This window comes from Physcomitrium patens, chromosome 20 (genome assembly GCF_059467195.1).
Source record: "Physcomitrium patens ecotype Gransden chromosome 20, ASM5946719v1, whole genome shotgun sequence".
NCBI lineage: Eukaryota > Viridiplantae > Streptophyta > Bryopsida > Funariales > Funariaceae > Physcomitrium > Physcomitrium patens.
In genome coordinates this window covers 6,410,933-6,471,880 of record NC_143429.1, presented here as the reverse complement: position 1 = coordinate 6,471,880, position 60,948 = coordinate 6,410,933, and the positions used below count along the sequence as shown (strand labels likewise).

The 60,948-nt window shown below is 30.7% G+C and overlaps 2 protein-coding genes and 4 non-coding genes across 11 annotated transcripts; 3 read left to right on the top strand and 3 right to left on the bottom strand.

Moving 5' to 3' along the window:
* Nucleotides 1-6,706: 6,706 nt before the first annotated feature.
* TRNAY-GUA (transfer RNA tyrosine (anticodon GUA)) lies at nt 6,707-6,790 on the bottom strand. The gene is given in 2 exon segments: nt 6,707-6,742; nt 6,754-6,790. It is a non-coding gene; the product is annotated as a tRNA-Tyr (tRNA).
* A 715-nt stretch (nt 6,791-7,505) lies between these two features.
* TRNAL-AAG (transfer RNA leucine (anticodon AAG)) lies at nt 7,506-7,586 on the bottom strand. Its single transcript has one exon. It is a non-coding gene; the product is annotated as a tRNA-Leu (tRNA).
* Nucleotides 7,587-12,003: 4,417 nt separating this feature from the next.
* TRNAL-AAG (transfer RNA leucine (anticodon AAG)) lies at nt 12,004-12,084 on the top strand. Its single transcript has one exon. It is a non-coding gene; the product is annotated as a tRNA-Leu (tRNA).
* Nucleotides 12,085-12,799: 715 nt separating this feature from the next.
* On the top strand, nt 12,800-12,883 carry TRNAY-GUA (transfer RNA tyrosine (anticodon GUA)). The gene is given in 2 exon segments: nt 12,800-12,836; nt 12,848-12,883. It is a non-coding gene; the product is annotated as a tRNA-Tyr (tRNA).
* Nucleotides 12,884-52,779: 39,896 nt separating this feature from the next.
* On the bottom strand, nt 52,780-54,996 carry LOC112273136 (uncharacterized). Of its 2 annotated transcripts, none has more exons than XM_024501584.3 (2): nt 53,492-54,996; nt 52,780-53,297 (listed from the first exon to the last, which is right to left on the bottom strand). In XM_024501584.3, exon 1 carries the CDS (start codon nt 54,777-54,779, stop codon nt 54,255-54,257), a length of 525 nt encoding a protein of 174 aa, XP_024357352.1. In that variant the 5' UTR covers nt 54,780-54,996; the 3' UTR covers nt 52,780-53,297; nt 53,492-54,254. The 2 variants fall into 2 exon arrangements, with proteins under 2 accessions (XP_024357352.1, XP_090101276.1); XM_090245150.1 differs by having other exon boundaries at nt 54,046-54,996.
* A 1,141-nt stretch (nt 54,997-56,137) lies between these two features.
* Nucleotides 56,138-60,574, top strand: LOC112272973 (uncharacterized). 5 transcript variants are annotated; one of them, XR_016498919.1, is made up of 6 exons: nt 56,138-56,789; nt 57,528-57,795; nt 57,903-58,007; nt 58,348-58,515; nt 59,155-59,402; nt 60,043-60,574. XR_016498919.1 is itself a non-coding variant. In XM_024501224.2 (4 exons), exons 1-4 carry the CDS (start codon nt 56,593-56,595, stop codon nt 58,456-58,458), a joined length of 681 nt encoding a protein of 226 aa, XP_024356992.1. In that variant the 5' UTR covers nt 56,138-56,592; the 3' UTR covers nt 58,459-58,793. The 5 variants fall into 5 exon arrangements, 1 of the variants encoding a protein (XP_024356992.1); XR_016498920.1 differs by lacking the exon at nt 60,043-60,574 and having other exon boundaries at nt 59,159-59,514; XR_016498918.1 differs by lacking the exon at nt 60,043-60,574 and having other exon boundaries at nt 59,155-59,514.
* The last annotated feature ends 374 nt before the right edge of the window (nt 60,575-60,948 follow it).

Sequence of the window (60,948 nt, the reverse complement as noted above, 5' to 3'; positions counted from 1 at the left end):
AAAATCTCTTTAGCTCTTATATCTACTCTCTTTGTTGTAGTACAAGAGATTGAATGATAGCTATTATTGATCATATTGTATGTACTCGATTTTAAGGTATCTTCTTATATGTATTAAAATATCAAACATATCCCTAAACTTTTATCATTTTCCAAGTAGATCCACAATATCTTCAATATTTTTTTACTTTGTTGTGAATTCTTCACCATCTTTTATGTCTTTAAGAAGAAATTCCAATTTTTCTTGTAATTCTCCATCGGCAGCTTGAAAAAATAATTGAACCTCGTTTGACTCCAATATTAACTTTTCTACCTTTGATAATCAAGAATATTCTCTTTCAAACTCTCTTAATAGTTCTTTTGCTTATAAATTCTTGTTAGGCTACTCAATCTACTTTAGAAATAATTTCTTTGTAATACAATCAATATCTAAGAAATATTTGTCTTTTAATATATATAAAAATGTCTTCCATTAACTCCTATAATACTTTATAATTGATATAACATATTTTTTTTATTTCCAATACTATGGCAAGTTTAAATAGCTCAATCATTTTCTTCTCAAAAATCGGATTTAATTCCATTTTCCACACATAATATTTTAAATACTTAAAAATATTTCTTCTATTAAATTGGTCAACTTTGTTAATCATTGCTTGCAATGCTTTGATTGCTAAAACTTTCTAACAATCATTGTAAGAGCTAAAATAAATCTCTACTACTTGGAAGTTTATTCTAATTTACAACAAATGGATTAACTATGTAAATTTTAGAAGTAACATCTATTACTTAAATCTTAATCAACTCAAACTTATAATAATATTCTTAACACCTAAGTAATCAAGCCCAACTTCTACCATTAATCTATATTAATGATGATAATTCCTTTATAAATATATACCAAAGAAATTACTTCTTTATTTATTTATTTATTTATTTATTTATTTATTATTTATGATTTTTTTATCTATTATCAAAAAATCATCCAAGTATAAGTTTTCATCTATAAATTACTTTTCATCTACAAATAAAAATTCATCAAATTTCAATCAATCTTCATCCATAATTTATCATCCACTTTAGATTTTAATTCATTTAATTTAAAATTTAATCCACATCAACCTAACTTCATCTAATCATCTTTATTCATCCAATTAAGATTTTTAACCATTTTCAAAGTTGTATAACGATGCCAAAATTATTCAATTTATAAACATGATTGTTATACTATCAATACTATCTGAAAAAAAATCTTATAAGAAAATGATATTGAAATAAAGAATTCTCACACTTGTTGGACTACAACCCTTTAGAATCTTGATAGCCTCTAAAGTCTCATCTTCTTATACTTGGGCTCTTGATACATTGACTCTTTTGTTGAATAATGATGGCAATGCAAAACTAATTGCAACATCCCTTTGATTTATTCTGAACTCATATTGATATCGATTTTTATCAAAAAGAATCTTTAGAAGATGCTTAAAGTCCATAATAGAGTTCGATGATGATATGGAATTGGCAATGACTAAATTGGTGGATTCTATAACTCACACTTACCTATCTACTTCTAATTCTACTCTTCTTCTAGATCCTAGCTTCTAACGAGGAACAACAAGCTTCAACTCAAGACCATGGTCAACAAAACTCAAAATTTTAGAATTGTGTATCAATTAGCAACTACTTTGCAGCATTTATTGCCTAACTTGAGCCTCAACAAAAGCTTATACTCCTTTCATGGGTCATCATCAATCTATAAAGAAGGCTTTGGAAGCCTCAACAATAGTTATATGCATATGTCATTGATCATCTTTTGGATCTTTAATAAAAAAGCAAGTTATATACAACTTTGTAAATAGAGCTAGATAGCCTAAAATTGTTAAAGATGGTGCTGACTTCCAAGACTTACAATTCAAACTAGTCCAAGTGTTGGAAGTGGAATCTAAAACCAGTGCATACTAAAGGGCCAACTTAAAATAGATCACTGACTACTCCAAAAAAAGCCTTTGAAAAAGAAGACTTTACAAAAAATTTCAGATAATAATATGAAATAAAGCCAAAAACACTAGTAAATAGAGGTCGGATGAAGGTGAAGAGCTTTTATTAATCTAAAGAATGTCCCAACATCATGATTTGTATGTCACTATACCACAATTCTATGCTTTGCATCCACACAAATATTGGCTATAGACAAGTAATAGTGCATTCCTACAACAACTGAATAGCATGACAACAACTCAATAAGGAAAAAAAATGAATACCAACAAGAAGTCAAAATACCAACAAGAATTTGGAGGCAACATCTCTCTTTCATCCTCATCCTTTTTTTGTATATATAAATATATGTATATATATATTTTATTTATTTTTATTTTATTTTATTTTTTATCTTTCTTTCTTCATCTTTTCTTTTTTCTCTTCTCTTCTTTTCTTTCATGTTCTTTTTTTTATCTTTTAATTTATTATATATATATATATATATATATATATATATATATATATATAAATATATAATATTAATAAACTAAGTTTTTTTTTTTTTTTTTTTTTTTTTTTTGACAACAAGGACTACTTCCATTGAACCATTGCCTTGAATTAGCTAACAAAATATATTTTCCATAGAAAATTGTCTTAATAAATTTTATCCTAGGTTGCATCTTTACTATTAGCATCTATTTGCTAATTTTTTTATAAAAAATGTTCTACTAAGCTACAAAATCCATGATTTTTAAGTACAATAATTATATTTTTTGTACTAAATACATAAGTGAGTCAATTTGATGACTCATATATTACTTTGTTGTTGTTACATAGACAATGTAAATACTTAAAATATACTTGTAATGATTGGATCCATATACATACCTTGTCCTTCAATTGAAGATCTATTAGATGCTCCTCTTATAGGTCCTTCAAATCTCTTGCTTTTATTTTTTTCATTAAATAAAAATAAAAATAAAAAAAATCCAAGACCTCCTACCTCAAGCTTGGATATTAGATTCACCACTTATGTTGTATTACGTGTATTCTTACTTGAGAATAAATTAGGCACCTAGCTATAGAAGATAAGTAGAAATGTAATAACAAAATCCTACTAAATCTAATTGAGTCTTAAATAAATCTTAAATAATCTTTAATAACCTTAATAAAATTTTAACCAATTCAAAAGAAATTTAAAATAAGTAACAAAAAAAAATATAAAAAAGTAATAATTAATTTTAAAAAATAATAAAAAATACTAAATAAATATAAAAATAAAACCTTAAAGAAATAATAATAATATTTTAAAAATAACAAAAATAAAAAACTCCTAAAGAAATACTTAAAATACAAAATTTAAATAAATTCTAAGTAAATCCTAATCAAATCTCAATTAATTTCTAATCAAATTTTAAACCTTAGACCTTTTCTAATAAAATCTTAATGAATCTTAGCCAAATCCTAAATCAAATCTTAATGAAATTATAATAAATCCTAAAAAAATCTTTAATCAAATCTTAATAAAATCCTAATGATATCTCAACTAAATCTTAATTAAATCATAATTAAATTCTAATAAAATTCTAAATTAAATCTTAATCAAATTCTAAACAAATCCTAAATAAATCCAAATTGAATCATAAATCTTGAACCAATCTTAATTAAATCTTAAATCCTAAATCAATCCTAATCAAATCCTAAATCCTAAACCAATACTAATCAATTTTTAATCAAATCTTAAATCTTAAATAAATTCTTAATTAATCCTATAATAGATTGAAATCTCAATAATTAATGATTTAATTGTTGATTTTAATTATAAATGTGAACACTTTTTAATAACTAAGTTGGCAACAAGCACAAAAATATTTGAAGAAAATCAAACATATCAAATAGAAGATAATTCCTAAAATTTACTCAGGTATTAGCTAGCCTCCTTCTTCAACCTTGATGCCAATATTTCAAAGCCAAAATATCTTAATTTAACTATTTGATAGGTCTCAAACTTTGCATGATTATTAGATGTCAAGTTTACTACTCATATGCAAAAGTTTATTTCAATCTAACTAACAAATTGATGGATATCTTAGAGTGGTCTTTTAAATCCAATTTTCCAAGAGCTTAATATATTTAGGCTTCAATAAACTTTGAATAAATCATTACATTAAGCTCAAACTTATACTAAAGATTAAACATAATAATTATTATTTAATCAAAAAAAATCACATGTAGATCACTTATAAATTTTGTACAATTTTTCAAAGTACAAGCTCTTTGAATTTCTCAAAATCCAAAGTCACTTGAAAATAACCCTAATTTTGCAAAGCCTTTATAAAGTTGATATACACTCAAATCACTTGAAGCCATCACTCAAAGAACTTCTTTGTTCTCAAATTCCACTCTTTGATTAATCAAAGAATCTCAAAATTATTGTAGGTGTGTAGTTTTGTACTTCAGGGTCTAATTTCGACCTTAGATTATAATTGGTCCTCTTTAGGTATCCACTCTTTATATTTTTAGGCAATTTTTGCTAAAACCTATTCTTAATTTTTTTTTTAAACGTGCTGATATCACTTATTTATCTTATATATTTTGATTTGGTTCATTTAAGGCCCTAAAAAGTAAATAAAATCTCTTTTAAAATAAAGCAGCATTAAGACTAAAGTTTTTATTACCTTCCTATATTTTATCCTTATTTTTTCATTATATCTTTTTATCAGGTTTTTCAGTAATAACTTCCATATTTTAATTTTTCACCATATAGTCATATTAATACATAATATTGTATTTATGTGTACTTGGAATAAACTAACTAACATGTGTATTCTCTAAAGCTACTTCCAATATTTATCAATTACACATTTTCCACAATTGCAAGTTCCTACCAAATTCCATTGGCCACCCAAATTCAATTTTCTACATGAACAACAAAGAAGCCAAAGTTGTATCATATTGTATGATCTTTGCAGCTTCTATAGATCTACTGAAATGAATGGATCTCTCTTTGATGCGGATGCTTGGATAAGTCTGGTATTTATATTAGAAGACCAAAAAATCCTACTTGCAATTATAATTTAAAACAATACTTATAGCTAGGAAGACCTTAGCAATGCCTACATTGCCAAATAAGATTGTTTTTGATGAAATATTATATATGTATATACATATACATATATATATGTATATATATGCTTGAGATATAAAGTAAGTGCTTAGGTACATTGATTTACACAACAACATTATATAGAAGTAATTAGAATATATCAATAAGAATGCAAATTTGATAGATTTCATTGGAAGCGTTATTTTGTCTCTAATTTTGAGTCAATGTTTTTAAAATGACCCTCCAATCTCACTAGCATAGTATTCCATTTTGTGGCTTGATAGCTATTTTAGGCATAATTATTTGTAACTATTTTTGGCAAGCTTCTACTTTCATATACAATAATTTTCATAACTTGCGTTGATAAAGAAAACTTTCTTCACAAATAGACTATAAGTACATGAATCTTTTCATGGAGGCAAGTAATATTAGCTATAATAAGCTTTAAAAAATTGATGCCTATATCTCCTATGCTATTCTTAATCTTTCTCCTTAATTAGTGCAAATACTATATAACTCCTTTAAGTTTTTTTATTGCAATGCCAAAAAGAAAATTTCAAAGAAAGAATTGCATACAGTCATCAAATTGCTTGCACACTACATAAGCAATGTAAATATGTAAAAATTAATAGTAAACACGGATATAAATGATGATCCTTGCATTGATTTGTATAAGTTCAATCCTCTAAATACAAGATTAGAACACATTTCCTATCCACTCGACATGCTATCCATCATGAATAATGTTGCTTTTGTAGAATTTACTATCAAGTCCTTAATAATTGGCTTGTAGGAAGGTTAAAAAGAATGAGGTACAAGTGGAAGGGGCAATGGTCATGTCTTGATAGTGCACTAAATGGCTAGAAGTCTCATGATTATGGTGCAAGTGGTTTTAAGAATGTAGCAACTCCCAAGGGTGGATGATCTCAATTGGTGGAATCAAGAACCGCATGAAGGTGGTTGCATGTGTAGGCTTTGAAATGATTGAGAGGGTTGTCAATGAATGCAACCAAGTTGCTCTGAACAAAAGCATTCATGGAATAGCAGAAAGTAAATGTGTACAATAAGAGCTTAGTATAATTGAATGTTTTGAATGGATACATTTACATGATATTGAAAACCTTGATTCCAATGTGTGCACTAGGGTGCGCATGAATGGAAAGTTGATGTTGGTTTATGGTATGTTTATGGTTTATGGTATGGATTCCAATTGGCGCAAGCCTGGTAATTTGCCTAAATGGTAGGAAGGTGAAGAGAGAATCATGCGATTTAGTGCAAGTCCCTGATGAGAGGTGTATGGAGGGGTGCATCCCCCCCACCCCCTCCCAGGAAAGTGGATTGCCTGGGGCATGGAGGTGGGATGAGGCGATAATGTGTGATGGTGAAGGACATCGGACGTGTTTGAAGATGCAGAACGGGGCGCCCAGACTGCAGATTCGGCAGGTTTGGATGTGAGCGTGGACAGAGAGGTGGCAGGGGCGCAGGAGTAGGACACGGAGGGAGCGGTGAAGCTGCACAATGAGGTGGGCAGCGGCTGGACCACGTTGGCGTGTGGCGAGCAGCAGAAAAGGAAAAGGGGAGGTGAGGAGGCGAATCGAAAAACGGATCGTGTGTTTCAAAAGTGATTTCCGACCAACCGGATTCGAACCAGTGACCTAAGGATACCTGCGAACTCTACAGTCCTCCGCTCTACCAACTGAGCTATGGTCGGACCACCGGCAGGTGCCCATCGCACCACTCCCGCTCGCTCCTTTCACTGCTGCACTCGTCAACCATTTTACCCTCGTACCCACGCCGTGACGACCCCTCAGGCGTCCCACAAAATATGCCACACCGTAAGATCGTTCTTGCAGCATTTCATACACAGAGGGAATACTCGAAGTCAGCCACGACAACATAGCCCCAGGTGGTCAACGCAGTCAACACGAAGAGATCTCTGCGTGCCCGAGCATGGTGAGAACATCTACGATCCGAGTGCCACACTCCAGGATGAAGTCAGTCCCGAGGCAACGCAGAAGATGCTTCGATTCTGGCGACAGAATTGGAAGTGCAGGCACGCCTCCCCGATCAATCGCTCTGACCGCCGCGACACATACACAACCCGGTTTGACATCCAGTCCTGCCTAATCTGGGCGAGATTAGCTTCTGCGTGATGATGCCCGGCTACCCCTGCCCCTGCAAAACGTCGGAACGATGCGCAGTGCAGTTGTGATGATATAAGCTCCTGCTGCTGCTGCGGCGAGGGAGACATGGCAGAGTGGTCGGGTGTTGCATTGGTGTCCATGCATTGGTCGGGCAGAGTAGATCGGGTAGAGGTGGGAGATGTGGATGCAGGGAGAGGGGGAGTCCGCGGAGGAGGAAGGCAAGAGGGCAAAAGTCGTGGTTGAGGGGCTTCTCCGGTGAGGGAGACCAGCGTCCATCGTAGCTGTTCACAGTGGGATTCGAACCCACGCCCTTTCGGACCAGAACCTTAATCTGGCGCCTTAGACCAACTCGGCCATATGAACACAGGCACCGCTGTGCCAACCGACTCTCTCCCGCCGCTTCTGACCACGCTCATCTTTCACCCACTGCGCACTCCTCATTTATCGAACATCACCCACCCTTCACCCTAAACCACACACATGTTCATGCTCGTCACACACTCTTTAGTTCTTTCACCCACAAACCTCATGGATCCACATAAGGAGCACCTACCACACTTGCTTGTACATGCTTGCCATCAATTGTCTTACTCTTCCCTTCTTTTACATCTTATTTTGCAAACATTATTCTTACCATCCCCAATCTTTGCCATGCTCATGATTCTCATTATTTTTTTCATTTTCTCAACATTACAATTTCATGCATTGGCACAATAAAAACATTCATTTTAATGCAACAATAACAATGCAACATATGTCATACGTGCACACATTTCTCAAGTACATAGAAGTTGATAGAATTAAATTAGGTCAATCATGAATTCTTTTATAATAACAAAAATTGAGCATTTGGAATGCTAATTAAATATATAAGTTCACCATGTAGCTACAAAAACTTCTCCAAGAAGCTATATACCTTTAAAGATTTACCGTAGAACTATCTTATTATTCAAACTCTTTGAATCTAGGTCTTGTTGGTCTTATGAAGCTTCTACATTATCTTTTCATTAATTGATGTGTGTGTGGAGATATCACTATAGCTCTCTTCAACCTCAAAGTTATTTTTTTTGTTATTTGATAGTTTGAATCATTTTATATTATTATACCATGATATATTATAATAAATCAAATTTTAAAAATATATAATTATATATAAAATTTCATTAAATATTAATCAAGAAATATGAAAAGAAATATAAAATGACTTATTAGTAAAGATGAGAAAAGTTTAAGTAATTCATTCTACAAAATAATATGGGACTTGATTGAAATAAAAGTTTTGACAACAACAAACTATGATATAGAGCTTTTGATTTTCAAAAGTGATGAAAATTGTATTTTTATTTGTAATTTAATACAAGAAGAAAAGAATAAGGAATACATGGTTTTCTGGCAAATAAATTACATAAGAATTTATAATAGAGCTCCAAGTTTATAAGAGCGACAACATTTTTTAATTCGTACAAATTACAATGAATGATGCACAAAATCTTATGTACATGGTTTTTCTATTATAAAATTAAAAATTGATTTCTTGTATATATAATGACATACAATACTAATGGTAATTTGAACTCTCTTGTGGAGTTGTATTTGAGAGAATGTGGATCCTTGAAGGCACTTCTAGAGAGCATGGGTAATTTGAATTCTCTTGTGGAGTTGGATTTGGAAGAATGTGGATTCTTGAAGGCACTTTCAAAGAGCATGGGCAATTTGAACTCTCTTGTGGAGTTGTATTTGGGAGAATGTGGATCCTGGAAGGCACTCCCAGAGAGCCTGGGCAATTTTGAATTCTTTTGATTTGTAAATCCTTTGAGGCACTTCCAGAGAGCATTGGCAATTTGAAGAATCTTAAAGTTTTCAAATAAATCAAGTAATAGTGTATTTTGAAATCATTTGAAGGCATGAGATTAGGATGTAGTTATTTATTAAATTTTTGAAGACTCAAGTGTGGATTTTTCTAACAATTTTAAGACAAATTGTAGAAAATTTCATGGTTTCATATAGTTGAATTTTTTTTTTCAAATTTTGTTGTTGGAGTAAACAAGTTCACTTTATTTTTGCTTTTCAGCAACAATCATATCCTTATTCAATGTGATTTTTCACTTTTTAATATTCTCTTATCATCTCTTAAATATTATGATTATTATTTTATAAATTTGATCTTAAATGATTTGATCAAGTATAATTTTTTATGTCGAAATATCATATAATTTCTTTAGAACAAACAACTATATTTCTCAGAATGATAATTTTATTTTATGAATCCAATCTAATTTTAAATGTATTTTGATAGCATTGAATATTATAATACTAGAAATCTAAAAGAAGATTCATAAAGGACAATCTTTTGAAAAGATAGTCATTGTCATGGATGTATTTTACAAAGAATAGAAGAAGAAGCTAAACATAGAGAGTACTATGAGAAAGTTAATATAAACTTGATGAGTACAAGAATAATACCAAGAGATATGAGCTAGAGTTCTAAGAGATGTATTGTTGAGACTAAAGAGCTCTTCAGGCTCAACTTCCATTTATACTACTAAATAAGAAGCTTCTGAAGAAACTTCATTTAGCTAGGAAGATTCTAAGAGGTTTTGAAGACTTCCACAAAGCACGTCCTTCATAATTACTTGATTTTTTATTACATTTATTCAATTTTGAGAGGATTTTTATAGCTAAATGTGAATAATTTTTTTTTAAATTTAATTTATTTCCAAAATAACATATTGGTTAAGATTATGAAATGATGATGCAAAAATAAAGTCTCTTATAATATGGTGGTTAAAAAGTCAAGATGGATTTCTGTTAGCTTGAATATAGGTTTTTTTAGCTATTTTCATTGATTCACTAGCCATTAGTATATTAATTAATTCAAGTGATTTTGATTTGATGACACAAATTATGTTAGATTTTCTTGTATATTTTATTGTTTGGTTTTAATGATATATGTAGTTAGAGTGAATATATGTTAAATTTTTTACTATAAGAACTTGATAATTCATGTATAATAATAAAAAAAAATTATTATTTTTATTATATTTGGTTGTTTTGGCTATTATGAAAGAATTTTAATATATATTTTTTTATTAGAAAAAATCTCGAGTTATTTTTATATTATTTGATGATATTGGATTTTAAAATCAAATATTTTATTAGCATTAATTATCTTAAATTAAACATCACTTTATTTTAAAATATTATTTGTTGTTTGAATTTTGTGAATAAATAGAACCAATGAAATATGAAAAAAATATTAAAGATGCTTGTACATTGTTTTTAGAATGAATTCAATTTAAAAAATCATTTCATTAGTTTTGGCTTCATTATTATTCATTCTATACTTTAATAGGTTGGATTCATGTACATTTCTTATTACATTTAATAAAGAGTATTTTGTATATATTGTACATTTCTTATAAAAATACATATAACACCAAAAGATATAAGAAGACTCCACATTGATGTCCAAGACTTGTGGTATGGATAGTGATGGATTTAGGGTTTAGGATTTAGGGGTTACAAGTGTCCTAGAGATTTAGGGTTTAGGATTTAGGATTAAATTTAGGATTTAGGTTTAATTATATTAAATTAAAATGAATTAAGTTAAACAACTAAAGGCCAAAAAAATAGTATATAATAATTTATTATGAAATATTTCAAAATCACAAGTATCAAATATAAGTAATTAAGAGTAACCTAAGTATAAAACTAAGACAAAATTCAAAAAACTATTTTATTTATTTTCATTGCTGTTAATTTTTTGAATCATAGTCTTCTTTGGAAAACTTATGCAACATGTTGTCTCTACCATATTTCATCCTATTTTAGCATTCTATATTTTATTAAATTAAATTCTAGATGAAATGGCCATAAACTATAGTTGGTGTAGAATCTTCTTAATACGAATTAGGCCTATAAACCATTAATTATGGCAAAAGAAATGACACTGAGTTAGTATTGCAAAGCCACATCAAATATAAAGTAGCAAAATTTGATAATATTCAAAAGTGATCACCAAATTTTGATCAAACATGCAACACAGTTTGGTTGAAATTCAAACTATCAAATAACAAAAAAAATAACTTTGAGGTTGAAGAGAGCTATAGTGATATCTCCACACACACATCAATTAATGAAAAGATAATGTAGAAGCTTCATAAGACCAACAAGACCTAGATTCAAAGAGTTTGAATAATAAGATAGTTCTACGGTAAATCTTTAAAGGTATATAGCTTCTTGGAGAAGTTTTTGTAGCTACATGGTGAACTTATATATTTAATTAGCATTCCAAATGCTCAATTTTTGTTATTATAAAAGAATTCATGATTGACCTAATTTAATTCTATCAACTTCTATGTACTTGAGAAATGTGTGCACGTATGACATATGTTGCATTGTTATTGTTGCATTAAAATGAATGTTTTTATTGTGCCAATGCATGAAATTGTAATGTTGAGAAAATGAAAAAAATAATGAGAATCATGAGCATGGCAAAGATTGGGGATGGTAAGAATAATGTTTGCAAAATAAGATGTAAAAGAAGGGAAGAGTAAGACAATTGATGGCAAGCATGTACAAGCAAGTGTGGTAGGTGCTCCTTATGTGGATCCATGAGGTTTGTGGGTGAAAGAACTAAAGAGTGTGTGACGAGCATGAACATGTGTGTGGTTTAGGGTGAAGGGTGGGTGATGTTCGATAAATGAGGAGTGCGCAGTGGGTGAAAGATGAGCGTGGTCAGAAGCGGCGGGAGAGAGTCGGTTGGCACAGCGGTGCCTGTGTTCATATGGCCGAGTTGGTCTAAGGCGCCAGATTAAGGTTCTGGTCCGAAAGGGCGTGGGTTCGAATCCCACTGTGAACAGCTACGATGGACGCTGGTCTCCCTCACCGGAGAAGCCCCTCAACCACGACTTTTGCCCTCTTGCCTTCCTCCTCCGCGGACTCCCCCTCTCCCTGCATCCACATCTCCCACCTCTACCCGATCTACTCTGCCCGACCAATGCATGGACACCAATGCAACACCCGACCACTCTGCCATGTCTCCCTCGCCGCAGCAGCAGCAGGAGCTTATATCATCACAACTGCACTGCGCATCGTTCCGACGTTTTGCAGGGGCAGGGGTAGCCGGGCATCATCACGCAGAAGCTAATCTCGCCCAGATTAGGCAGGACTGGATGTCAAACCGGGTTGTGTATGTGTCGCGGCGGTCAGAGCGATTGATCGGGGAGGCGTGCCTGCACTTCCAATTCTGTCGCCAGAATCGAAGCATCTTCTGCGTTGCCTCGGGACTGACTTCATCCTGGAGTGTGGCACTCGGATCGTAGATGTTCTCACCATGCTCGGGCACGCAGAGATCTCTTCGTGTTGACTGCGTTGACCACCTGGGGCTATGTTGTCGTGGCTGACTTCGAGTATTCCCTCTGTGTATGAAATGCTGCAAGAACGATCTTACGGTGTGGCATATTTTGTGGGACGCCTGAGGGGTCGTCACGGCGTGGGTACGAGGGTAAAATGGTTGACGAGTGCAGCAGTGAAAGGAGCGAGCGGGAGTGGTGCGATGGGCACCTGCCGGTGGTCCGACCATAGCTCAGTTGGTAGAGCGGAGGACTGTAGAGTTCGCAGGTATCCTTAGGTCACTGGTTCGAATCCGGTTGGTCGGAAATCACTTTTGAAACACACGATCCGTTTTTCGATTCGCCTCCTCACCTCCCCTTTTCCTTTTCTGCTGCTCGCCACACGCCAACGTGGTCCAGCCGCTGCCCACCTCATTGTGCAGCTTCACCGCTCCCTCCGTGTCCTACTCCTGCGCCCCTGCCACCTCTCTGTCCACGCTCACATCCAAACCTGCCGAATCTGCAGTCTGGGCGCCCCGTTCTGCATCTTCAAACACGTCCGATGTCCTTCACCATCACACATTATCGCCTCATCCCACCTCCATGCCCCAGGCAATCCACTTTCCTGGGAGGGGGTGGGGGGGATGCACCCCTCCATACACCTCTCATCAGGGACTTGCACTAAATCGCATGATTCTCTCTTCACCTTCCTACCATTTAGGCAAATTACCAGGCTTGCGCCAATTGGAATCCATACCATAAACCATAAACATACCATAAACCAACATCAACTTTCCATTCATGCGCACCCTAGTGCACACATTGGAATCAAGGTTTTCAATATCATGTAAATGTATCCATTCAAAACATTCAATTATACTAAGCTCTTATTGTACACATTTACTTTCTGCTATTCCATGAATGCTTTTGTTCAGAGCAACTTGGTTGCATTCATTGACAACCCTCTCAATCATTTCAAAGCCTACACATGCAACCACCTTCATGCGGTTCTTGATTCCACCAATTGAGATCATCCACCCTTGGGAGTTGCTACATTCTTAAAACCACTTGCACCATAATCATGAGACTTCTAGCCATTTAATGCACTATCAAGACATGACCATTGCCCCTTCCACTTGTACCTCATTCTTTTTAACCTTCCTACAAGCCAATTATTAAGGACTTGATAGTAAATTCTACAAAAGCAACATTATTCATGATGGATAGCATGTCGAGTGGATAGGAAATGTGTTCTAATCTTGTATTTAGAGGATTGAACTTATACAAATCAATGCAAGGATCATCATTTATATCCGTGTTTACTATTAATTTTTACATATTTACATTGCTTATGTAGTGTGCAAGCAATTTGATGACTGTATGCAATTCTTTCTTTGAAATTTTCTTTTTGGCATTGCAATAAAAAAACTTAAAGGAGTTATATAGTATTTGCACTAATTAAGGAGAAAGATTAAGAATAGCATAGGAGATATAGGCATCAATTTTTTAAAGCTTATTATAGCTAATATTACTTGCCTCCATGAAAAGATTCATGTACTTATAGTCTATTTGTGAAGAAAGTTTTCTTTATCAACGCAAGTTATGAAAATTATTGTATATGAAAGTAGAAGCTTGCCAAAAATAGTTACAAATAATTATGCCTAAAATAGCTATCAAGCCACAAAATGGAATACTATGCTAGTGAGATTGGAGGGTCATTTTAAAAACATTGACTCAAAATTAGAGACAAAATAACGCTTCCAATGAAATCTATCAAATTTGCATTCTTATTGATATATTCTAATTACTTCTATATAATGTTGTTGTGTAAATCAATGTACCTAAGCACTTACTTTATATCTCAAGCATATATATACATATATATATGTATATGTATATACATATATAATATTTCATCAAAAACAATCTTATTTGGCAATGTAGGCATTGCTAAGGTCTTCCTAGCTATAAGTATTGTTTTAAATTATAATTGCAAGTAGGATTTTTTGGTCTTCTAATATAAATACCAGACTTATCCAAGCATCCGCATCAAAGAGAGATCCATTCATTTCAGTAGATCTATAGAAGCTGCAAAGATCATACAATATGATACAACTTTGGCTTCTTTGTTGTTCATGTAGAAAATTGAATTTGGGTGGCCAATGGAATTTGGTAGGAACTTGCAATTGTGGAAAATGTGTAATTGATAAATATTGGAAGTAGCTTTAGAGAATACACATGTTAGTTAGTTTATTCCAAGTACACATAAATACAATATTATGTATTAATATGACTATATGGTGAAAAATTAAAATATGGAAGTTATTACTGAAAAACCTGATAAAAAGATATAATGAAAAAATAAGGATAAAATATAGGAAGGTAATAAAAACTTTAGTCTTAATGCTGCTTTATTTTAAAAGAGATTTTATTTACTTTTTAGGGCCTTAAATGAACCAAATCAAAATATATAAGATAAATAAGTGATATCAGCACGTTTAAAAAAAAAATTAAGAATAGGTTTTAGCAAAAATTGCCTAAAAATATAAAGAGTGGATACCTAAAGAGGACCAATTATAATCTAAGGTCGAAATTAGACCCTGAAGTACAAAACTACACACCTACAATAATTTTGAGATTCTTTGATTAATCAAAGAGTGGAATTTGAGAACAAAGAAGTTCTTTGAGTGATGGCTTCAAGTGATTTGAGTGTATATCAACTTTATAAAGGCTTTGCAAAATTAGGGTTATTTTCAAGTGACTTTGGATTTTGAGAAATTCAAAGAGCTTGTACTTTGAAAAATTGTACAAAATTTATAAGTGATCTACATGTGATTTTTTTTGATTAAATAATAATTATTATGTTTAATCTTTAGTATAAGTTTGAGCTTAATGTAATGATTTATTCAAAGTTTATTGAAGCCTAAATATATTAAGCTCTTGGAAAATTGGATTTAAAAGACCACTCTAAGATATCCATCAATTTGTTAGTTAGATTGAAATAAACTTTTGCATATGAGTAGTAAACTTGACATCTAATAATCATGCAAAGTTTGAGACCTATCAAATAGTTAAATTAAGATATTTTGGCTTTGAAATATTGGCATCAAGGTTGAAGAAGGAGGCTAGCTAATACCTGAGTAAATTTTAGGAATTATCTTCTATTTGATATGTTTGATTTTCTTCAAATATTTTTGTGCTTGTTGCCAACTTAGTTATTAAAAAGTGTTCACATTTATAATTAAAATCAACAATTAAATCATTAATTATTGAGATTTCAATCTATTATAGGATTAATTAAGAATTTATTTAAGATTTAAGATTTGATTAAAAATTGATTAGTATTGGTTTAGGATTTAGGATTTGATTAGGATTGATTTAGGATTTAAGATTTAATTAAGATTGGTTCAAGATTTATGATTCAATTTGGATTTATTTAGGATTTGTTTAGAATTTGATTAAGATTTAATTTAGAATTTTATTAGAATTTAATTATGATTTAATTAAGATTTAGTTGAGATATCATTAGGATTTTATTAAGATTTGATTAAAGATTTTTTTAGGATTTATTATAATTTCATTAAGATTTGATTTAGGATTTGGCTAAGATTCATTAAGATTTTATTAGAAAAGGTCTAAGGTTTAAAATTTGATTAGAAATTAATTGAGATTTGATTAGGATTTACTTAGAATTTATTTAAATTTTGTATTTTAAGTATTTCTTTAGGAGTTTTTTATTTTTGTTATTTTTAAAATATTATTATTATTTCTTTAAGGTTTTATTTTTATATTTATTTAGTATTTTTTATTATTTTTTAAAATTAATTATTACTTTTTTATATTTTTTTTTGTTACTTATTTTAAATTTCTTTTGAATTGGTTAAAATTTTATTAAGGTTATTAAAGATTATTTAAGATTTATTTAAGACTCAATTAGATTTAGTAGGATTTTGTTATTACATTTCTACTTATCTTCTATAGCTAGGTGCCTAATTTATTCTCAAGTAAGAATACACGTAATACAACATAAGTGGTGAATCTAATATCCAAGCTTGAGGTAGGAGGTCTTGGATTTTTTTTATTTTTATTTTTATTTAATGAAAAAAATAAAAGCAAGAGATTTGAAGGACCTATAAGAGGAGCATCTAATAGATCTTCAATTGAAGGACAAGGTATGTATATGGATCCAATCATTACAAGTATATTTTAAGTATTTACATTGTCTATGTAACAACAACAAAGTAATATATGAGTCATCAAATTGACTCACTTATGTATTTAGTACAAAAAATATAATTATTGTACTTAAAAATCATGGATTTTGTAGCTTAGTAGAACATTTTTTATAAAAAAATTAGCAAATAGATGCTAATAGTAAAGATGCAACCTAGGATAAAATTTATTAAGACAATTTTCTATGGAAAATATATTTTGTTAGCTAATTCAAGGCAATGGTTCAATGGAAGTAGTCCTTGTTGTCAAAAAAAAAAAAAAAAAAAAAAAAAAAACTTAGTTTATTAATATTATATATTTATATATATATAATAAATTAAAAGATAAAAAAAAGAACATGAAAGAAAAGAAGAGAAGAGAAAAAAGAAAAGATGAAGAAAGAAAGATAAAAAATAAAATAAAATAAAAATAAATAAAATATATATATACATATATTTATATATACAAAAAAAGGATGAGGATGAAAGAGAGATGTTGCCTCCAAATTCTTGTTGGTATTTTGACTTCTTGTTGGTATTCATTTTTTTTCCTTATTGAGTTGTTGTCATGCTATTCAGTTGTTGTAGGAATGCACTATTACTTGTCTATAGCCAATATTTGTGTGGATGCAAAGCATAGAATTGTGGTATAGTGACATACAAATCATGATGTTGGGACATTCTTTAGATTAATAAAAGCTCTTCACCTTCATCCGACCTCTATTTACTAGTGTTTTTGGCTTTATTTCATATTATTATCTGAAATTTTTTGTAAAGTCTTCTTTTTCAAAGGCTTTTTTTGGAGTAGTCAGTGATCTATTTTAAGTTGGCCCTTTAGTATGCACTGGTTTTAGATTCCACTTCCAACACTTGGACTAGTTTGAATTGTAAGTCTTGGAAGTCAGCACCATCTTTAACAATTTTAGGCTATCTAGCTCTATTTACAAAGTTGTATATAACTTGCTTTTTTATTAAAGATCCAAAAGATGATCAATGACATATGCATATAACTATTGTTGAGGCTTCCAAAGCCTTCTTTATAGATTGATGATGACCCATGAAAGGAGTATAAGCTTTTGTTGAGGCTCAAGTTAGGCAATAAATGCTGCAAAGTAGTTGCTAATTGATACACAATTCTAAAATTTTGAGTTTTGTTGACCATGGTCTTGAGTTGAAGCTTGTTGTTCCTCGTTAGAAGCTAGGATCTAGAAGAAGAGTAGAATTAGAAGTAGATAGGTAAGTGTGAGTTATAGAATCCACCAATTTAGTCATTGCCAATTCCATATCATCATCGAACTCTATTATGGACTTTAAGCATCTTCTAAAGATTCTTTTTGATAAAAATCGATATCAATATGAGTTCAGAATAAATCAAAGGGATGTTGCAATTAGTTTTGCATTGCCATCATTATTCAACAAAAGAGTCAATGTATCAAGAGCCCAAGTATAAGAAGATGAGACTTTAGAGGCTATCAAGATTCTAAAGGGTTGTAGTCCAACAAGTGTGAGAATTCTTTATTTCAATATCATTTTCTTATAAGATTTTTTTTCAGATAGTATTGATAGTATAACAATCATGTTTATAAATTGAATAATTTTGGCATCGTTATACAACTTTGAAAATGGTTAAAAATCTTAATTGGATGAATAAAGATGATTAGATGAAGTTAGGTTGATGTGGATTAAATTTTAAATTAAATGAATTAAAATCTAAAGTGGATGATAAATTATGGATGAAGATTGATTGAAATTTGATGAATTTTTATTTGTAGATGAAAAGTAATTTATAGATGAAAACTTATACTTGGATGATTTTTTGATAATAGATAAAAAAATCATAAATAATAAATAAATAAATAAATAAATAAATAAATAAATAAATAAAGAAGTAATTTCTTTGGTATATATTTATAAAGGAATTATCATCATTAATATAGATTAATGGTAGAAGTTGGGCTTGATTACTTAGGTGTTAAGAATATTATTATAAGTTTGAGTTGATTAAGATTTAAGTAATAGATGTTACTTCTAAAATTTACATAGTTAATCCATTTGTTGTAAATTAGAATAAACTTCCAAGTAGTAGAGATTTATTTTAGCTCTTACAATGATTGTTAGAAAGTTTTAGCAATCAAAGCATTGCAAGCAATGATTAACAAAGTTGACCAATTTAATAGAAGAAATATTTTTAAGTATTTAAAATATTATGTGTGGAAAATGGAATTAAATCCGATTTTTGAGAAGAAAATGATTGAGCTATTTAAACTTGCCATAGTATTGGAAATAAAAAAAATATGTTATATCAATTATAAAGTATTATAGGAGTTAATGGAAGACATTTTTATATATATTAAAAGACAAATATTTCTTAGATATTGATTGTATTACAAAGAAATTATTTCTAAAGTAGATTGAGTAGCCTAACAAGAATTTATAAGCAAAAGAACTATTAAGAGAGTTTGAAAGAGAATATTCTTGATTATCAAAGGTAGAAAAGTTAATATTGGAGTCAAACGAGGTTCAATTATTTTTTCAAGCTGCCGATGGAGAATTACAAGAAAAATTGGAATTTCTTCTTAAAGACATAAAAGATGGTGAAGAATTCACAACAAAGTAAAAAAATATTGAAGATATTGTGGATCTACTTGGAAAATGATAAAAGTTTAGGGATATGTTTGATATTTTAATACATATAAGAAGATACCTTAAAATCGAGTACATACAATATGATCAATAATAGCTATCATTCAATCTCTTGTATTACAACAAAGAGAGTAGATATGAGAGCTAAAGAGATTTTACTTAGAATGTAGAATCTTGAACTCAAATAAGCAAGATTTAATAAAAAGATACGTACAAATAATTTTAAGGCTATTTATAAAGAATTTTATTTTCAAAGATACATTTATTGTGACAATGCTTTTCATATTAGAAAGGAATATAATATGTTTAATGACATGATATATCAAGGCTTTAATTTCTAAAAAGAAAGAAAGATATAATTGAAAGATATAATGAACCTCTTTCAAATCAAATTTGGCAAGAGATGTATAAGAGCATTGATTCAATATTATTCAATAGGATATAGAGTAGCAAAAAGAAAAAAAGCTTATTTTGCTATAGTAGATGATAACTTTGATGGAAGTATAGAAACAAGTACATTTTGGACATGTTTTATTTCTACAATCCAAGAAGAGGAGTTGACTTAAGAAGTATTATTAAGAATTATTACTACAATTACTAGAGCAATAAATTGAGAATATTTCGTTGAGGCTCTTTTAATTCATGTACATATTGCTCAAAACCAACATGAAGTCTTAATGGAAAAAATGAAAAGAAGAAATCAAGATAAGTTGACAAAAAAGAAAAAAGAAATGTAATAGGATATGTAAATCCTAATATTATAGTTCCTATTGTTATCTTTATATGTGTCTTAAATTTTTTTAAATTTTTTTTTAATACTTTTTCTATTTATTTTATAATTTTTTTAATAAAGTTTTATTAAAAAGTTTTATCTTCTTATCTATTGTTTTATATTTTGTATCTATAAGAAATTTTGGTGCTTGAAAAGATTCAAGTATAAAATAAATTTCTTTTGAATGAATTTCTACAATCTTGACACCATTTTCTAATCCAATAGATACAATTAATTCCAAAGAATCTTTTAATCTATTTTCTTCATGAATACCAAAAATCTAGTCTTGATCTTTTAATATTTCTAATTTACATATTTTCTTTTAATATATATATTATATCTTTAATTTTTTTAAATATAAATAAAACTTGCATTAAAGACATTTACATCTTACGAAAATATCTCTTTATTTATACCTCCACAATTTTTCTTTACAATAGTATTTCTCAAAAATCCTAAAATCCTTCAACAATTCTTGGTAATGGCTTTTACTTCGACATATCTCAATTTTGTTCATGATTAAGAAGCACAATTAGAAATTATATCACTTTTCTTCCATCTTCACATGTATCCATGTATAGCTTGAACTATCATTAAGAAATTTTATTTCCACCTATATTGCCATAATATATGATTTTTCTAAAAGCATTGAATAAGTTGATATATCTTGAATAAAAAAAATGTTGTTCTATGGCAACATCTCTAATTTAAATTTTAATATGTAAAAAAAATTTATATAATATACCTTGACTATTATCCATCTATCACAAACATACATATTTATTCTAATATTTATCCGTATGATTAAGTAGAAGTAACTAAAAATAATTAAATTTTGTTTTATCTTCTAAAATAACTTCCTAAAAGCTTCATAGACATTGCTTTGACTTTATACATGTTTGTAAATAATTGATATGCTAGAAACTTAGTTAATAAATTAGCCACATACCACATGTGTTAGTAGCTTATAGAATAAACTAACTATGTATTGCATTTGTAGATAACTTATTTTACAAGTTAAGTCATGTATCTAACAAAGTCAACATATATTGGAGGTCCAATAAAATATTGTCACATAGCTATTAATTAGAGAGTATAAATGGAAACAAGAATAAAGCCTTCTTCACTCTTATCAATGCCTTTTTAGTCTTTATTCTTGTTCAAAACTTTCTAGTCTTTATGTCTTTGGTAATAGTTATTTTAATTTAATACTATATAATCTTTGAGTGATTTTTTAGTCTTTTCAAGTGACATAAGAATGTATTGATATTTTAGTTCTTTAAGGTTCATATCTTTGATAATTTGATAAGAATGCTAAATTAGTGTTTTTATCTTGTTTTAGAAATGAGTAGATTATCTTCTTTCTATTGTTGTATTTTGAAGATTAAGAATTTTAATCTTTAAAAAAAACAATTTAATTTTTTAACATTGATTTGTTTTCCTTAAAGAGAGCAAGATATCTCTCTTAGTAGAAATTCTTATTTGATATTAGAGGTTGTAGATTACTCTCTTTTAAGTTGACTTATAGATTTGTTAAATTATTTGAAATGGAAGAAAAAATCATAGATGCTATACTTGGCAAAAGTAAGAATAGATTTGTAACTATTTATAAACTTATCAATATTCTTAGAGTAGAAATTTCATGCATGACCAATGCCAACTATAGAAACATTAATCATATGCTTATGGAAGAAGTTTAGAGTCTATGTTAAACAATTGAATAATTAATGGAAGCAAGTAGATCAATCTTACAATCAAATTTAAGATGTTTTGTTTCTATAAGTACAATGGAAATAAGGATTAGTATATATAAGAAATTTTATGGAATAAAATCAAATTTTTAAGGTTTTTTGTAAGGAGTCAAGCCCTATCTAAGAATCAATCTTTTCTAATATCCTAATGGATTTACTTAAGTTGGATTCATAGGCACAGTTCTATCTAGAAGTATTCTCTCTTGATTTTCACTTTTGATGAAAAAGGATTTGTAATTTTTTCATGATTTGAATTCATTCCTAAAAGCATTTATGCCTGTATTTACAAAAAGTAATAGAAAAAAGAGTAGTAGAGACCAAGCTCTTATCTTTATGATAAAAATTACAACGGGCAACCATATTTGTTGCTAAATTTTAAAATCTTGTTTATAACATGGACTAGAATGACATATCCCTTATTAATTAATTTTAATATAGGTTGAAGGATAATATTAAAGATTTATTATTATCAATATTGAAAGTAAAATATTTAAAATAATTTATAGCTCAAGCCATTGCATACAACAATTAATTATTTGAAAGGCATAAAAAACAAATACTTAGCTAGAGAAGAAGAAGAAGTCAAGTAAAGATGGTAGCTTATAAGTTTTTGGAAATTTATTCATCAAAGCCAAAACCAATGCAAATAAATATAGTATATTTCAAAGTCATTATGGAGCAAAAAATGATTCAATATTATTAATAGAGTTTGTACTTATATTATAGAAAAGCTAATTACATTATTCAAAATTATTCAAAAAAGCAAAATAATTAAAAAATAATTAGCACAATTACCAAAAAAAATAATATATCAAAAAGTATTTTTTTCTAATTGAAATACAAACCATGCAGCTAGAATCATGTGCTATATCTAGTAAAGATCTTGTTTTCTATTTAGATCCTTTACTTAGTTTTATAATAGAATATATTTAAGACCTAAAAATCACAAAGTCTTTATATTATTAAATTCAAGGACTTCAATCTATTTTATTGATAAAGACTTTGTCAAAAAATAAAAATATCTTTAGTCAATAAAATTAAATCTATACATATAGAAGTCATTGATGGTCTTTTGTTGTCTTTTAAAAAAGTTATCCATGAGACTTTTTCTTTTGATATGATAATTAAAGATCATAATAATATAGGTATAATTCAATATAATAAGATTTTTCTTGAATTTGATTATTTTAAGATTACTGTGGTTAAAAAAATAGAATCCTCAAATGAATTAGGTTTCTTGTAACTTTAATTTTTTGGATAATTTAATCTAAAATTCCATTAGTTAAGTAGAAATACATAAGTCTAATATACCAAAATCTTTAGTAATGGTTGCAAAAGCTTTTATAGATGTTGTAAAAGAAGGATCATCTTTTACTATATATGCCATGCCCATTTTTAATGGTTGAAGGATGTTAATTGGTATTCCTAGCCAGTATGAAGATTTTCAAGATGTTTTTGAAAAAAAAATAAAAATATTCTTCCAAAGCATCAATCTTACAATAATTCTATTGATCTATAAGAAAGAAATTAACCACTATTTGGACCAATCTATCACTTATTGCAAAATAAATTGGTTGCACTAAAAGAATATTTTGATGAGTACTTGGCTAAAAACTTCATACACCATTCTAAATTTCCAATCAAAGTTCCTATCTTATTTATAAAAAAAAAAAAAAAAAAAAAAAAAAAGACAAATCTTTATAAATGTATGTAGACTATCAAAGATTCAACAAGATTACCATTAAGAATATATACCCTCTATCTTTTATTTCAAGACTTCTCTAACAATTGAATCAAGTAAACATTTATTTAAAATTATATCTATAAAAATCATACAACTTAGTCTACATCAAAAAAAGAGATGAATAAAAGACTACTTTTTGAACTATGTATGGATATTTTGAATATAATATCATGCCTTTTGGACTTACAAATACATCAACTACTTTTTAATATCTTATAAATGATTTTTTTTGTAAACTTTTTGATGATTTTGTTACCTACTACTTAGATGACATTTTAACCTATTCTAAAACATAAAAGAGTATGAAGTTCATATTCTTCATGTATTACAAAAACTAAAAGATTTAAGTTTATATGCCAAGATAGAAAAGTGTATATTTTACACTACTTAAGTTGATTTTTTAGGATATATTATTTCAAATGATGGTTTCATAATAGATTTTAAAAAGGTCCAAATTATCATAGATTAGATAATCCCAAAAACAATCAGAGATGTGTAATATTTTTTTGAGATGTTTCATTATTATTAGATCTTTATTAAGAACTTTTTTCAAATTACAGCTTCTCTTATATGCCTAATATGTAAAAACAAACTTAAGTAGAGCAAAGAAGCTGAAGCATCTTTTGAAGCCTTGAAGAGAATATTTATTTTTGTACTAATCTTATATCACGTCAACTTTTTGAAGGCATTCTTTATAAAAATAGATACATCAAACTTTGCTATAGCTATTTTTTGGTCACAAATAAGAACAGATAACAAGATTCATTTGATAGCTTTTCATTCTATGAAAATTTTAGCAACCAAGATTAATTATGAGATCCATGACAAAGAAATTTTTACAATCATGGATTCATTTCAAGAATAATATCATTATCTAAAAGGCACCTTGAATCCAATCACCATATATATAAATCACAAGAACCTCTAGTATTTTATGTCAACACATATTTTGAATTGTCAATAAGCCTATTGGAGCATGTCTTTATGAAGATTTGATTTCAAGATCACTTATGGATCTAAAAAACAACAAGGTTTATCAATTTTACTTTCTAAATATTTTTATCTTATACCAAAAGAAGAAAATGTAGCTTTTAATCAATAAAGATTAATTTTCTTGAAGTTAAAGTATTTTCATCTTTGAGCAATAAAATCAATATTGACTATTGATTCAACCTTGATCAACCAAATTCAATCAAATATTTCATCTAATCTTCATGTTCATGATATTAAGAATAATTCTTTTAAATATCATGATACTATCAAGTTTGAGTTCAAAAATAATCTATTCTATTTTAAAGGACAATTATATATTCTAAAAGGCAAAGCATAAGTACGTATTCTTCAAACTTGTCATGATTTCTTACAGCCAAATATTTTGGATATAATAAGACTTAAGAACTTTTATCAAAAGATTTTTGGTGGCCTCAAATGTAAAAGATAGTTAAAGACTTTACAAAGTCAAGATGATTGAACAATTCTTTTGCCATTGGCAAAGTTTGTATACAATAATTTGATATATTCTTATACTCAATAAACACCTTTCTTTGCTAATTATAATTTTTATTTATAACTTCATACTTTTGACTTTTCAAAAGTTCATAATCCTATAGTAAAAGATTTTGTATATTATTTGTTAGAGCCACGTGGAATAATAAAGGCATAGTTAAAAGAAGCTCAAAAATAATAAAAGATCAATGTGGATGTCTATCGCAAAGAATAACTACAATTATTCATAGATGACAAAGTATGGCTACTTTATGCCAATATCAAGACTACTTGTCTTAGTGAAAAGTTTGACTTTTGTAGGCTTGAATATTTTCCTATCTGTAAATAAGTTAATCATATTGCTTATCAATTATATGTATTAGAGTCTATAAAGTTTTATTTTATATTTTACATGTCTGTTCTTGAATTATATACAAAAATGAATATCTTAGAAAAAAAAACAAATGCCACCTTATCCTATAAAAATAAAAAAAAATTAAGAATTTGAAGTAGAAGAAGTCTTGAATTCAAAGCCATACCAAAATAGATTGAAATATCTTATCTATTGGCGTAGATCTGATATATGTAAATATACATAAGAGCCAACAAAGAATCTTACAAATACATCAAAGAATGTTGAAGTTTTTTATTGACAACATCCATCAAAATTAAGTTGAAGAATAATAAATCTTTGGTATAAAAGAAAAAAGATACATTGATGAAACGGGACTAGACTATCTCTCAGATCTAAGACTTTTCCAATCCATAGTAATATACATCATGTCACAACATAGAACAACATAGATTACAATAAAATTAAATAGAATTAAAAAAAATCGAATATAAAAGGCAGAATAGATCAAAAAAGAATTGAAAAAAATTAAACAAAAAAGTGTAAAATCAAACTTTATTAAGAAAAAAGAAGCAAAATCATACTTGATCAAATATCTAAATGATCTTAACTAGTCCTATTTATGCTTTGTTCAATTATCATAAAACTTTTTTAGAATAATTCTAGTAATAGATCCTACCTAAATAATTGTACTAAGCCATTTCTACAATAATTTATGATAGAACTTATATAAACCATCAACCTAGCTTCAATTTTAGAAATTTCTAAAAACTTTTAGAAACTTTTCATACATGGCTTCAACTACCTATCTCTATGCAATTACAATACAAATATCTTATCCATACCCCATTACAATTAATCATCTTCTACTGATATAGAACATTGTTATGTTGTGACATGACTATATGGTAAAAGATAATAATATGGATCTTATTATAGAAGAGCCAAGTTAAAATATAAAGTAAAAAAATATGGATAAAAAATAAGAAGGTAGTAAAACTTTTAGTAGTAATGTTGCCTTTTTAGAAAAATGACTTCTATTTACTTTGTAGGGCCATAAATAAGGCAAGATAAGGTAGATTAGAAAAATAAAAAATATAAGCATATGTAAGAAGAAGTTAGGAGTGGGTTTTAGCAAAAATTATTTAAAAAAACTAGATATTGATACTCAGAGAGGGTCGGTTATGAACCTAAGTTGAAAACAGATTCCAAAGCACAAAATCAAGTCTTGATGAAAATTTGGAGATTTTATAGGTTAATTAAAGAATGGGATTGGAGAGCAAACTTAATAGAGTTTTTATAATCATTAATTTTGAGGATTTTGGATAAGTAATGACTTTGTAAGAGCTTTGCAAAGTTGAGGTTGTTTTTGGTGACTCTAGATTTTTGAAAAAAAAAAAAAAAAAAAAAATTGACGTTTTAGGCAATTTCAGGAGTTTGGTAATAGATCTATAGATTAAATTTTCTATGTATGTGGATGTAGTTGTGCTAGATGTATGCTGTGAATTTGGATTTAATCAAATGGTAAGATTGAAAAGCATAAAGGTTTTTGTGGGTTATAGTCTCGAAATTCTAGGTTTTGAAGACCAGTGAGGTTTTTTTAGATATCTTTCCATCCACCAATTAGATTGTGGAAAAACATTTCATAGAGCTAATTAGCTTGATTTTTAAAAAGTATGTAAAGTTTAGAAGGAAAATAATGGTTCAATCATGAGTAATTGACTTTGAAAGATTGGCATGAAGGTTGAAGAAGGAGGCTAGTTGACACCCAAGCATATTTTTGAGATTATTGTCTATTTGATAATTTTGATCTTTTTTTAAAAAAATGATATTTATTTTTAACTTAATTAATAAAGAATGTAAAATATTTGAATTGAAATCAATGGTTCAAATATTAGTTATTGAATTTAAAAATCTATTGTAAGGTTGTTAGAAATTTGTTTGAGATTTTAAAAATTGATTTGGGTTTGGTTAGGATTAGGAATTGATTAAGATTTAGATTTTAGTTAGGATTAGGATTTTTTAGGATTAGAATTTGATTTGGATTTCTTTAAGATTCTTTAAGATTTCTTTAGAATTTTTTTAGAATTTTTTTTAGGTTTCTTTATAATTTCTTATTATTTTTATTTTTAAATAATTTATTTCAAAAATAAAAATAAAAATAAAATAAAAATAAAATAAAATAAATAATAATTATTTGACTTAATTGATGCTTGATTATGTTTGTTAAGCTTCTATAGCAATTTATATACAATTTTATTTGAGTGGTTAGAACTGATTGTTACAAATTCTTTTTATCTTCTACAGCCAAGTATCCAATGCATTTTCAAGTAAGATTTCACATAATACAAGAGCATCCTTGTTTTACTCTTGATAGTATCTCCAAATTATTTCTTGACAATATATGAGGTCTTGTGCAAGTTCAAATATTACATTGTCAATAATATAACTTTTCTAGAGGACTTTGTAGTGAAGTTGTGGATGTCCATTGCTATCGCAAACATTAAAAAGCTCCAAAATATTGTCCATTTTATACTCTTCTTGGTCATCAATTACAACTAGTACTTGGTATTCGTCTAAAAAGTACCTTGGCTCAATAAGAAATTCCTTGATTTGCGAAGCACAAAAGATCAAATAGACCCAAATATAAGGTACAAGCTTAAGGTAATAAGCAACATCAAAAATTACTATAAAAATGTAGAAAGGTCTAAGCAAATAAGGTGCCAATTTACAAATTTGGATTGATGTAGTAAGTGAAATGTTGGCATTAGAAAGTAACACTTTGTCATCCTCCCAAAAAGACTTATATTACTAGTAGTTGTAAGGATAATATTCACCTTTTAATCCAAATTATAAGATGGCTTCAATTAAGAGTTGTTTGTAATTGCTAGTGTAAAATGAAAGTAGCAAAAAATGAGAACAAAAAAAAAAAAAAAAAAAACACACAACAACAACAACAACAACAACAACAACAACAACAACAACAACAACAACAACAACAATACAAAACAAGTGAAACAAGTATAATCAAATAATTATAAATTACAAAACTAATCACAATTTGTTTATTAAATTTTTACCAAATAAAAAAAAAAATATATATATATATATATATATATATATATCTTTATAGGTAATCTTCTTATCATTTCAATGACATAAAAAGCATATAAATCCAAGTTATTATAAATATGTTATGATAGATTAAAGATAGAATTTAAATAATAAAAAATTTAAGTAAATAATTTTTATCTCAAAGATAACTCATTTAAAAGATTAAGAATTTGAGCCTCATCAAAACTTACAAGTTGTGTATAAAGATTGTTATGAGAGGCCACAAGGCCTTAGTCTTATCTTCCTATCTATATCAAAGGTGCTACAATCCGTATGGGACTTATGCATCTCATTTTCTATAAGGACTAGATTAGCTACTAGTACTTCTATTTCTTATTAGTAAAACTAATATTTTTGCATATTTGACTTTACTATAATATTCAAAAATATCCAATTATCTTAGAAACCTTGAATGGCCTTTGAATCTTCATTTCTTCATAATAGCTCTTAAGGTTGTAAAACTCAATTTTACCAAGGTCTTGAAATCTTTTATAAAAATTCCTAAAAAATTTTAAATAAATTTTTAAAAATTATATGATAATTTTATATTATTAATATCAATTTAAAGATATATTTTTCTACTTTAATAATTTTTGATAGTAATAAAATTAATTTACATCTATTAAAAATTTAATTTTCAATATAATTAACTAGAAAGATATAAAATTCTCTTCATGCTTCTTCTTACAACTAACTAATCATTAATAGGATCTTTATTAGTATTAAATATAGATAAGAGATCAATGAAGATATTAGTCTCAATAATTAATCTTTTATACTTAATAATCAATAAAAATATTAAATTTATTAAGATAATTGCCTTCAAATCTTATTAAGATTCTATTTTTATAACTTTTCTTTTCATAAGACTTTTCTAACTTATAAATACCTTTTAAATTTTAATAAATAATTAAATATTTTAAAAAATCTATAACCTTAATATTTATATAATTGAATAACTTAAAATTATGTTTTTAATAAATCTACCAATTAAAATGTATTGATGGAACTCACAGTGGTTTTTCTCATATTGCTTCTATCAATTTTGTGAAATAAGAAGGTAGTGTCATGCTTCCTACAAGGCCATTGTAAGCCATTGTATAAATTCCTCCATTGTAGGATTGTTAGTATCAATGAAACAATGGTGAATTGCTAGCGTAATCAAATGTTGATCATTGCTAAGTAAAAATGGTGAATAATCAATATTTACTTAAATATTATTATTGTAAACAAACTTCAAGGGCATCAAATATTTATTCTAGTCATTATGATGAACTACTATAAATATCCATAGCATATCCATAAAGGATTGATTTGTATACTTTATTTGTTGATTTATTTGAGAAAAGAAGGTCGTAGATATAGCAAGCCATGTGCTCAATAGCTTGAACAAAGTTTGCATAAAACTTCTCATAAAACATGGATCTTGATCTAAAACAATGACACAAAATAATCCATGGTGACAAAAGATAGCATAAAAAAAGATTTATGTAATTATTGGAGCATCAATATCAAAGTATATTGCAACCAAGTAAAGTTGCTTCAAGAGTTAGACTACAAAAATAGCAACCACAATATAATTGTGAGGCATCTATAGCAAATATGTAATGAGATCTATAATCTCCTTATCAACATGCAGTAGGTAGTAGAATTCGCTATAATAGTATTAAAAATGTTATATCGCATGCTTTGTTACATTAGCATGACTTCCAAGAACACACAAAAGCTCAAACATTAAGATCCAAATCTATCCAAAATCATGCCTTTGAGATTTGTTATGGAGTCTTCTCACATTGTACATGTCTAGTTAGTGGAATATCATACTCTTCTTCAAATAGAACAAGCCATCATTAAGACGACATCTTGATATTGTACATCATCGACCTTCAATTGATCAATAATCATCTTAAAAAAATATCCCAATATATAGCTTCTTTCTATTTTACTCCTTTGATTAGGTTTAAAATGATATTATTAATAGTAAAAACTTCTATCTTGTCCTCAAAATCAAGCTTTAAGTCTAATTTGCCCAATAATGTCTCTAGTACAATGTGTTATTGCCTTTGCTTGTATTCAAGCTGAATGTCAAAGAGTTGTCATTGTTCTTTCCAATGATAGGGTTGTGATATCATATTTTTTAAATATGAATCATATAGTAGGGACTAATAATTAATCCAAATAATTACTAGCTTTCTCAATAGATAGGGTGATTATATTTTTGTAGCATGTACAATTGCTAGTTGCTTTTAATCATGTGTACAGTAATTGTGCTTTGTTCTATTGAGCTTGCATGTTTAATACACCATAGATTGAAAGTTCCTACTAAAGTCTTATTGAAAGACCTCATCAATAGCAAAGATTGAAGCATCAATGTGAAATGTATATGGAAGGTTGAAATTAGATAATTGTATTATTGGAACAATAATGAGTGTTTATTTCAACTTATCAAAGGTTCTTTTTTCCTCTGATTTCTATTCAAATGGAGCACTCTTTTTGAATAGGCTTCTTGGTGAAGGAGAAATGTGTGCAAATTACTAAACAAAATAACAATAATATCCAATAAGACCTAAGAATGAATAAACTTCAAAAGTATCCTCAGGGGTTGACCAATCCTCTACTACTTTCAACTTTTTCTACTCCATATGCATGCATTTAGAGGACATTACATGCTCTAAAAACATGACATTTGACTTCCAAAGTTTATACTTTGATTGCTTGCAATAGAAGTGACTATCTTATAACTAGTACAATACTTCTTATAGATATTACTTATGCTCCTCAAAGATTTTACTATAAACTAAGATATCATCAATGAAGACAATTATATACTTATCTAAAATATTTCAAAACAACCTATTCATATAACCCATGAAAAAAATTGGAGCATTAGTCAGATCAAAAGATAAAATACATCATTTAAAATATCCATAATATATATGAAAGACCATCTTTTTTGTAATAGATATCTATTAATAGATAATTTAAAGGTCTAATTTACTAAATATGGTTGCATCTTAAAGTTGATCAAGAAAATCATCTATGCATGGAAGTAAGATATATATATATATATATATAAGAGTCTGCTTATTGAGGCCTAAATAGTCGATGCAAAGTTGAAGTCCACCATCTTTTTTGAAAGCAATGAGTACAAGTACTTCCCATGGTGATGTACTTTTAGAATTTATCTAGAGCTTTTTGTAGCTTTTTAAGTTCATTTGGTGTTAAGCAACAAATTACTTGACTTGCCAATTTGGCTCCAAGCAATCATTTTATTTGAAAGAAGGTACCTCAATTAGGTGGTATGCCACTAAGTAAGTTGATTGAAAAGACATCTCAATATTTATATATGGATTATTTTGTCCATTTTATTTCTTCAGTTGTCTTTTCTACTACTAAGGCAAGATTTAAAACTACCACGTATATTTATTATTTATGTTATATTTTCTTCTTCATATAGGTCATCTTTACAAGTAAGCTTTTGGCCAAAAATCATTTTTCTACCTCATTCAATGTGGAGGTACAAAGAATTACCTAGCATCCACTATTTTTGAAGAAAATTGTCATTCTTAGCTAATTAACTTATTTATTTTTCACTTTTAGCCTTAGCATATTAAGAATAATGTCATATCTAATCTTTTTTATTTTGAACTTCTTTCTTAAGGCATAGGTTTTATTCAACCTCAAAGTTTCTTTCTCATATATTTTATTTAATATATTTTCTTAATCATTTGCTAAGTATATACTTCCTCCTTGAATTACCTTAGTTTTAATTTGAAGTCGATTGGTAATTTCAATCAAAATATAATTTTTTATAGAGCCGTAATCTATAAGCACAAAATATGGTTGTCATCATAATCGATCCATTAGATACACTAGCCAACTCTTTTGATAGTTGTTCAAAGCTACGTTGTTTGTATCTAAGAGACAATAACTATTCCAAATGTTGGTGCTTGGTACCTTTACTAAGAAGCTCCATATTCTTGCTCTATTTTATTATCAACTTGGTGAATTTGAAGATTGCAAATCCACCTTAATTTATTAGTGTCTAAATTTTGACATTTTGAACAACATTTGATCTGATGACCTGACTCTAGATAGTAAAAATATAATATTTTTTGCCCCAATATTTATTATTTCTATAATATCAATGATCCTTGTAGGGCATCAATATCCATTAGCATTGGTTATTATATTATAGTATTGAATAGTAGTAAAGGACTTTGGGTTATAGGTTGTACTCTACAACTTTTGAAATCTATAGCATCAATTTTTCTACAACCCTAATTGCCTCCTCAAATATTTGTGGATTCCTTAATTTGACCTTGTTGGACCAAAGATTTCAATCCTTTTATAAATCAATCTATTATCTCTACCATTGAAATATTACTAATTTAAAAACATAGAAACTTGAATTGAGAGACATAATCTTATATTGACCTAGATTATATAAGATTAACAAACTGATTGTATGCTATCTTTTTCACATTGATGGACCAAACTCAATTCTTAAACTCACTCTTAAATTCCTCTCAATCACAAAATCTACCTTAAGCTCCATAGTTTCGAGCTTGATGTTGCTATCAAACTGTTGCTTTACCTCTCAAATAACTAGCGACATATATAATTTCTTTGGTGATATTTGTTTTACATAGTTAGAGGTATTGTTGTATATTGAAGAACTATTGCTATATATCTTCTTACCTTAAAGTTCTAGAGTATTTCTTGGACATATTTAATTTCAGCCCAACAAATGTCAACTCTTTTTTCTAGAAGCTTTTATTTGTCCTTTTAGAGTAGATATCTTGCCTAGAAAATGTTATATTTGAGTCTCCATTTGGGATGACTTTGCCATATCTTTCATGCTGTAATTTTCTTATTAAACACTACTATTGTAATGCATTTTCTTCTTCTAGCTGACTTCTTAAAAGTAGCTTGTGGTAGTTCTAAAATAATATCTAATTTGATTACAATAATTAACTTCCAACTAGACGATGGTTATTAATTCACTACTAAAGAACAGATTAAGACTTGCTTTGATACCAATGAAATGGGATTGAATTATATCTAAGATTTAAGACCTTTCCAATCTATAGCAATATACACTTTATTACAATATAAGACAATGTAGATGAAAACAATACTAAAAAAAATTAAACAAAATGGAATATAAAAGATAGAACAAAATAAAAGAGAATAAAATAGAATTAAATAAAAAAGTGAAAAATCAAACTTTACTAAGAGAAAGGGATTGAATCCATACCTTATCAAATATCCAAATAGTCCTAGTGAGTCCTATTTATACTTTATATAATTAACTTGGAACTTTCTAGAATATTCCAAATGATAGGCTCCATCTATATAACCATCTTAAGTCATTTTTAGAATATTTTATGGTAGGTTCTACATATACAACTAACTTAGTCCCTATTCTAAAAACTTCTAGAAACTTCTCAAACATGGCTCCAATTACTTATCTTTATGCATCGATAACATGAATATCTAATCCATTTTTGATTAAAATAGAAGATTTAATTCTACTTTCTATCTTCTACCCTCTATCTTTGATTATAGCTTCTATATATTTGTAGTATTGAAGAGATAAAAAACTAAAAACCAATAAATTCAACTCAAGAGTTATTTGATGAATTATTAAATGAGACATTACAATTGTCACAATCTTCAAAATGACCTAATCTTGAAAAGACACCATAAGCAAGCTCAAGTAAGTAGAAATCAGCAAGATTATATACAAGAGAAGTGAGGAATGAGATACCTCTCACTTCCAACATCCTTTACTTATAAGTAGAATTTACATCCATTGTGGCTCAACTTCATTCTCATTCATCCTTACTTTATCCAATTGAATCTTAGATTCCACTTAACCTAGCCGCCTCTTAACTTAGCTACTATTATAAATCCTAACTATGATCTTGATAAGTTTTCTATTACCTTTTGCTACCTTTTAACTATTAGCAACTTACGTTAAGTAATATCTTTTATTTGTCCAATATTTACTTTATCACTCTTGTTTTATTATTATTTAAAGGTTTCTAATCCTAATCCATTTATCAATTTGTAATGTCTATCCTTTATCAATGCTATTGTAAGCAAATCAGCAAGCATATCATTTATTGCTCAAGACATCATCTCAATCATTCCTATTTCAATCTTTTTCTATATAAAGTGATGTTGAATGCCAATGTATTTTGTCCTTGAATGATGCTTTGGATTCTTTGCGAAGGCAAGGCATCCTTGATTGTCACACTCCATTAGAGTTGCTTCCAATTGTACAAGTCTAATATCTTCTAAAACTTATCTTAGCCATATTGCCTCCATTGCACCATGACTTCTTGCCATAAACTCTACCTCCATTGCACCATGACTTGCTGCCATATACTCTGCCTCCATTGTTGACCTTACAATTATTGGTTGTCTCTTGCAACTCCATGAAATTACTCCCACTCCAACAAGGAATACATATTCCATTGTTAACCTTCTATCATTTACATCTTCTGTCCAATCCACATCATAATAACCATGCAATGCAATACTATCACCTCCAAGGCTTAATTTGAAGTTCAAAGTATCTTTTAAGTACATTATGATTCTTTTAATGGTTGCTCAATAGATTGGTCTAGCCTTTGACATGTGTTGACTCACAACTTTCACTGCATATGTAAGATCTATCCTTGTGCCAACCATTGCATATAAAAGTGAGCATACTGCTGCTTTGTATCGAACATCTTTCATTTCATCTTTAACTTCAGCAAACTCCTCATTCATGAGCTTCATCAACTTCATATTCGCCAATGACCAAGCTAACTATGTGGCCCACATGTAGAAAAACTTATCTTGTAAGTCAAGGCATGTGCCCTACAAAGTCAACACATATTGGAGGTCTTATAGAACATTGCCACGTAGCGTCTAATAAGATAGTATATATAGAGACAAGAGTGAAGCCTTCTTCACTCTTGTCAACTCCTTTCTTGCACCAGTCTAGTTTCAAGGGTCTGTAGTTTTCTTAGCTTTTAGCAATAGCCATTCTAATTTCTTTTTTAATATACATATCAAGTTATTTCTATTTTGTCATCTTTCTTTGAGAGAAATTTCACTTGTTTATTTTTTTTTTATCATGTTCTTATCTTTGACAAATTGATAAGAGTACACTTACAATATCAGAGCTTTATCTAATATTGATTAAGGCTGGATTCCCCCTTTCTCTTGATAAGACATAAGTATATTAGAAGTTACGGATTACCTTCTTCTAAACTGATATTGTCCTTAATATTTTCTTTGTTCTCAAGTCCTCTCTTCTATTTGTCTTAAGCGATATTAGACATCTTCTCTTTTCCGAGTATTATCATGGAAGAACTTGCTGAAATGAAGAGTGTAATGATACAAATGCAAGAATAATTGAGGAAGATAATGCTTGCGATGCTTCAACTCAATTTATGACCACAAAGAGCAACAAGATTGGCAGGAAGTGAAGATATAGAAATGATTGGAGCTGCTTCAACATCTCCACCAACTCATGTCTCTTCTCTTGTGCTGGAATGTGCTTTTAGTAATAAAGAACCAAGAATTGTGCTACTTGAGAAGTTTAATGGCACCAGTTCAAAGTTTAGAAGATTTATCAATCAAGTACAACTTGTGATTGAATTTCAATCCCAAAGCTATCCAACTCCAAGATCACAAGTTAGATTCATCGATATGCTTCATTTAGATTTACCATTATCATAGTTTTCATCTTTTTTTGAATGAAGATATCTAATATTGGATAATCTAAAGACTTTTTTGGTGGAGTTTCGATCCATGTATCAAAAACATGATGCAATTCATATTACAACCAATAAGATCTGTATTTTGCGACAAGGCATTCGATCAATAACGTTCTACGCTTCACAATTTTGACAACTTATAACTGATATCAAGTGGGATGATCATGCACTTATTAGCCAATTCCTCAACGGATTACAATATGAGGTAAAAAAATTAATGCTCAACTTACCTAATCCTCAAATATTGAGCCGAATAATTGACTTTGCTGGGAAGTGTAACAATCGTCTTTTTGAATTCCGATCTGAGAATTTTAGAAGTAGACCTCAATGTTACTATAATTCAATGGCAACACCAACATCTCTTCAATACATACATTCGGAAGTTGAGGATATGCAAATTGATGTAGTACGTTTCAAATATCTTACTCAGCAAGAAAAGACTCGTCATTATGATGAAGGATTATACTTATATTGTGGAGAATCTTAGTATATTGCCTAACATTATTCAATGAAGCGACGCAACTATAAAATGATGAGTATGGCAATCAAAGAAGATAGCAAGTCGTAAAATAAATTTGTCCAACTACAATAAAGATCGTGCGGTTGGAACCTTGTACAATACCTAGTGAAGGTCCTATTCTCTCTTTAGAACCCTCTCCATGTTTTACGATAAATGTTATTATAGGACCTAAACATGACAAAGCCTCTATCTTATTAGATTCAGGAGCCTTAGCATATTTCTTAAATGAAGAATTTGCTAAAAGACATAACATATTTTTAGTGAAGAAAACTACACTTGTTCATGTAGAAGTCATAGATGGTCGTCCATTGTCTTTAGGAGATATTACTAATGAAATCCTTCTTATAGAAGTAGCAACTAATGGTCATAGTAGCTTTGTAATATTTAATATCATTAGATCTCCTTCTAATCCAATCATTTTAGGTTTATCATGGCTAGAAAAATATAACCCTAAAATAGATTGGACTTCTCGTAGTCTCAATTTTTCTAAAAAAATAACTAAGAGTGTAGTTAATCAAATAGAAAGTTGTAAGTCTAGTATAATCAAACCTATATTTGTAGGTGCAAGAATTTTCTTGCATGCTACAAAAAAAAGATCATCTTATGTCATTTATACCACACTTGTTTCTACTAGTGGAAAGACTTCAAGTGGCATTCTAAGCCAATATTAAGATTTTCAAGATGTATTTGAGAAGAAGAATGTGCATACTCTTCTAGAACCTCGTTCCTATAACTACTCAATTGATCTCCAAGAAGGAGCTCAACTACCATTTGGATCCATCTACAATGTATCTCAAAATAAGTTGGTTGAATTCAAAGAGTATATTGAAGAGAATTTGGTGAAGAAATTCATACGCCATCCCAAATCTCTAGCAGGAGTTCCAATTTTATTTATGAAGAAAAAAGACGGATCATTGCGGATGTGTATTGATTATCGAGGACTCAACAAAATCACTATCAAAAATAAGTATCCACTACCTTTAATATCTAGACTTCTTGATCACTTGAATCAAGCTAAGATCTATACAAAAAAAGATCTACAGGGAGCATACAATCTGGTATGCATCAAAGAAGGAAATAAATGTAAGCTTGCATTTCAAACAAGGTATGGACATTTTGAATACAATGTCATGTCTTTTAGACTAACAAATGCACCAGGAGCATTCCAACATCTATTGAATGATGTCTTTCAAGAATTTTTAGATGATTTTGTTCTCTCTTACGTAGATGACATCTTAATCTATTCTAAGAATAAAAAAGAATATGAACTTCATATTTGTCATGTATTACAAAAACTAAGAGGTGTGGAACTCTATGCCAAAATAGAAAAGTGTAAAATTCACACTACTCAAGTCAACTTCTTGGGATATAGCATTTCAAATGATGGACTTATGATGGATCCTAAGAAAGTTTAAACTATTATGGATTGGAAGATCCTAAAAATAATAAGAAATGTCCAATACTTTTTGAGATTTGTCAACTACTATTGGATCTTCATCAAAAACTTTTCTCAAGTTGTAGCTCCACTTACACATTTGATTTGTAAAGACAAACTTCAATAGAATCAAGAAGCAGAAGCAGCAATTGAAGCTTTGAAGACAGCCTTTGTTTCTGCACCAATCTTATATTACACCGATTTTTCTAAGCCATTTTTTATGGAAACAGACACATCAAACTTTGCTTTGGGTGTCGTATTGTCACAAATGGAAACAAATGATAAACTTCACCTAATAGCTTTTCATTCCAAAAAATTTTCAGCAGCCGAGATCAACTACGAGATCGACGATAAAGAACTTCTTAGAATCGTGGATTTGTATCAAGAATGGCACTGTTATCTAAAAGGTGCTTCTAGTGCAATCATCATATATACGGATCACAAGAACCTTGAATATCTTATATCTGCACATATTTTGAATCGTTGCCAAGCCCATTGGAGTATGTCTTTATCAAGATTCGAATTCAAGTTCACTTATCGACCAAGAAAACAAGGTTTGTCAGATGCACTATCTAGATGATCTTATCTTGCTTCCAAGGAAATAAATGCTACTTTCGATCAACAACAGATAATTCTCTTGAAGTCAAAGCATCTTCATCTTCAAGCAATGAAATCAACACTAACTATTGATTCAACTTTCATTAAGCAAGTTCAGTCAAGCATGTCTTCTGATCTTTTTATTCGTGATATTAAGGAAAATCCTTTAAACTCTCATGATACTTCCAAGTTCGAATTTAAAAAGAATCTACTATATTTTGAGGGGTGCCTATATGTTTCACAAGGTGAAGCTCGATTACGTATTCTTCAAGTTCGTCATGACTTTCCAGCAGCAGGACATTTTGAGTACAATAAAACTTTGGAACTAATATCCAAGGACTTTTGGTGGCTCCAAATATAAAAAGTAGTCAAAGATTTTGTACAATCTTGTGATGTTTGCTCAAGATCAAAAACTCCTCGTCATCGACCTTACAGACTTGTTCAGCCATTATTCATTCCAAAACAACCATAGTCTTCTATTTTTATGGATTTCATTACGGATCTTCTAATCTCAAATTTTTATGACTCTATATTCGTGATAGTAGATTGTTTTACCAAGATGGCACATTTTATATCATGTACAAAATCCATCACAGATGAAGAAATAGCTAAGCTCTTTCTTGACAATATCTATCACTATCAATGATTTTCGAAGGATAATATATTAGATAGGGAAACTCAATTTGTATCAAGATTTTGGCAGACTCCTTTCAAAATTCTAAAAGAAGATATAAAACTATCTTCGATATTCCATCCTCAAACTGATGGACAAATAAAGTGTGTTAATCAAGTTTTGGAGCAATATTTAAGATGTACCATTAACTACCAACAAGATGATTGGACAACTTTTTTGCCATTGGCAGAGTTTGCTTACAATAACACGGTACATTCTTCTACAAAACAAACACCTTTTTTTGCCAATTATGGTTATCATCCACAACTTGATACTTTTGACTTTTTAAAAGTTGATAATCCTGTTGCAAAAGATTTGGCAATTCATTTGTCAAAGCTACATGCAACAATGACGGTGCAATTAAAAGAAGCTCAAGAACAATAAAAGATTTCTGCGAATGTCTATTGAAAGGAACAACCACCATTCTACATCAGTGATAAGGTATGGTTACTTCGTCGCAATATCAAGACCACTTGTCCTTGTGATAAGTTGGACTATCAAAGGCTTGGACCATTTTCTATTTCTGTATAAATTAATCCAGTTGCATATTATTTACACCTACCGAAGTCAATGAAAATCCATCTAATATTCCACGTATCTCTTCTTGAAGCATACAAGACAGTGGACATATGAAGAAGAAGACAAGCTCTACCTCCTCCTATAGAAGTGAACAATAATGAAGAGTTTGAAATGGAAGAAGTCTTAGATTCAAGGCGGCGTCGAAATAAATTATAATATCTTGTCCATTGGCATGGATATGATAATAGTGAACGCACATGGAAGCCAATAAAAAATCTTACAAATGCAACAAAGATGGTAGAGGCTTTTCAACAACGACATCTATCAAAATTAAGATGAAATCCTTCCTTATAAAAGAAACAAGATCTAAGCAAGATAACATTCTATTTTCAATCCTTGTTTGTAGCTTCTTTGTAGTTATGATGCTGAAGAGATGGATAACCAACAACCAGTGGATTTGACTCAAGAGTCTTTGTTTGCTGACGTATCAGACGAGACATTATGATTGTTACAAGCTTCAAGACGACGTAATTGAGATGAAGATCTTCAAGAACGACATGTTCTTCTTCGAATATATGGTGAGATACAACGTGTTTGATATCATGACCTTGGAAGGGACTTCCGATGTTTGGTGATTTTACTAGAGGTAGGAACAACTATTGACGATGTTTCAAATATTTTATTTGAAGGACGTTATAAAGGCCTCAACAACGATCTAATAAGTGGGTGGTCTTCCCGTCTTGGTATGGGACATTACTGATGGTTGAGAGGCCCTATCAATCATCTTCAAAGAGAACAAAGATCAAAGTATGTGGTGAATATAATTCGTTGCATCATAGATTTCTTCAATATATGATGACCGCTCCTCATGGAACTCGTCCCTAGAAGGGAGGGGAATGTCACGAACATACGCTTGTAAGCCATTAATTACATGTATAAATAGATAGAATTAAGTAAAAATAGATAAAAGTAAGTTAATTCTATAATATTTGCTATGAAAGCTTCTTAGAAGCTTTATAGACGCTGCTTTAACTTTATATGTGTCTTTAATTGACTTTTTAGATTAGAAACGTGGTCAACAAGTTGGCCATGTGCCATACATATTGTTAGCTTGAAGACCAAGCTAACTATGTAGCCCACAGGTAGAAAAACTTGTCTTGTAAGTCAAGGCATGTGTCCTACAAAGTCAACACATATTGGAGGTCCTGTTGAACATTGCCACATAGCATCTAATAAGATAGTATATATAGAGACAAGAGTGAAGCCTTCTTCACTCTTGTCAACTCCTTTCTTGCTTCTAGTCTAGTTTCAAGGGTCTCTAGTTTTCTTGGCTTTTGGCAATAGCCATTCCAGTTTCTTTCTTAATATACATATGAAGTTATTTCTATTTTGTCATCTTTCTTTGAGAGAAGTTTGACTTTTTAATTTATTTTTATCATATTCTTGTCTTTTACACTCCCATTATTTATATTTTAGCTTAAAGCTATAGATAATTAGTTTTATTATCAAGACATTGGTTTGTAGCTATGGATCTAAGATTTTTGTACTACCTATATCTAATATTTGAATAAAAATTATCCAACTGAGTTTTATTCAAGTTACATTATTTAGTAATTTACTTCAAATGTAGTTTCTTATATGGTCTCTTACTATTTTAAAGACTAATTTTATGATTATTACACATGAGCATATAAACCATATTTTAATCAATATTATTTGATTGGCTATCAAGATTCTTTCAACTAAGAAAAGACCATAGAATATCTAAAAATTGAGACTATTTATTAAGCTTTAAATGATTTTGTTATTTGTTTCCTTGTGATGAGTTTGTAAATCAATTGAAAAGTCTAAATATCTAGTAGTAGTGTCTAGAGGTAGCTATTTCGAGCTTAGATTCCTATTCCATTATCAAATATAAGATTGATATCATATCCATATATATATGGATTTATTCCAATTAATTCAATCTCTACTTTTTTATAATATGTAGTAAGTATGTTGATTGTTGTATCTAAATTATGCTCACTTCTTTGAAGGTAGAGAGCTAAATCATAGGGGATATATTTATCAAGAAGATGAATTGGAAGAAGATGCATAAACTTGAGAAATCATTGTCAAAAGAAAAGTGACAAAATAACAATAAAGTAATATGTATATTAAAAGAAAACTAGAATGGCTATTACCAAAAAATAAAGAAATTAGAGACTCTTGAATCTAGATTTGAAGCAAGAAAGGAATTGATAAGAATGAATAGAAATTTATTTTTTCCTTTATATATACTATCTAATTATGAGTTACATGGCAATATTCTATAAGATCTCTAATATGTGTTAACTTTGTAGGACACATGCCTTAGCTTACAAGAAAAGTTTTTTATATGTGAATCATATAGTTAGCTTGTTCTTTAAGCTATTAATATGTATATGGTACATGGCCAACTTGTTGATCACATTTTCAAACTAAAAAGTCAATTATAGATACCTATAAAGACAAAGCAGTATCCATAAAACTTCTAAAAAGCTTTTGTAGAAGATATTATGAAATTAACCTATTTTTAAATACTTTTATCTAATCATATAGATAATTATTGGTTTACATATGTATGTCCGTGACATTACTCTCTCTTTTAACGACGAGTTCCATGAGGAGTGGTCATTATATATTGAAAAAATCTAAGATGCAACAAATTATATTTGTCATATATTTTAATCTTTGTTTTCTTTAGAGATAGTTGATAGGGCCTCTCAATCATCGATAGTGTTCCATACCAAGGCAAAAAGACTATTCAATTATTTGATCATTATTGAGGCCTTCATAACTTCTTTCAAATAAAATATTTGGAACATTATCAAGAATTGTTTCTATCTCTAATAAAATCAGCAAACATCAAAAGTCCCTTCCAAGGTCATGATAGCAAACGCGTTATATCTCGCCATCTATTCAAAGAAATACATGTCATTCTTGAAGATTTTCATCTTGATTGCATCATCTTAAAGGTTGTGACAATTGTGATATCTCATCCAGAAAGTCAGTAAAGAAAGGCACATAAGTCAAATCCATTGGTTGTTGATTCTCCATTTCTTTAGTATTACAAATACATAAAAACTAAAAATAAGGATAGAAGGTAGAATGCAATCTTCCTTGGACCTTGTTTCTTTTATAGCAAAGACTTACTATTCTTCATCTTAATTTTGATGGATGTCATCGATGAAAAGCCTCCATTATCTTTGTTACATTTGCAATATTCATTATTGGCTCCCATGCGAATTTATTATTATAATATCTATACCAATGGACAAGATATTCTAATTTATTTTGGTGTCGCCTTGAGTGTAGAACTTCTTCCACTTCAAATTCTTCATTATTGTTTGTTTTTATGAAAGGAGGTGGGACTTATCTTCTTTTTGATATACTCATAGTTTTATATGATTCAAAAAAAAATACATAGAAGAGAAGATGGATCTTTATTGACTCTAATAGATGTAATCAATAAGCAATTAGATTGATTTGTCCATAAATTAAAAAAAATCTAAGCTTGCGATAGTCTAACTTATCACAAGGATGAGTAATCTTGATATTACAATGAAGTAATCATACCTAGTTACCTACATTGAATTGTGGTTGTTCTTTTTGATAGGCATATGTATTGATCATTAATCATTCTTGAGCTTCCTTTAATTGCACCTTCATTGTTGCATGTAGCTCAGACAAATAATTTTCTAAGCCTTTTGCCATAATATTATCAAATTTTGAAAAGTCAAAAATATCAAGTCATGGATCATAACCATAATTGGTAAAGAAAGGTGTTTGTTGTATAGAAGAATGTATTGTATTATTATAAGCCAAATTTACCAATGGCAAGAAGCTTCTCCAATCGTCTTCTTGATAATTGATGCTCCAAAACTTGGTTTATAGGCTCTATCTGTCCATTAGTTTGAGGACAAAAGGCCAAGAAAAGCTTTATATCTACTTTTAGAATCTTAAAAAGAATTCTCCAAAGACTTGATACAAATTGAATCTCGCTATCTATTATAATATCTTTTAATAATCCATAATATTAATAGATATTATCAAAAAAAAACTTATCAATTTCTTCACTTGAGATAAATTTTATACATGGTAAAAAAATTGCCATTTTTGTAAAATGATCTACTATCACAAATATAAAATCATACAAACTTGAGACTAGAAGATCTGTAATAAAATCCATAGAAATAGAAGACCATGGTTGTTTTGAAATAGGTAATAGCTGAAGAAGTCTTTAAAGTTGATGACTAGAAATTTTTGACCTTGAATAAATATCATATGATTAAACAAAGTCTTTTATAGCCTTTTATATTTAAAGGCTTCTAAAAATATTTGAATATTAGCTCCAAAGTCTTATTGTATTCAAAATGTCTTGCTGCTAGAAAGTTGTGATATGCTTGAAGAACATATAAACGTATTTTTCTTTCTAACACATATAGGCATTCTTTGAAATAAAGTATATTATTCTTGAAATCAAACTAAAAAGTATCACAAGACTTAAAAAAAATATTCTTGATATAATGAACAAGAAAATCAAAGGACATACTTGATTGAATTTATTTGAGAAAAGTTGAATCAACAGTCAATATTGATTTTACTGCTTAAAGATGAAATTTTTCTAGCTTCAATAAAATGATCCTATGTTGATTAAAAGTTGTATTTCCTTCTTTAGGTATAAGATAAGAATACTTAAAAAGTGCATGAGATAAACTTTATTATTTTTTTCGTCGATAAGTGATATTGAATTCAAATCTTTATAAAGACATGCTCCAACAAGCTTGGTGACGATTCAAAACATGAGTTGATATGAAATACTCAAAGTTCTTATGATCCATATATACAATGATTGGATTAGAAGCATCTTTTAGATAATGATGCCATTCTTAAAAAGAATCCATAATTGTAAGAAATTCTTTGTTGTAGATCTTATAATTAATCTTAGTTGCTAAAAATTCTTTGTAATAAAAAGTTACTGGGTGAAATTTATCATGTATTTCCATTTGTAAAAATATGGCAGTCAAAGCAAAGTCTGATGCATCTATTTCTATAAAAAAATATCTTAGAGAAGTCAATGCAATACAAAATTGGTACAAAAACAAAGGTTGTCTTTAAAGCTTCAAATGTTGCTTCCGCTTCTCCATTCTTTTTGAAGTTTGTCTTTACAAATCAAACATGTAAGTGGAGTTGTAATTCAAGACAAGACTTTAATGAAGATCCGATAGTAATTGACAAATCTCAAAAAACATTAGACATCTTAGACCGTTTTTGGAATCTTCCAATCCATAATAGTTTGAACTTTTTTAGGATCCATCATAAATCTATCATTTGAAATGATATAATCTAAGAAGTCAATTTGAGTAGTGTAGAATATTTTTTTTTCTATATTAGTATAGAGTCTTATATTTCTTAATTTTTGTAAAATACAACAAATATGAAGTTCATATTCTTCTAAATTCTTAAAATAGATCAAGATGTTGTTTAGATAATAAAAAATAAAATCATCCAAAAAATATCAAAAAAACATCATTCATAATATGTTGAAAAGCTGTTGGTGTATTTGTAAGTCTAAAAGTTTTGACATTATATTTGAAATGTCCATACTTGATTCAAAATGTAAACTTTAATTCATCTCCTTCTTTGATACTTACCAAATTATATATTTCTCATAGATCTATTTTTGTATAGATCTTAATTTGATACAACTAATCAAGAAGTCTAAATATTAAAGGTAGTGGATACTTGTTCTTAATGATGATCTTATTGAATCTTCAATAATCAACATATATCTACAATGATCCATCTTTTCTTTTTTTTTTTTACAAATAAAATTAAGGCTCTTACTAGAGATTTGGAATGGCATATGAATTTTTTGGCTAGATTTTCTTTAATATAGTCCTTGAGTTTAATCAATTCATTTTATAATAAATTATAGATTGATCCAAATAGTAGTTGTGCTCCTTCTTAAAGATCAATTGAGAAGTCATAGGAATGATGTTTTTGAAGAGTATTCGCATTTTTTTCAAATACATTTTGAAATTCTTGATATTGGATTGAAATACCACTTGAAGTCTTTGCACAGTTAGAAACATGTATAGCATAAATGACACAAGGTGATCTTTCTTTCGCAGTATACAAAAAAGCTCTTGTACCGGTAAACATAAGTTTAATTATACTAGACTTATAATATTCTATTTGATTAATTACACTCTTAGTTATACTTTTAGAAAAGTCAAGAATATAAGAAATCTAATCTTCTCAAGAATTATATTTTTTTAACCATGATAAACCTAAAATGATTAGATTAGAAAAAGATCTAATGATATTAAATATCATAAAGCTATTATGATCATTGGTTATTACTTCTATAAGAAGGGATCTGTGAGTAATATCTCCAAAAGACAACAGACGACCATCTATGACTTCTACATGAACAAATTTAGTTTTCTTTATTAAAGATATGCTAAGTCTTTTAGCAAATTCTTCATCTAAAAAATATATTGATACTCTTCAATCTAACAAGGCAAAAGCTTTGTAATGTTTAGGTCCTAAAATAATATTTAATATAAAATTAAGATAAGGTTTTGAAAAGAGAATAGGATCTTTATTAGGTATTGAATAAGGTTCAGCCATACAATCCCTATTGTAGCTAGACAAACTTGTTTTCCAATATATTATCTTTTTTGAAATTTATACTCTTTATTTTATAATTGTCTCATTTCTTTGGATAATATTGAGTAATATACTTAGGTTCTCCATAATATAAGCACAATTCTTTCGAATGGTGACAAGTCTTTTCTTGCTCAATAAGAAGTTTGAAATATACCACATCAATTTGTATATCGTCTACTTTTGAATGTATGTATTGAAGAGGTGTTAGTATTGCCATAGAATTATAGTAGCATTGAACCCTACTTGTTTGACTCTCATATCAAAATTCAAAAAGTCAATTGTCACACATCTTAACAAAGTCAATTGCTTGACTCAATGTTTCAGGATCAGATAACTTGAGCATCAATTTTTTTACCTCATATTATAATCCATAGAAAAATTGGCTAATAAGTGCAACATCGTTCCATTTAATATCAATTACAAGTTCTCAAAATTGTAAAGCATATAATGTTACGGATTGATTGCCTTGTCGTTAAATATGGATCTTATTAGTGACAACACAAGTTGCATTATATTTTCCACACATGAAACAAAACTCTAATAAAAAATCTTTTAAATTATCTAATATTGGATCTTATCATTCAAGACAAGTTGAAAACTATGATAATGCTGAACATGAAAGAAGTGTACCAATGAATCTAATATGTGATCCTAGAATTGGATAGCTTTGGTATTGAAGTTCAATCATAAGCTGTATTTGATTGATAAATCTTCATAACTTAGATCTTATACTATCAAACTTCTTAGACAAGGTAATTATTGCTTCTCTAGTATTCAAAGGATGTTCCATTGTAGGAGAAGGGACATGATTGGATGCAGATGTTGAAACAGCTCCAATCATATCTATATCTTCACTTTCTTCCATTCTTGTTGCTTTTTATGGTGGTAAACTGAGTTGATGTATTGCAAGCATTAACTTCCTCTATTGCTCTTGTATTTGTGCTATTGCTTTCTTTATTTCAACAAGCTCTGGCGTGATAATATTTAAAAAATAAATTTCTAATATTGCTCAAAAGAAGTAGAAGAAGAGACGTGACAAAAAAGATGATATTAAGAATAATATTAGTTTAGAAGAAGGTAATCTGTAACTTCTAATATGCTTATGTCTTATCAAGAAAAAGAAATAATCCACTCTTAATGAAGAGAAGACAAAGCTCTAATATTATAAGTGTATTCTTGTCAATCTATCAAGAATATGAAGTGTAAAAAGATGCATAAACTTGAAAAATTTGTATCAAAAGAAAAGTGACAAAATAACAATAAAGTAATATGTATATTAAAAGAAAATTGAAATAGCTATTGCCAAAAGACAAAGAAATTAGAGACTCTTAAATCTAGACTAGAAGCAAGAAAGGAGTTAACAAGAATGAATATGGCTTTATTCTTGCCTCTATATATACTATCTAATTAGGAGCTATATGGCAATGTTCTATAGGACCTCTAATATGTATTGACTTTGCAAGATACATGTCTTAGCTTACAAGGTAAGTTTTCTATGTGTGGGCCTCATAGTTAGCTTATTCTTCAAGCTATCAACATGTCTAGCATATGAAAAACTTGTTGACGACGTTTTTAATCTAAAAAGTCAATTATAGATATCTATAAAGTCAAAGCATCATCTATGAAGCTTCTAAGAAGAATTCATAGAAGATATTAGAGAATTAATCTATTTTTATATATTTTTATGTAATTATATAGGTAATTATTGATTTACATGTCTATATTTGTGACAATATTTGATTATTTATAGTGCAACCATCAAAGAAGGTGAGCCGAAGTAGGGATCTATTTGGATCATCAAGCAAAAGTCTTAAGATATTTTTAGCCACAAAATATATATAGAATACAAAGAGACATCATTTTATAATCAATCTTTACAATAGAAATGATCTCATAGGTATTCTATTCAGTATTACTTATACCATAGCTTCATTGTAAAGAAACATTATTAAATCCACTCAATCTTATATGAATTCCATGTGTAGTATAATTTATTATATGAAGATCTAACTTAACCTATAATAGACCTTCTTGAAGTCAAATAAAAGAAGTATTAAGGATTGATTGATTTCTATAGCCTAATCCATTTTTCATTGATCCAAAAAAATGTTGTCAAAAATACATCTTTCAAAGACAAATGTCATCTATGAACTTCTAATCTAGGTAGAAATCATCTTATTAGCTAAAATTTTTGTAATAATCTTGTATATAGTCCTTAGAATAGAAATAGGTAAAAAATTTATTACATAGTAAGTTCTTTTTCTTTAAAGAATAAGTTATTTTTGTTAGTATTAAAAGTTTGGTATAGAAACTTGGTTTCAAAAACCTCTGTTATTAAATCTATGAAGTTAGAGTCGATTTTGTTTAGGAATATTTTAATTAATTTTATTGATATCTCATCAATTTTGTATGTTTCTTTAGAAAATAGATCTTTAACAGCCTTATTGACTTCTTGTCTTGGAGATGGTTTTATCAACACTATTTCATATTCTGCTATTACATATTTTGGTACATTCTAGAAATAATTGAAAGAAGCTTCATGATTAAACTCTACTACCTTGTCTTTCTTATAAAATTTGATGTAATACAAATTTATATAGTGATGCATATCTTTGTATTCTTTGAATATATTGCCTACTTTGTTGAGCTTTTAAATAGGTGAGGATTTTTTGAATCCGTTGTGTATTTCAAAAAAAAAAAATATATATATAGCAATCATTTATGCATGTCAATTCCAATAATTGGTGATCGTATTTTATTTCTAATTTTTGTTGATGGCATATATATAGGGGAAGTTGGGCTTGATTGAACCTGTCTCTTCCTTCTTAATTATTCTAGTTGGCTTCTAGATTGAGCTTTGCTTCAATAATTGATGTAAATTTATCTTTTAAGAGCTCTTTGTTTTGGCTTTTGTGGGTTGCAATGCTAATATGCGCTTCTACAAAATGAATATTCTCAGACCTTAATAAATTTGCTTCTATTGCCCTATATCATTTCACTACTATAAAAATCTTTTTTATTTTAAGGAGGTGTTTATTGAACATATGTGAGTATTGCAATCAAATAGTACACAATTGAATGCACGCATACATGAAGGCATAGTCTAACACATTGGCAAGAAGTAGCCATATAGCCATTTATTCTCTAATATATATTAATGCATGGTTTAAATAAAAACAAATAAGTCTAAAGCATATCATGTTTGAGGCCTACTTCTTGTTGTTCCATGTATATTGCTTTGAAGTAGATTTTCTAAACTCATCTAATGTATAATTGTTCTATAATCCATGGTGGATTAATAAATCATTCTACACAGTAATCTCTCTCATGCCTCATCTTATAGTTGATTCTCTTCCCTATTTGTTGCTTAATTATTCAATTATATTAAAGTCACCTTCAATAATCCAAAAGGCTTGTGAAAGAAGGATGTTGTCTTGTTTTGTTCTATAGTCTTATTCTAGAGCTTATATAGTTAAATAAATAAGTATTAATGATATCTATTTTAATACAAAGATTCCATTGGATTATGAAAAATTATACTTGTCTTTTTATGATTACTTCGGATTTACATACCATATGTGTGAATTTGATTGATAATAAAATAGCAATCTCTCTTTTAAAATTATCTTTTTATATACAATAAATTATGTCATTCCATAGAAAGAGCCCATATTTAGTTCTACTTGTTTAATGTACTTCTTTTCTTCTTCTAAAGAAAGTTTGTATTCTTAGATTAGTATGATATCTAATTTAAGAAATATTTTTGAAAGAAATTTCTTACCTTGTATCACTTTTGTATCTCAATTAAGTCTTGTCCAAATCCCTATTTTTTTAGCGACACAAAGATAATATATTCAATCATTTATTATGTCCATTTGAAGGATTATAAACTCCTCATTATTTATATCTACTTGTATATCTAAAAAAATTTTGTATTTAGTAAATATTCTAAGAATATAGCTAATATGTTATTTTCTAGGTTCAAGGCCTACGTACAATGTTATATGAATTAAAGAATATGGTCTTGGAAGGACTATGAGAAGAGGGTCTAACATAGACCTCATATTCTCATTATGCATATGCCTTTGTTATAGCAAAGGAATGCAATAATTATGCATATTATTTCTCTTGATTTAAGAATTGGCTAATGATACAACCAACTTGCATCCTTCCACAAATGTAGTAAGTTGACATATTTTTGTTTAAGTATAATTTGTTCCTTTAAGTAAAGCATTATCTCATTGACAAGATGCTATTGCGCGGATTTGGTGTTACAGGACTTTTCTTCTAATCTTCCAATCTATAGATTAAAGTGTATGTAGTTAGCCTCTTCCTAGTGAAAATCTTGGATTTGACTAAGGCTTCCTTTAAGCCCTCACAATATTTGTAGAAGATTGAGGTGGTTGTTACCATGGAAGGTAGCCAATTTGAGATTTCTATAGGAGCTAGGACTATCCAAAAGCTTTTGTGTAATTTGAATGTCATATAACCCTGAGCCCCTGATAGTGGCAGAGTTGGTAATTGTGGAGTTTGTTTAGTATGTTGGGTCTATGTTTGGATTTGTTTAGGTTGCCATAGAAAGTTTGACTTTCTGGTGTTTAGTTGAGGACAATTATTTTGGCCTAATGCACTCCATGAGGCAAATATCCTACTTCTGCCTTTATTTGTCTACTATTGTAGTCTCATATTTGGTCTTTCTGATATTGTACATCTTAGGATTCTCCACTTTTGTATTGTGTATTCAAAGGATCAGCAGCAACTACACTTTGAGGTAAGTCTAGTGTATTCTAACATGTGCTCAAAGTCCCCTTCTCTATCTAATCTAAATAAGAGGATGGATTTGGGAAGTGATTTTATATTGCCCAGTAGAATGCAAACTTGTGGGCCTAAAATCCTTGTGAGATAGATGTCCAAGTTGTCTAAAAGGAGGACCTCGTAGAAGACTTCGAATGTCTCCCTGAGGAATTCCTGTATTCTTAGGAATGGCGGGAGTTCATGGATATTTACCCATATACCAATTTTCAAGTGGGCCTTGTTAAGAGAGGTTCTGAATTGAAATACAGGGACTTGCTATAAAAGGTTATGTCGCCACCCTCAAGGTTGTATCCATGATTGGCTAGGTGTGACTCTGACCTTCTTGTTTGAACTGGACTTTGAAATAGTTACTAGATCTTACAGTTAGCTGTCTAAATGATCTGTGTAGTGGCGTTTTTGCCCATGTTGCTAGCTTCATGACTCTAAGTGATCATCTCGTTATATGTCTGAGGACCATAAATTCAGTGAGGTTGATCATGGTTTCCCTGTATGATTGAAGTGAATACGTTGGTATTTAAATTTTCGTAGGTGGTGGTTTTGGAAATTCGTCCGGCAGTTCTGTATGTTGATGCGTCTCTGTTGTGACTAGATGACCATAGGTCGGGTTGGATTGTGTCCTCGTGAATAATAGGAAGGTTTTCTTTCGGTTTGTCTACCTTTCCTGGTGGTGGATGGAGTCGCTGTTGGTGTTGTAGGTAGAAGGATTGTAGAAATTTCACTAGGTAAGGTGCTACCCTGTCGACTAAGGTCGACACTTCTTCATATGCCATGCTGTTGAGTGACAAGCCTAGATATGAGTATCTTCCCATGATTTTCTGAGCTGTTTGTCTCTTCCTCTATACGTGTTTCTGTATGGCCTTGAAAATACCTAATTTGGTGTCTGCGTCATAGGCCTTGGAAACCCAGTTGTCCTTGTTGAGAGAGGGAATGGATGTTGTAATGGTAGTGGATGGACCTATTTGCACTCCCAGTGCTTGTTCGTGCGATGGGGTGAGGAACTCCTCTCCTGTACATCCCTTCCTGTCCTCCTAGTTGGTGTATTACCTGTTTTAACAATATCTTGTGGTTCTTCGTCTACTCTACCAATTGGCCCTGCTACTTTCTAAGGGGCAACGAACTTGTCCAGGAGAAGTGCTGTAGACTGACCAATCAAGTTAGTCTCCATTTTCATTAAATCGGCTCTTGTTGATACAAAATATTCTGCTAAGGACTCATTTAGCAACACTAATACTAACACATACTTTAAACCCCCTAAGAACTCTGATTGGGCTCTAAACATCATTCCTAAATTTTCAGATCTGAGGCTATGCGGCTCCGAATTTCACGGAGCCCTCCAGTCAGACCCCTAGCCGCTTATCCCAGCCATCTAGACTATTAGGGGAGCAAGTATTCGAGAAGAACCGGTATCTCTTTGTGATCCTTTAGCCAGGTTGAATCGAGTCCACACGTCGAACGCCGTGGACTCGGTTTTGTTTGCGTCCTGTGCGTCGATCACCCTCGGTAGTCCCTGTTTTCCAGCCCCGCGGTAAGATTCGCCCCCGCAGTTCTCACCCGGCTTTCTGCACCTCTTCCTGAGCTTCACACTTAGAGAAGAGTGTGCTGAAACCGCATTGCCAATTCTCACCACGCTGTATACCTGAAATGCTCATTATCAAGGAATCATTCTTTGAGTCAAAACCTTGCATTAAGGCAATGGTCGATAATCCGTAATTCAAAACGCGTTTTAGGTTCCTATCTAGACATGGTCCCCCAGTTCGATTTACACAAGGTCTTTTCGCTCGATTGACGTAGATTAATGAACCCTGAACAGTTAAGTACTTAGGCTCTTACATTGACAGACATGCTTTGGGCTGAAGCCGCGAAATACTGACAAGATCTGTACCTATGTCGAATCCTCCAGTCGGAGGCCAAAATATGACCGCCCATTGTAGTAGACTTCCAAACGAGTTCAATAGAGACGAACGAATAGAAAAAATGCTCGCCATCCAATTCTCAACGAAAAGGGATAGTTTACCAATACAAGGCATTTCCCACTAAAAAATCGTCCATGACATGAACACTCAGTAGGCGGGCGTACAGTATGCATTGCGATATCACTTGTACAAGGAATCACTAGAAGGGGTCGTAGAAAATCGTGGGCAGAACATGAGGCTTTGTCCATCCAACTGACTGTAGATGATTCGCAAATGCTAAGATAATCGATGGTAAGTCCTAATACCAATCTCAGTAGGGTATACATCGGGTAGAAGAAATACCCGATGCGAAGTAGAGGAGACGGAGACAATTTATGGAGACTGCACCGACACCCTAGTCACTAGGTGACTTCAATTCACAACGCAGAACACAAGGCATGCGCATTCAGTGTATATCACTTCGGCTACAACCTGGTGCACTCGGAAACGTAATCCGCCTGCAACTCCATGGAAGACGATAATCGATGATGTCCGGGTTCAGATCTGTAAAATTCTGACAAGGTTAGAAGGTAACTCAGTTCCACACTGAACAGGACAGGGATAGCAAATGAGTGATAATAATCAATTCAGGATGGTGGTGTTGTGAAACACCGTAGTTGAAAGGAATTTAAAACCCGCGCTTACGCCCTCTCCCCTCGGATGCGGCGTGCGAGCTGGATATCCTTGGGCATGATCGTCACGCGTTTGGCATGAATCGCGCACAAATTAGTATCCTCGAACAGTCCAACCAAATAGGCCTCCGAAGCCTCCTGCAACGCCAATACAGCGGAACTCTGGAATCGCAGGTCCGTCTTGAAGTCCTGCGCAATCTCACGCACCAACCTCTGGAATGGCAGCTTGCGAATCAACAACTCAGTGGACTTCTGGTACTTCCTTATCTCACGAAGGGCAACAGTTCCGGGCCTGTAGCGGTGAGGCTTCTTCACTCCGCCGGTAGCAGGCGCTGATTTACGAGCAGCCTTGGTGGCCAATTGCTTCCGAGGCGCCTTGCCTCCGGTAGACTTCCTCGCGGTCTGCTTAGTACGAGCCATAACCTTGCCTACAGAAGCTCCAACCACACGTGAACAGAATATCCAGCTAACAAGCGAGTCAGTAAGGCAGTGGAGGACACAAGCGCACACATGCAAAGGATTACGGAGAAACATAAATGCTGACGGGAGGAGACTAAGCTATTATGAAGGGTTGAGACAGACGAAAGATTAAGCGGGGGCGGGAAACTTGGGCGGCAAATTTGAATTTCGGAATTGGACGCCATTTGGGCGGGCAACCACGCTCCGCCTGAGGCCGCCAACAGTTCAGTGTACCAGAATATTCAAATATGAACTGGATCTTGTTCGTTAAATTAATCAACATTTTTATTTTTATTCAAATAAACCATGTAAAAATTATTTAAAAAATATTCGAATTTTTTTAATACAAAAAGTTTAAACTAAAATGTTGATTTTAGTTATAACTAGTTCCTTATATTTTTGTCATTTGATCATGAATTTCATCTTGTATGCCAATTTTAAATCTTTGTAGCTTACATTAATTGTATTTTATTCTTTTGCATGATGTTGTATACTCATCTATACAATAAGGAAACTTAGGTATAAGACAAATAGATGTAGATGCCTTCTCAATGGCTAAAATTAAATAAATTGATAACCAGCAAAAAAACCTTCCACAAAATGTAAACAGACCTCTAGTTTACTATTTATAAGCAACTTTTTTAGTGCTCAACAACACAAGTTTTTGTTATTAAATATCCATATATGTACATGCATGGCATTTATTACAAGGTAATGCCAATATCTGTATATCTTTAAACTTTTATATTAGTCGAATGTAAATTGTACTATTATATTTATATATGTGTGTGTGTCTCATGTTTATATACATATTTTATTTATTTATCTTTGTAAATATGCACTTACCTACATTACATGAACCATATTTTAACAATTACATTTCATACATACACATATCAAAACGTATAAAAGATAAATGAATGAAATCTTGAAGCATTTTAAATTGTTTTTCAGTCTCGTCCATGCACCTCAGTAGCAAAAAAAATCACACTTTACTTCTAACTTGTGATGAATGAGGTTTAAAGCAACACTTGTTAGAAACACGATTTTTAGATAAATGAGTTGTGTGCACATGCATTAACTCTGTCAATTTACCAAAGGCTTTGCAAAAATGAATCTATTGACAATTCTAGAAGATTAAAGCAAAGAAGAAGAAAAAAGTAAGAAAAACTGAGGTTTTAAAATGAACCATCTTCGAAGAAATGATAATAAAATAAAATAATAAACATTTTTGGATACATATTTGCAAGGATTTTTCTTTGTCCACAAATTGGTTTTGTATGTGACGAAATGATGTACATCAGGAGTGCAATGACGGGCATGATCCAGGCCATCCCGTGGAGACATAAAATCTTTCCAGGGTCTTCTATTCCACTTACAATAATTAAGAATCACCATCTTATGTTGTGCATGACTTCTTACTGGGGCCTGCATTATCAAACCTCACATAGCATCGCCGGTACGGTGGGATATGGCGGGGCTCTTGCCTGGGTAGGGAGGGGACGCTCCAGCGGGACCTCTAACGGGGCGGGGCCGGTCTGGGCCATGTGTGCGTTGCGGCGATCCTCAGACCTAGCGTTGTTGTTGTTGTTTTCGTCGTCGTCTTCGAGGCCTTGGACTTTGTGAGCACTGCTGCAAGCATCAAGCTCGAGGAACTTGACGCGCAACTAACTAAGCACCGATAGGAGCCTCGATCACATTCAATCATCGCCGGAAAACGAAATTCTCTAGGTGTGTGATGCGTTACCAAGGGTTTTGCTTGTGCTGAAAGGTTTTTTCGAGTTGAGTGGTGGGGAGGGAATGCTGGAGGAGTAAGTTTGCAAACACAGACGGGAGAGGAGAAGAGTCAAGGCGCGAGAGGAAGAGGTGACCAGGGAGTGGTATCAAGATGCAAGGGTGGTTCGCAGGACCGAGCAGCAAGGGGCAGGACAAAGATGAGGTTTCCGTATTGGCAGATTGGAACTCCTACGCGGCCAGGAAGGAGGCCGATGAGGGCAGCTTGAGCAGCGTAGCCTCGGCCGCAGCGATGGATCTAGAGGCCGGCCTCTCTTCTGCTGGCAGCACGCTCGTTGGTGCTTTTAGCTCGTATGTTTTTCTCGCCCTTTGATGTTTGGAACGTTTCCACTTTGTCTGCTCTTCGGTGTGGCGATGTATTCTTGGTGGTTGGGATAGTTATTTAATGTGCATTTTAACACGGAAGAGCAGCAAACAGTAAGAGAAGATCTTTTTTTATGACGTTGTGTGTTGGGGCACCCTTTGCCACGTTTAATTGTGTTACTGAGCTCGAAACCCTAATTGTGTGGATTAAAATAAAATCATCTCGTCTGACGCTGCAACGCCCCATCGTTTTGAGAGTCGTTTGATAATAGAGCCGAGTAGGCTCTGAGAGAATGGTGAAGGATTGCAGTTCATGGGCATAAGCAACTGTTCACAAACATGTTGGTGATTCGGCTTAAGTAATACTTGATGAGATACATCATATCTCAGAGCAAGATGAGGGAGTCTGAAATGCTCATTCACTAATCAAGCTAATTTATTCATTGGTGCAACATCGTCTATTGTTTGCAATGCATCGCCAAGGTGGTTTCGCGGATCAAATTTTCCTGGCGATTATTGACCCTTAGATTCTAGATAAGCTTGAGTTGTGTTCAGTATTATGTAATGCTTCTTTTTTGGGATGAATTGCACCTTCCAACAAGAGGGAGGCATTCTTTTTGATTTCAGCAACCTCTTGTTAGCTTGGTCCTTGCTCTCGCCTTTCAAAGTTCCGTAGGAGATGAAAGCCTAAATTGCGGAGCAGTGATGTTGGGAGCGTGTGGGCAGAGTTACAAAGGGAATGCGTGATCTACCTTCAAGTGTTTCATCCGCGGCAACGTATGTGCCATCGAGGCAATCCATCATGTCTTTCTCCGTCATGATCGGATCTGGGGTGTTTTTCATCATGTTGGCCTTCACAGTATTCCTCCCGATGATTATTGTGGCGCCTCAAAAATTCGCTATTTGTTTCACACTGGGATGCATTTTCATCATGGGCGCTTTTTTCGCGCTTAAGGGTCCGAAGTCCCAAGCCCTTCATATGATCTCCAAAGAGGTAAGAGTTCTTTCAGACTCTGCTTTTGAAGTTAGTAGTACGTATTCATATTCTTCTTTGGTACGAACAACGCTTTGTAATCAATGCAATTATTCGGGGTATTGCAGAGGCTGCCTTTTACCCTGGGGTTTCTTGGAAGTATGTGTGCAACTCTGTACGCTTCGATGGTTCTCCACAGCTACATCTTTTCGGTGTTTTTCTCCGGCATCCAGGTCAGAACATTTAGCCAGGTTTCATCTGTGTTCACCAATTGGTAATTCTAGTGGGCTATAGAGTTATGAAACCATTATCATGATGACAAATTGAACTTGTTTTGAACAAATTTTCCGTATTCTTATTGTTGAGAAATTTTAGTTTCGTGAATAGTTGTTTTGGTTGTGGTGAATATAGAACAATGCAGATTTGTCTTACCTGGTGATTAGATTGCTCACCATGCCGGTCCAAATTCAGAGCGATGTATGTATGTATATACCGAAAGAGAGAGGGAGGGAGTCGCTACACCAATGCATCTTGGTCGCTGAAACGAACTGATCTTTGACTGTGCGCCTACAGGTTCTGGCTTTGTTGTACTACGTCATCTCATACTTCCCTGGAGGGTCAGCAGGCCTGCAATTCATAACTTCTTTCTTCACATCTGCAGTCATGAAATGTTGCAGCAGATAAAAGTAGGAAGATCATTGCTTCTGTGCTTGTCACATCCTGCACCGTTGGCATGCCATGGTAGGAAACGTACCTCGGTTTGTTCAGATCCATCTACTTGGACACACGGGAGTTTTGTGGGTCATGACTGTCTCCTTTTACTGCCAGTCTCATAGCCCTACAAAAGCTGGAACTTGTGCAAATTGATTAGAGTTGTGAGTAGTTGCTGAAGTTTTCTTGGATTTGTAGAGCAAACTTAACTACCATTTCCTTCATCAGTAGTCCTCCTCCAAGATTTTGGAAGAGACGAATGAACTTCTTTGGGTGTCGGAATAATACGTCAGGGTATTCAGATCCAACTGGTCTCTGGTCATGGTTGTTTTAAATCACTTATGGTCTGATTGGTTCTGTCCTTACAAAATTGCTGTCATTTTAGTTAATTTTTTCTACAGATTTTTGTCTTCCGTTGATATTAGTTTTTAATTACCTAAACCATTCCATCTTGGTCCAGGTGCAGCTCTCAAATTAGCACCCTTCGTAGAGGCTCTCTCAAATAGCAGTTACGAAACAGTAATGCATTATACTATCTAGTCTGAATTGCTGTGAAATAGATGTTTGATGCTTAATGTATTTTTCTCTTCGTCATTTGAGTAGTGATAGTTTCTACTGGATACCAGCGGGGTTATATTGCGTGTTGTAAGTTTGTTTTCACTGAATCAGGTAGCTTCAATGCATCAATATGTGAGGAAACATTATAGACAGACAAGCTCCAGAAGAATAAAACCCAGACGATGGGGGACTGGGAAACGTGATGAAGATGGTTGTGGAGATTTAGACGATATTATCAAATCCTCTATTTCAGGATTACGAAGACATTTGTGTTGAATCATCCAAGTTCTTGTACTTCATCTCATCAACGAGCTGCTTCACTGCTTACCACCAATTTTACCCCAATTTTACATACAGAAGTGAGTATTTATAATGCACCTACTAAACTAATGTTTTATGAGAGGTGTAAATATGATTAAAGATGTCAGTCGTACGATTGAAATGTAATTAAAAGTAATTTTATTTTGAAGCATAGTTGATTTATTCCAAATATGTAAATTTTCAGTTATATATATATATATATTTAAAATATTATAAATTTGAGTAAATACAAGTGATAGTGTTAAGCTAATAAATAATGATCACAAAAATAACATCAGGTATATTTTGAATTCAAATCTTCATCAAGGACAATAACCTTGATTTATAATATTTGTTTCTTTTTTTGCATTTGAAAAATAATAATTTCAAATGCAATTTTTTTTTCAAAAGTTGTATAAAAAAATACTAAGTATATATATATATATATATATATTTCAAAATTAAATACATTAGTTTAACTTTTGTAGTTTAATTTTTTATTTTAGAACTTCAAGGAAAAATTAAAACTTACGATTAAAAAAGAAAAAATATCATATATACTCTGGAAATATGTTGAAATATCAAGAATAGCCTTGTATTCTTCATAATAGCAAATCTACCCCTTACTTTTGTGATAATATCAAATCTATTCTTTAACTTGATAATGTATCATAACTATTCTTTTGGAAGTGCAATTAGGACTCAATTGACATGTCATAGAAAAAATCAATGGACCTTCATTGGGACTTTTTGATACAAGGATCTGTTCTTATGCAACATTGGCCATACCAAATTGGAAGTTCAAGGATCTCATAAATGCACATGAAAATGCTATGAGCATTGTCAACCAACACAAAATAGAAGAGAAGCAAGAATTATGGGGCTTGTTGAACTAATGCTCAATGGATTGGAGATCAATGGCAAGACTATGCTAAGAAATTTAAGCTTAGCAAGGTCGAGAGGGAGTCATAGAGATATTGTGCATGTAGTGGGAGTTCATGTGACCCAATTGATACACCATAAGGAGTGAGAGATTGATGACCAAGGTTGGTTCATTTATCTTTAGTATATCCATGAGGCTTGAGATTGATTGATGTTTTGGGCAAGGATCATCTCTTAAGCATTTTTGAGATAAGCCAAATGATAACAAACTTGTAGATGGTAATTAAAGTAAATGACCCAAAAATATGCTATGCTATACTGATTGGCATCCTATACAAGCATGTGCATTGGTAGTAGAATTTTTGTTTTCATAAGATTGGAGTTTAGTATCTACCTTGGTTTACAAGCCACAATAAACTTCTTCCATCACATGTCAGATTCATTATTCCAAGCTCCTATGTTGTTCTTTAATTGAACTGCCATGAGGAGAATTCTTAGCAAGATAAGTTGACATGGCTAATTCTGCCCAGCAGTAGCAATTCCTTATGCCAAAAAGTGCCAAAGAAAGCTCACGCAATTTCTCCTCATGGAAGTTGGGCCCCAATTGCACTTAAAAAAGAATAGTTATAACACCTTATTAGGTTGAAGGGTAGATTTGATATTATCACAAAAGAAAAGTATATGTTGTTATTATCGAGAATACATGGATATTCTTGATATTTC

What these genes read in the sequence shown, in the direction of transcription:
- LOC112273136 (XM_024501584.3), bottom strand. Translation starts at nt 54,779, where the DNA reads ATGTTTCTCCGTAATCCTTTGCATGTGTGCGCTTGTGTCCTCCACTGC.
- LOC112272973 (XM_024501224.2), top strand. Translation starts at nt 56,593, where the DNA reads ATGCAAGGGTGGTTCGCAGGACCGAGCAGCAAGGGGCAGGACAAAGAT. An exon ending in CTCGTTGGTGCTTTTAGCTC is followed by an intron (nt 56,790 to 57,527) that starts GTATGTTTTTCT and finishes GCGTGTGGGCAG; the next exon opens with AGTTACAAAGGGAATGCGTG. An exon ending in TGTTTTTCTCCGGCATCCAG is followed by an intron (nt 58,008 to 58,347) that starts GTCAGAACATTT and finishes GTGCGCCTACAG; the next exon opens with GTTCTGGCTTTGTTGTACTA.